Here is a 72,089-nt window from a genome sequence, read left to right on the forward strand (position 1 = left end):
TTACTATCTTGGAGAGTTAATTACTCCCTACTCCAAGATACTAGCCTAAGCTATGTTGGTGATAAAGAGCCCTAGAAATAAAAATATTACTAGATAGATTTTACTTTAAGCGTTATTTTTATTGGTTTTTTCTTAAGTCAAAAGGTGCGGAGATGAAACTTTATGGTGTGAAGACTCGACTCCAAATCACTAAAAATGCACTTAAGATGAAAAACAATCCTTTTTCTTCAATGAATTTCTAGCTAAAGAAAGAGTTGAGAATGCAAATGCTTGTAAAAACAAATCTTTCCTTAACAAACAAATAAAAAGAAGAACTTTTTGTCTTTTCCAATGAACTCAAAAACGAGACAACTAGTTATGCTCATGAAAATTTCCCTTTCTTTTCAAACACTCAAATACTACAAAAACAAACTTTTTCAAAAGAGAATTTTTTTTTTTTAATTTTTATAAAACACTCAAAACTATTGAAAAATCTAATCTTGAGATCTATAAATTCTAAAAAGCTAATTGAAGTAAAAGCTTACAAGATTTCTTTTCAAGGATGTTTTACTTAGTTATGAGCAAACTAAGGACTAATTTGTCCAAAATCACAAATTAATAAAAAAACAACCAGCTTTTTGTTTTCTTTTTAAAAATGAAATCCAAAACTTTCAACACAAGTTCTTTCGAAGCTTCACAAAGAGAAAAACAAGATGGATTCCTCAACAAAGGCAGATTTTACAAATCGATCAGACTCATAAGAAGACCAGCAAAAACCAAGGTGATCTGAGGTTTCTAAGGCTTCTAAGCTCTGAGTTACTACAAAGACCAAACGAAAATCGAGCCCGGTACACAAAGCTTCTAGAAATTTCACCTAAAACCTAAATGCCAATGGAATTAACCTACGAAAAGTTTCTGACAAGACACGTGTAGATCTGGGCAAAGGCTAAAAACACATAAACAAATCCTAAGCTGACTGAATGAAAATATTTCAAGTTTTTCAAAATTTTGACAGGGTTCGCAGGCCCCCAGTATACCTAGTTGCGGTACGCTCTGTGTGTAAAGCAAAAGTGCGGGGATGTCCGCACTGTGTTACAAGCAGAGGGTGCGGTCCTTTTCCAAAAGCGTGAAAAACAAAAAATAATTCAAGATCTACAGATCCTACCCAATCCCACACAGCAAGCAAAAACCAGAAACAGAGCAATAGTTTCTCAAGTCAAAGTAAAAACAAAGGAAAAAACCAAAAATTCAATTCCCCAGTTGAGTCGCCATTTTGTCAACCGGATAAGTCATTCTTGCAGACAAGACCGACCTCCCTAGTATCTAATGATATCTAGCGACAAGCAAACCAAACAAATTCTATCTTTATCTAAATATGTGATTTATAAATAAAGGCTAGTAGATGTTTTAGGCCTACCTCGGGTCTAGTGCTAGTTTGTGGAAGCCACGCTCCGTTGATCCAAATGAGCTCCCTTTTAAAGAATCTGCAAACACAAACAAGCACACATATTAAATAGCACCTGAAAAGCCAATATAATAAAGCATGTTTATCATGATGATCAAGGAATTCATGAAATAAATCATAGAAAACAATTTATTGAGAAAAATGAATCTGATCGTATTAACTTTAATCAAAGAAGAACTTTACAACCTTGGTGCCTTGATGCTGTAAAAGCTCCTCCGAGGGTCCAGCAAGAATCTCCTCTACTTTGACAAGTTTCACTCTCTTCCCAATGAATCCAAAAGGTATGTAATCTCTCCTCTCAAGCTTAACTAGGAAGTCTCAATTCCAACAACATTTACCCTAAAAAATGTTCAGCTTCTAACCTTCCTAGCAACCAGCCCAATGCCTTAATTTATAGTGCAATGGAGGGAAGTTACTAGGTCCACCTTCAAAGGGATAAAGCCCTCCTTCAAAGGGATAAGCTCCTCTCATCAAGGGGTTAGCTCCTTTAGTTATGGGATGCATGAACCACCTAGGAGCGAACCAACCATATCAAGATTCCTTCTAGAAGCAGCCAAAATTAACCCAAAGTGATTTTTTAAGAATAAACTTGCGCCTTTTTTACTTTCATAAGGGTCCGCACCCACTCCTTTAGAGACAGAGCGGGCAGGTCCACAAGTAACATGACCAAGGGGTGCGGGACCGTAGGTAATGGTAAGAGAAAGTGCAGAACCAAAGCTTTATTGATTTTCAAAGACTTTCTCTCATTTTTAAAGCTTGACATGAAGAGATGAGGTTTGAGACTTGCAAAGGAGGATAGTATGAGTGGTGATAGACCCACACTAACTACAGAAAGTCATGGTGACAGTATTTTGTGTAACACCTTCCCTTTGTCAAAAAATTTCTCCGGATGCTTGCCAAGAATGTATCCTTGACATACACTGCTTGTAAATTTAATAGCGGGCAATCCTTCTACCATGTTTTCCTTGCTGAGTTGATGCATGTACTTATAGTTTAGATGGCCAAATATTTCATGCCATAACCTGCTGATATCATTAGATTGTGACAGAAATACAGTGCTAATAGATTTAGGAACAAAGTGGGAGAAGAAATACAAATGAGAACCGTGATCTGCAATTCCATGTGCAAGTTGTGAGCTCGTGGAAATGTTAGTAATCACTGCGGAGTCCTGAGTGAACGCCATCTTCCTTCCAAAGCCAAAATGAGTGATCTAATATATCTAGAGAAGATTTGCAAATAGCGAGGGAACATGAAGCACATTTGTGAAGCAACCCCCTTCAAGGTTTACAATTCCTTCTCAGCACAACTTTGTGGGTGTGGCATCTCCTAAGTAAATTGGGGATCTGGTACTTTCTTCGATGGAGGAAAATTCATCTTTTGATGTAGCCATATGGTTCGATGCACCTGAATCAAGGATCAAAGCTAATGGAGTGGATGTGACTGCCATTAAAGCATGACCATCTCGTGCTCTTCCTCTCCCATCTCTCGTTATGTTATCATCGTTCTTCTTTGCATTCTCGGGCACAGTGAGATTGTGCTTGTTGGAGAGGTAAATCCCCTCTACGGATAGAGGCGATCCCTACTAGCCCAGCAGGGGTCTAGCAACAATCACACAATGCTGCTACGCATGTTCCTGATTACAATTAAACAAGAGGTAAAGAGCACCTACTTGGATTCCTGCGCTGTCGTTTGACGAAGGGATGTTGGCTTCGCTCCTTCACTTCAGCTGGTCACAATCCTTCGCGATCTCCGCGAACAGATACCTGCACACACGAAGAGGAAACAAACGCAAGCGTGAAATCTAGTAAAAGCAACCATACATCAGTCAGAAAAGATGTAATTCACGTTTAACCATTGCATAAGCAAATGAGAATGGAACAATAATAACAGTCATCTATTATAAATCAGAATAGAGAAGAGTACAACCAAATGTTCTGACGTCGGTAACCTTCTCAGGAGGGGCCAGTCAGCATGTATCTCAAGCATTCACCTTTGAGGATGATTCTCCCAAGACAAACAACTCTCTCTCTCACACAAATAGCACAAAACAACCTTCCCTAAGCAATCAATCACTTCCACACCTAGCACACCAAACCTATAGCAGCAATCTGAGCACTACAAGCTCTGCACAATCCAAGCTATTCCAAGCTATGTCTAACTATGTCCAACTAGCTGCTCATGGTAATGGTGAGAGTTTATATAGGAGAAGGAGTCTCCTAAAAAGGTGGAAGGATGAGCTTATCTTCAAGGGAAGTTGTTGGAAAGGGTCGAACAGACATGCCATAGAAGGGAGTCGACATTCACAAAGCTAACAACCAAGCCTGGAGTTATCTGGAAGGCTGGTTGTTTGAACAAATTCGCCCAAACTGGATCAGCGCGGATAATGAGGAAACTGACGCAATGTCGCCGCATCTACATAACTGGGACAGTCATGTCAGCGCGGAAGAACACGGGAAAGGCGCGCTGGCGACCATCGCGGAAAAGTGATGTCCTTCCGAGCTGGCAGCGCACGGAATACACTACAGGGCGCCAGTCATCGCGGGTATTTTGGGAACAGACGCGCTGATGAACAAAACTTTGGATAAATGGGTTTTTAAGCCAGTTCAGGGAGCAAGAACTTGGTGATTGTGAATTCTGGGCACAGCAGGGTGACTGACAGGAAGGCAGTGACAAATTACTGTGTAACAGATGCCCCCTAAAGCATGAAGACCGAGAGAGTGGGAGGGGTGAAATGCTTTACAACACACGCCGAACTGGAATGCCACCAGGAAGGACCGAAAATCTCTGACAATCAAGTACATGCAGTCTAGGCATGGGCGCAGCCATCCAAAAGACATGCGAGAATGGTCTGTGGAATGGACGCAGCCACCCAATCAAGGAGACCAAAAACTGATAAGGTATGGTCGCAGCCATCCATGAAGACTCAGGTATGGGCGCAGCCATCCATCAATGAGTCATGTAATGATCATCCACAATTCGCAGCCTGGACCATAACAGACAAGTATCCAGGGTCTTGCGCTCCATCTCGACCCGAACAAAGTACAAGTCCAAGCATGTGAATACAGGAGTCGAAGTCGAACATGCGTGAACATCGTCTGATTACCAGTCAATGATGAAAACTGTTAACAGACGCGAGAGGTACCACCAATAATGACAATGGCCCTCAAGGTACTATAGGTACAATCCGCGGCATGTGAATCAATGGGCTGGTGTCGAACACCCACGGAATCATTCGATCAGAGGCCAATGATGTAAACCTCGCGTCGAACACGAAGAACCTGCCATTAGGGCATGCAGGCTCTAAGGCACCTGAAGGGAGTCCCTAAGTCACCTTCCTGGATAATGAGCTGAGGTCGACAGGAAGTGACCTTGATCGAAGGTGGGCCATAATGATTCCCACATCATCGACACGAGACAGAGGAAACATGATTTGTGTGAGATAGCAGATGAGGTTGTATTATTGCAGAGGTCAACTTCTCTTGAACATATCGGCGGCACTGTAGCGGGTTTGGCAGTATTTGACATCAAATGAGCAGAGGGTATAGTAATAATGACAATGGGCAGATGAGAGGTCGAATAAGATAACCCAAACCCACGGAGGCCAGTGAAAAACAAGATGAGATGGTCCCACCCAGACACGAAGCAGAAGAGTGCCATGTTCAAGAGCGACATACTGCCGACACGACTATGATTACAGTTCCATTTTCCCCACCATTTCTGGCAGGTACCCCGATTATTTTTGGGTGACAAGCTTGATGGGGATAGCATATGCTTGAAGAGTGTCACTTCGACGATGTCCGATGTCATCAAGTGTTTAACGAGCCTGACAAAGGAAAAACTCGGCATCTTTTCTTGTTTAGAGAGTCTGAAAAGACAGCGGAAAAGGAAACTCCAGGGGGGTTCTTTTTCGTACAGTTGTGTCTCTCGAGCCTGAAAAAGTATAAAACTATGCTCGAAAGAACCGCCCGATCATTACGATCGAGGAGTACTTTTCATGAGTAGTGATATCGATCTTGAAAAAGTAAAAAAACTAATCGGTATCACGTCGTTTCGTAACCATTAACGAACCGGAAACGACAAGGGTCCGACAATCTTTTTGTTTTTACACGGTCGGAAAAGGGTTTAAAGACGACCGCCTCTTTTTACTTTTAACGAGTCAAGAGGGATAACTCGGCAATCTTTCCATCTTTAAACGGTCAGAAAAGAGCTGAAAGCAGACCTCCATTTTTATTCTCTTTAACGAGTCAAAAAGGGAAAAATACTCGGCAATCTTTTCATATTTTACGAGTCAGAAAAGAGCTTAAAGGTGACTCGTCCTAGAGGAACGAGTGGTATCAAAGGTAGCAACTGGTTCCGGCAATGGTGGAACTGCTAAAAACATGTAATGGTCAAGAGGCTGGCTATCAAAACCACTCATAACTGCGGTCCCTCAGGAAAGGTAAAACAACCAAGTGAAAGCATATGATCAGCCAAAGAGATGGTGGCGACGGAATGAAAACAACCAAGGCTCATCTAGCGGAATTCAGCGGATAAAAATGGCAATCACAAGATGTAAATCGGGTATGGGTTCATTTTTACACAAGCTTGAACCGTGGAGAACTTTGCTTGGATTCAGTTTCATGTTTACACAAGCTTGAAACGAAAAACTATGCTTGTTATAAGCTCACATGCCCCCAGCATAATGACGCAAATCGAGGTACATGCCCCCCAAGCTTCATTGCATTCAACAAAGTGGATGGAATGAAGGTTCACTTTCGAGATCTTGGAAAGACTCGACTGGGATTTTACGAGATCTTAATCAAAGACTCGATCTGAAAAGGGAGTTGTTTCATTTTTTTAATGAGGTTGACACAGTAAAAGAACTATCCTCATAACCCTTGTTTCATGTTTTAACGAGCTTGACACAAGATCAGGAACTATGCTCGAACACCTAGTTGCATTTTTTAAGGAGCTTGACACAGGAAAGCGAACTATGCTCCGACCAGACCCAGTTTCATTTGTTAAGGAGCTTGACACCGGAAAAGAATTATGCTCCAACCAGACCCAGTTTCATTTTTTAAGGAGCTTGACACCGGAAAAGAACTGTGCTCCGTCCAGACCCAGTTTCATTTTTTAAGGAGCTTGACACCGGAAAAGAACTATGCTCCATCCAGACTTCATCATAATGAACGGGAAGTGGAGGCCCCCAAGAAAGTGGCTCCGGAGGAAAGGCCGACATCTTGGAAATCAGGACCTAATGCCCCCAGGACACTATGCACGATGGTGTCATCACTGGGTACGGGCACGGGGTAGGTGGCCACGTAGTTGATTTGCGGCGAGGCAGATGCAACTTGTGGATGAAAGCCAGGAGGGAAGGATGAGTGCGCCGGAGGGGCTTGTGGACGAACGAACGATAATTGATCGAACGTCACGATTCTTCCATCGTGTGGAAAACAAACCACACGGAAAAGTGAAGAAACAAGGGCTCCCATGGCATACACATAATCACGACCAAGGAGAAGACTGAAGTCTAAAGAACCTTGGGTAACCGAGACGTCTATATAGACGGTCTTGCCCCCCAAAGTAATAGGAAACTTCGGGAGGATCCCTAATGGCTGACTCGTTCCTCCATCAAACGCGGTGAGATGCGGCGCGACAGGTACGAGCGATGGGGAACCCAAAGCTCGCCAAGTAGTAACGGGCATGAGACTAACCGATGCTCCTTCGTCTAACACAGTGCCAGGCAGCGCCTTATTGCAAGCATAGGCGGTGACCCAGAAAGGCACATGGGACGGAAGGGGAGGGGCAGTCAAACGACTCCAATCAAAGGAGATGACCGAACTACTTGGTGGGGGAACCATATGGTTGCCCCCCTGCTCGGAAAGAACCGAATCTAAATTCTCTGGAGAGGTGTCAGGAGAACCTTTATCAAACTCGGGAGAATCTGAGGAAACGAGAAGAACATGAGAATTTTGCTCTTCCGAAACAGAGTGGTTGAGAGGAGGTGAACTCGAATCAACACCCTTTCCGACCAACGACGGGTCTGGAACAGGCTGGGGACAGCCAGGTTCGGGAAGAGGGGCCTGGACAAAAGGAGGATCTGAAGTGATCTCTTTGTCAACAGGGGCGCGATCTACAGCTGTAGAAAGACGCTGATAACCAGCGGGAAATGGATTCGGAGGAGCAGCAAGATTTTCCAACACAGCAGAGGCTCTATCCATGAGTGGACAAAGGTGAAGGGGATGTTTGCCTTCACAAAGTCGGCAGGGGATTCGAAGCTTCCCTTTCTCTTTACCATTCCCAACTGATGAAGTAGCATCGCCATGATCATCAGTGGACGATGGAGGGCGGGCCAAATCGTGAGACCAAACTTCTAATACCCTGGGAATGCCAGGGCAATCACGAAGGAGATGGTCCTCCTTGCATAATCGACAAGGAAACTTGACCTTCCGCGGAGGAGCAGAAGGTGATCCGGCTTCAGTTATGCTGGAGGGGATAGCTGGACTTGAGGGGGGGATTGTGTGTGTAGGCTCTCCCTCATGGGACTTCTTCTTCTTGGTCTTCCTCTTCTTCTTCTTAGCCACCTGGTTATGTGAATCCAGACTTTCACCAGGCGAAGTAGAAGATGAGGACGTAGAAGTAGGTGTCGAAGGGGAGAGATCCACCTTTGTATCAACATGACGTTGTTCAGGTGGAGGGACTGATGGACTAACAGCCGATACGGTAGAGACCAAAGAGGTTGAAAACAACCACACGGGCAACCCGACAGTTAACCCTGGTAGGGACAATGTCGCCATGTACGGAGCACCAACATTCCCAAGAGGAGGGAATTGTCCTGGATTCCCATCAGAGGGGGAGCTTGGGTTGGTGAATCCCGGAAAAGTTGCCATAGCAAACGAAAACGAAACCTACTCAAGCTAACGCTCACAAGATCTAACTGGGTGATGTTATCGTGGCCAATTAATTTTAAGATACAAGAACCAAACTTGACCTTTTCATGTTTCAGGAGTCGAGAAAAGGACGAAAAGATGACTCCAGTCTCCTTCGAATGTTTAATGAGCACGAAGTGACAAGACGCTCACAGGCACCTTTTCGTTTAGGGAGTCCGAAAAGGATCAAAAGTGACTGCTCTGGAACTCTAGGTAGAGGGTGTGCCAAACTTTTCGCAAAACCACAGAATACTTTTTAGGGTACGGGTGGTCGATCTTCGTGAATGTTGTGTTCACTGCATTGCGAGTCGTAGGGCGGCCGACTCGGCTTCCTATGGATAAAGGATAAAAGCCTAGTGGGGTCTCCCTATATACGCGACGGTACGTGGGAGCGCAGTCCGTGTTAGACCACTATCGAGTCACAGAAGGAGGAATCACCCAACCTAATGTGAAACAACAGTGACTATGTTTAAAGACGCCGGAACACGTCTCTAACCTAGACCTCTAGATATTTGCGTTTAGTTCCAATGCGTTTTTAGATTCATTTGGTTCATTTTACAGTTGATCTTGAGATTAAGTTTCGATTTCAAGCTCTATCGTATGTTCGCTCACAATTACTTAGATGCAATCTATATGCCAAAGAATTTCGTTTTGTTCGATGAATTCTAGCTACGAGAGGGCAAAGAATTTTAAATCAAACCAAACAAATACAAACAAACAAGCAGCTAAATGCAACTAAAGCGAGGAAAGGAAACTTTTCTTTTGAAGATGCAAACCAACGAAATGTTCTTTTCCTTTTCAAATTTTTTAAAGCAAGCCACTAATTTGATTTCTTTTCAACGACATAAAGCACCTAAAGGAATTTGGAGGAACCGGAACACCAAGTAAACTACTTAATGAGAGCACACAAAGTTCCCGAAACATCCAACGAAGGCTTCCAAATCAAAAGGAAAACTAAGTTCCGCACGAGCTATGTGATCTAAGCTCGGCAAGACAAGCAAGGAGGAAGCGAATGTGAACTGATCGATCCAAACAATCGTAATCTATGCTTGGTAGTGAAGAAATCGAATCAATCATAAAAAAGGTGGTTCAATAATCGACACTAAAAATCAACCAGCAACAAGCAGTGAAAAAGCCTCAAGCAAATCAATAAGAGGGTTGTGGATGAATGTTGAATAGACAAGTAACCCAAGCAGACGGTTTCTCGATGAAACTTCTAAAGGGCTAGGTCACATGGTCTAAAAACACAAGAGTCACTCGAATGAAATCAAAGAGAGAGCATCCCTTAACCAAAAAGCAATCAAAACAAGCTAATGAGGGACAAGAAACCAGAGGGGATAAGAAAGATTGATGAATTCAGGAGATAAAGTTATAAAAACAACTTTTCAGGAGTCAGCGCAAGTTTTACACTAAAAACCCATGTCAGCGCAACTTTTACACAGACCACCCGAGCTGTCAGCGCGACTTTTGCCCAAAAAACCGAGCTGATCCCAGAAAAACACAGTCGTCGCGGAATTAAGCTAGAAACCCAAGGTCAGCGCGGGTAGAAAGCTAGAAAGTGGCGCTGACATCGCGACTATACACGTCTTTTCCGCGCTGATCCGATTTTCCAGGATCGTCGCGACTGTTAGGCGTATTTACGCGATGAACAGGATGTTGCAAAAGGGTGAGCGCGATGTCAGCGCGACTGTTAAAATTAAATCCGCGATGGAGCTCAAAAATAGTGACAGGCAAATCAAAACTCCCAAATCAAAACAACCAATCTTTCAATCAAACAGGGGCATCTCCCAGATCAACCCAGGAAACGCAAAAGACTGATAATTAATCCCCAATTTCAAAAAGAGAGCAATCAAATTCAAACACAAGAGTGGACACAAGAGACAAAAGGCTGATCCCCAGTGGAGTCGCCAAATTGTTGGAGAGGTAAATCCCCTCTACGGATAGAGGCGATCCCTACTAGCCCAGCAGGGGTCTAGCAACAATCACACAATGTTGCTACGCATGTTCCTGATTACAATTAAACAAGAGGTAAAGAGCACCTACTTGGATTCCTGCGCTGTCGTTTGACGAAGGGATGTTGGCTTCGCTCCTTCGCTTCAGCTGGTCACAATCCTTCGCGATCTCCGCGAACAGATACCTGCACACACGAAGAGGAAACAAACGCAAGCGTGAAATCTAGTAAAAGCAACCATACATCAGTCAGAAAAGATGTAATTCACGTTTAACCATTGCATAAGCAAATGAGAATGGAACAATAATAACAGTCATCTATTATAAATCAGAATAGAGAAGAGTACAACCAAATGTTCTGACGTCGGTAACCTTCTCAGGAGGGGCCAGTCAGCATGTATCTCAAGCATTCACCTTTGAGGATGATTCTCCCAAGACAAACAACTCTCTCTCTCACACAAATAGCACAAAACAACCTTCCCTAAGCAATCAATCACTTCCACACCTAGCACACCAAACCTATAGCAGCAATCTGAGCACTACAAGCTCTGCACAATCCAAGCTATTCCAAGCTATGTCTAACTATGTCCAACTAGCTGCTCATGGTAATGGTGAGAGTTTATATAGGAGAAGGAGTCTCCTAAAAAGGTGGAAGGATGAGCTTATCTTCAAGGGAAGTTGTTGGAAAGGGTCGAACAGACATGCCATAGAAGGGAGTCGACATTCACAAAGCTAACAACCAAGCCTGGAGTTATCTGGAAGGCTGGTTGTTTGAACAAATTCGCCCAAACTGGATCAGCGCGGATAATGAGGAAACTGACGCGATGTCGCCGCATCTACATAACTGGGACAGTCATGTCAGCGCGGAAGAACACGGGAAAGGCGCGCTGGCGACCAGCGCGGAAAAGTGATGTCCTTCCGAGCTGGCCGCGCACGGAATACACTACAGGGCGCCAGTCATCGCGGGTATTTTGGGAACAGACGCGCTGATGAACAAAACTTTGGATAAATGGGTTTTTAAGCCAGTTCAGGGAGCAAGAACTTGGTGATTGTGAATTCTGGGCACAGCAGGGTGACTGACAGGAAGGCAGTGACAAATTACTGTGTAACAGTGCTGCTGCAATTGCTTAGCCATCTCATCGATTGTTTTCCTCATGCAATTTTCTTCGGGATGAAAAAATTTGGAATAGTAGCTGCAAAGTGTTCTTTCCTTCTTCTTCTTACCCTTAGGCAAAGAAGAGCTCTTTGAAGATTGTACGGGTCTCTCCTTCTTCGATTCATTAAATTTACCCTTCCATTTTTGCTTATCTCTTCCACTGCTCTTTGGAGCATCAGTAGCCGCAAGTGCTTGGTTCTTTGAACGCTTGATGGCACCCATTTGGACTAACTTAGCTTTCTCTTGAGTTAATGCTGCAATGAAGTCATTTAATGGAGGCATTTTCCATTTTTCCTGAGTCAATTTAGATGCTTCAAAAAACGATACAATTACGGAATATTCAAGGCCTAATTTCGAGAGAATCGAAAGGATGAGTTGATCTTCCTCTTTCTTGACTCCGCATGCATCAAGTTCAACGTGGAGGGATTTAAACTTGCTAAAGTATTCTTGTAGGTTTCTGAAATGAGTTGGACTGAGGGATATGAGTTCATTCTCCTGTTGATGCACTCTCATTTCATCCTGCTTGCCGAATAGTCCTTCCAATGTGGTCCAGACCGCAACGGGAGTAGTGGCTCCGCTGACAAGAAAGAGGAGTTATCTGGAAATTGATAGGCATATCAACCCAATTTCTTCATCTAATTTATTGAAATACTTGATCTTCTCCGCTGCAGAATTCAGTTCAGTCTTCGTTCCCATTGTTACCCTGTAAATCCCTTTGCTTCGGAGGAGCAAAGTGATCTTTGTCTTCCATTCGAAGTAATTGAAAGGATTTAGAACGAGTTTTGTGGGCTGAGAGAGATGATCCATTGCTACTTTTTTCACCTCCTGATGATCCATAACTGCAAATAAAACCGTGTGCAATCCACTAGATTCGAACTAGCTCTGATACCATGTAGAATTCCTGCAGAAACTTTGATAGATCTAGAATTCTAGTTAAATTAAACATAAGTAATTTGTTGATATTCAAGAGAGGAGAGAAAGAATTTGCTCCATGAAATCAATGTATTAAATTAATGAACAATAGTAATACATGAGCAACCAAACCTCTAATCCCAAAGGGAGGTGGTTATATAGAAATTGCCAAATCTAGAAAACTAGGAAAAAACTAGAAAAGGCTAAGAAAAGCTAAAGGGAGGCCTAAAATAGCAACAATGACTCAAGACAACCTATGCCAACTATTAGCCACAAGGAAAGCATGAGGAGGGGCACATATCCCGAGGAAGGCAACTAAAAAAATAGGCTAAAATGGTCCGGGAGACCAAATCCCTTGATTTAAGGGGGAATCTTCATGTGGGGCACCAATCCTCAAATAACTCAAGTGGATGAGGTGTGGTTAGGTGTGAACATGCACTTAGATATCTAAATGGTTTAGGAAAGTGGTTGGACCAATATTTCCATAATATTAAGCCTTTAAAGGCAAAAAACAAGGGAAAGTTGGTCCACCGAGCTAGTTTACCAAAAACCAAGTGTGAACATGATTTTTAGTGCATGTGGCTAAGTCAAGGATACTTAGGCTAAAAAATAAATGTAGATGTTAGGATTATATTCCAACAAACAGGAAGAGGGTGGGGAGGTAACATGAATTTAGGCCTTCCCAAGAATATCATAAAGGTTGGAAGTGTGAGAGAACATGGATGTAGGGTCGAGATCAAGTGGAAGAGGGGAGCGTCGAGGAAGGATGGTATGCCAAAATTGTTTAGGGGAGTGGGCAAGGAGAGTGGAAAGTTCACATCTTCTATAAGAGACAAAGAGTCGTTTCTTGTGATGAAGGAGATGATGATAAGAATCTTTGAGGTCGGAATAGAAGGGTTGAGAGTGGGTGAAAGCATATCGGAGTTCTCAATGTAGAGTCTTGCATTCGTCATCGTACCATTTTTTCATGGGGTAAGATCCAACTTTAAGGGAGATGGAAGTGGAACGAGTGGAGTGGGGGAAGGATTTGAGTGTTTCTTCCCAAATGGTGGATGAAAGACATGTGTATTTACAGGGTCTCCTTCATTAAATCAGAAGGTAGTTCGGGGTGGGCCCCTAGGGGAGGGATGGGGTGGAAGGGGAGGGTCAAACCGGAGAGAGAATGAAAGAAGTGTATGCTTGGAAAGGGGGATGAGGGAGATCGAGAAATGGTGAATAAAAGGGAGCAAGTTATGGCTAGCGAGGACATAATCAACTACACTCGCACCCCTGCCATATAGCCAACATGTGAAAAAGCGAGAGTTTGGGAAACAGGGGAGACCATTTAGAATCAACAACTCTTGGGATTCCCCCAACTGCAATAGATGCTTACTATAAATTGTAGTGGGCTCCAAAGCATCATCTGACATCTAGTGAAGCCCTACTGAATCTGGATCTAGCCCCTAGGTACAAAACACATCCTTTGATTGGTCGTAGAGAGGGATCTGGAGATCTCTAGTACAAGCATTGAAGTCACCTAGGAGGATGACTTCCCCACTAGCAGAGTATTGGGTGATGTAGATGTACAAGTCTATAAAAGGATCCCCATTTGAGCCATTATGGATGGAAAATGGTGAAGAGTTTGGGGGTAAAGTAACAATTGCAATGTAGATTTCCCTTAGGGGAGAGACTCTGAAGCTAATCTGAATCCACATAAACCTGGCAAACTCATCTTCGACTACCAAAGATACCATGTTCCAGAGTGAGTCACTAGCCAAAAAAGCAACTCCACCTAATCCTCTAATCCCTCTCGAGCTCCTTGTCTCTTGCCTGCAAACTAAGATCCAATGGTAACATGCAATATCTAGGAGGGGTTGAATAAGGCTCACATGAGTCTCGGTCATAAAGAGAATGTTCGTTGATTCGAGAGCATCATACAAGAGTCCTAATGATGACCAGAAAGGTCCATTGACATTCCAACAATGGATAGAAATTCTTGTACCCTATCGCCTCCCCAAGAAGACCCGTCATTTGGAACCTCCAGTTCGGGGTTCCCACCTAGGTGGGGAGGAGTCTCGAATGACTGCCCAAAGAATCCTGATAACTGTCCATTTCCCTGCATATCGTGCTGCCATAACCTGTTCTATGGATTGTATAAGTTCCACAACATGTGCTCGAGTGAGGTCCTCGTCCAAGAAAATCCTGTTCGGAAGAGAAAATAACTTTTGCTTAGCCCTGAGGGTGCAGAGTCGATTAGATGCGTTCTTCCACAAGTTTTGCTTGCATCAGCTCCTCAACTGCTGCAAGACGGGTAAGAGGTTTTATCCTTCCCTCGAACCACCTGTACCCAAGGATTGATGTGTGTCTCAGTTTCTTGTTTGAAGGTGGCTTGTTGGGACCAAATTTCTTCCTGCTTGCTTTTAAGGTCAATAATTTTTGCATGCAGCGCACCATTTGGAGGATGGAGAATTTCCTACTCTTTGGTTTCATGTAACATCTTCTTAAGGGATAAATTATCCCCCTCCACCTTTGAAACTCTGGTAGAGAGGGTGTGTATTTCTGAACGAAGATGCTTGTTTTCAGTTTCAAGAAATTCTATTTTCCACAACATTTGTTTTACCTGGGTTGTCTAGAATGGAAAATCCGATTCCATGGCTATGTCGATGGAGATGACTACCACTTGCTCTTGTTGATCTTCAACAACTGATTGTTGATTAAATATTTTGGGTAGCATCAAATGTGCTCTAGCTTCGAAATTTTGTGGAGGGGCTAGAACACATGAGATCTCCAAGACCCAGAAATCGTTTGGTGAAATTCCACTTGGATTGTATTTTATTAAAATAATTAATATTTTTAATGGGGTTCCTAAGTCTAAACTTAGGAAAATAAAAATATTAATGGGTATTAATGAAAATATGGGTGAGAAGCTTCTAAGAGACGAGGATCAAGTCTCATTTAATCTTAGTCGTTGATTAGAGACTTAATCTTGGTCGTTGATTCATCAATAGAAAAAGTATAAGAGGAGGCTTGAGAGTCAGTTGGAGACACATCAGGCAAATACTTAGTAACCTGAGGGAAATCGATTCTCAAGGAGTAAGAATCCGATTTCAGAGGGAGAGTTGCAGGGTGAAGGAAGAGGAGGGCATTAACATCAGTCAGAGACTGAGGAGGAGGTGACATAGTGCATCAAAGAGACATCATAGAGGAAGAGCTCTGAGAGACAACACAGCTAGGGACACAGTTCTCACGCAATCCTCACACAAATGATGCGGAGGTGACACAGAGAATGCTGGAGGGTCCCTGGGGTGTCAGAATTTCTCCAAAGTGAGGAGAAATATTATCTCAGGTGTTTTCTCAGAAGTTTCTCTATGTTCTGCAGAATCATTCCTTGTAAAGAGATTGTTGCTGAAGATTAATAAATGGACCCTTATCGGCTGCACTGGTTTTCCCGAATTGAGTTTTTCTAGGGACAATTGTCCAAAAATAACTGTGTTGATGTGATTGATTATTGTGCTTGTATTTCACTGCTATTTTTTCTATGCTATTATGTGACAACTGCAGTAGAATTTATTTTGAAGGGTTTTTTTAATAGCTTATTTTGGAAAATAAGTAGAAGAAATAAATTAGTTACTCTAGTAGAATTTTATATTAGAAATTTTCACATGGTATCAGAGATGAGATCGGGCAACAGGATTAGAGAATCTTCAATGAGTCAGGAGCATGATGTTGGACTAGCAACTCAAAAAGACTCATGCAGTTCTCTCGAAAAAGAGGAAAGCACGAAGAATATGGATCACGACTTTTCTATGTTATCTTCCAGATTGGAAGAAGAAGTCGCTTGCGTAGCAAGTTCTGCTTCCTCTGAGGTTTGGTATATTGATAGTGGAGCTTTTGCGCACATGATGGGAATACGAGAATGTTTCTTGAGCTATCAAGAAGAACATATGAACTTCCAAATTACCATGGGAAATAAGTCAAAATGTACCCCTGTAGGAAGAGGTACTATAGTTTTTCAAACAGAAGTAGGGGATCGGCTTCGAGTGACCAATGTGTTGCATGTGCCTAGATTGGGGATGAAATTACTCTCTATATCTCAGTTACAAAACAAGGGCTATGATGTTTTCTTCATTTGGAAGAAAGTATATGTTAAACATCCGAGTTGGAAGAAGAAGGCCCAAATTGGAGTCAGAAGTAATACGTTGTATAAGTTACAACTAGAATCTCCAATGGCACTGATAGGTAGTAGTGGGGAAGCATATTTGAATGAACTATGGCACAAGAGGATGGGGCACTTACACCATGGGGCTCTAAGAATTCTCGGAAGAACTGTCACAGGAGTTCTAGAATTAAGTACCAAACGAGATGATGTATGTAGAGGGTGTGCACTAGGCAAGTACGCCAAAGCAGCTTATTCCAAAAGCAACAGTAGGGATAAGAGTGTTTTGGGATTGATATACTCATATATCTGCGAACCCATGTCCACAAAAGCTCTTAGTGGTGCCGAATACTTCGTCACCTTCATTGATGACCATTCCAAGAAGACTTGGATCTACTTTCTAAAAACCAAGGATGAGGTTTTTGATCGATTCAAAGAGTTTAAGGCTCTGGTTGAGAATCTGACAGGGAAGAGGATAAAGGTGTTGCGCTCAGACAATGGTGGAGAGTACATTGATAAGGACTTCACTAATTTCTGCGCAAGGGAAGGCATCAAAAGAGAATGGACAACTCCATATAATCCGGAGCATAATGGAGTAGTAGAAAGGAAGAACAAGACTATTGTTGAAGCAACAAGGGCAATGTTGTATGATCAGGATATGCCCAAATTTCTATGGGCATAAGCATGCAGCACAATAGTATATGTCCAAAACAGGACTCCTCATAGGGCATTAGGTAAGATTACTCCGAAGAGTGTCTTCATTGACAAGAAGCATGAAGTGAGCCACTTCAGAATATTTGGGAGTTTGGAATATTACAATATACCCGAAGAAAAGAGGAAGAAGTTGGATCAAACTATAGAAAAAGGATATCTTGTGGGATATAGCGAGAATGATAAGGCATATAGAATCTACCTTCTGGGAAATAGGAAGATCGTAGTATGATAGGATGTAAATTTCATGGAGGGCAGAGCTTTTAGGAAATCCCAAGAAATTCCTTTCGAAGAGCAATCTAAGGATGATCCATTGGTCCAGCCACTTCGACCAGCAAAAACCAGCACCGGTATTTCTCCAAAAGACAAGAATCCAGAGATATCACAGTAGGTGGAGTCATAGGAGGAGGAGAAAACAGATCTACCCACTACCAATGGAAGGATGAGCCGGAAACATCAATAGTTACTATGGGATGTAGAGGATATCTTGGAGCCCCTAGGAATGAGAAAAGGGAGCGTAGACAACCAGATAGGTGATTTGGTGGCACAGGTTGGAGAACCCTCTAGTTTTCAAAAGGCCATTCAACATCAAGTAAGGGTAAATGCTATGGTGGAGGAATACAATTCCATAATGGTCAACGATGTCTGGGAAGTGGTACCTAAACCTCATGACATGTCAGTTGTAGGTTCAAGATGGATCTACAAGGTTAAATATGTTGCAGATGGCAGTGTGGAAAAATACAAAGCTAGGTTCGTGGCTAAGGGGTATGCTCAAAAGGAAGGAATAGACAACGAAGAAACCTTCGCCCTAGTAGCAAAGTATACTTCTATCAGATCCGTGATATCCCTTGCAACACAAATGGGGTGGGAGATTCACCAGATGGACGTCAAGACTGTGTTCTTGAACAGAGTGATAGAAGAAGAAGTATACATTGAACAACCAAAGCGTTTTAAGACACATGAGAAGAAATCTCATGTGTGTAGGTTGAAGAAATCCTTGTATGGGCTTAAACAAGTGCCTAGAGCATGGTACGATTGAATTGATGGTTACTTGCAGAAGATGGGATTCGTTAAGTGTGACGCAGATCCCAACCTCTACTATCTGATTGTAGAGAATGAGCCTCTAATTTTGGTGTTATATGTGGATGACCTTTTTCTAACTAGTTCATCCAGGCTTATAAAAGATTGCAAGGAAAATCTAGCTACAAAACTTGACATGAAGGATTTGGGACGGATGCATTATTTTTTGGGGATGGAAGTTTGGCAGCAGAAGGGTGGAATTTTCCTTGGACAGGGAAGATATGCTACAAAGATTTTGAAATGATTCAGAATGTAGAACTATAGACCTATGGTTACTCCAATGATTACCAACTAGAAGAAGATTGATGCGTCTGAAGATAAAGAAGTTGATCCCACCTTGTACAGGCAACTCATAGAGTCCCTAATGTATCTGGTCAATACTAGGCCAGACATTTGTTACGTTGTCAACACCCTCAGTCAATTCATGGTGGAACCAAAGAGGGCACACTGGGCAGCGGCCAAACATGTTCTCAGATATATACGAGGAACATTCAAGTATGGATAATGTACACCCAAGACAATGACATCATGCTGAGTGGGTTCACTGACGCAGATTGGGCTGGAATTTCAGCAGATTGGAAAAGTACCACTGGGTACTGTTTCAACATTGGATCAGGAATGACCTCCTAGTGTAGTTGGAAACATAAATTCGTAGGTCTTAGCGCAATTGGAGCTGAATATATGGCAGCTAGCACAACATCGTGTGAAGCCATATGGCTTAGGAAGTTGCTTGTGAATCTACTTAGGAGAAAGATGGAAGCGACCAATATTTTGTGTGATAATTAGAGTTGCATCAAGCTCTCTGAGTATCTAGTTTTTCATGATCGGTTGAAGCACATTGACATAAGGTATCACTTTATTAGATTGTGTTCAACGAGGAGTAGTACAGTTACAGTACACTTCGACAAGAGAAGAGGTGGCAGACATTCTCACCAAGGCTCTAGGAAGAAAAAAGTTTGTTTACTTCAGGGAGAATATGGGGATGATTGATTATCTATTTCAGTAGCAGAAGCAGATAGTGCAAGGAGTTGTAATGCAACAATTAGCAGTGGCAGTGCTATGGGCAACATGATGCAACATATTGAGAGGGAGTTGTAGTACAGATGCAACAGTAATAGTGGCAATGTCATGGGAAACATTATAGGTTACAACAGTGTAGTGGATAAAGGGCAACAGACCGAGCATTAGCAACACAGAGGACCAATGCAGTGGATGAGTGTGATACTTCTACTAGGAAGCATTGCTAGAGCACATTCCTCGCTAAGAGGGAGTGTTGATTTTGGGTAGCATTGGATGTGCTCTAGCTCCAAAATTTTGTGGAGGGGATAAAACACAAGAGACCTCCAAGACCCAGAAATTGTTTGGGGAAATTTGACCTGAATTATATTTTATTAAAATAATTAATATTTTAATAGGGTTCCTAAGTCTAAACTTAAGAAAACAAAAGTATTAATGGGTATTAATGAAAATATGGGTGAGAAGCTTCTAAGAGACAAAGATCAAGTTTCATTTAATCTTAGCTGTTCATTAGAGACTTAATATCGGCCGTTGATTCGTCAACAGGAAAAGTATAAGAGGAGGCTTGTGGGTTAGTTGGAGACACACCTGGCAAATACTCAGTAACCCGAGGGAAATCGATTCTCAAGGAGTAAGAATCTGATTTCAGAGGGAGAGTTGCAAGATGAAGGAAGAGGAGGGCATCAATATGAGTCAAAGACTGAGGAGGAGGTGATGCAGTGCATTAGAGAGACAACATAGCTAGGGACGCAGTTCTCACGCGGAGGTGACACAAAGAATGTTGGAGGGTCTCTAGGGTGTCAGAATTTCTCCAAAGTGAGGAGAAAAATCATCTCATGTGTTTTCTCAGAAGTTTCTTTATGTTCTGCAGAATCATTCCTTGTAAAGAGATTATTGCTGAAGATTAATAAATAAACCCTCATCTACTTCACCGGTTTTCCTGCATTGGGATTTTTCGGGGACAATTGTCCAAAAATAAATGTGTTGATGTGATTGATGCTTGTGCTTGTATTTCATTGTTATTTTTTCTATGCTATTATGTGACAACTGCAGTAGAATTTATTTTGATGTTTATTGAAGGGTTTTGTAAATAATTTATTGTGGAAAATAAGTAGAAGAAATAAATCAGTTATTGTAGTAGAATTTCATATTAGAAATTTTCAAACTGATAATTCAGCAAGGCTAAACTTGTCATCTTGGCACAACTCGTCTTGTTGCACAGATCCAATCCTTGGATTTGAAACCCATTCTTTTGTCTTTGTCTTTTTCTCAGCAGTAAAATTCATCAAAGGATTTAGAGAAGACCCGTCTATCGCCATCTTGGTATCATAGTGACTGTCAAATTTGGTGGGCAGATTTCATCAAACACTTGACGTGCATCCTCCACATACCACAAACACTCGATCAATTATGTATTTAGATTTGTATTCTGTATCACAGAGTCCAGGTATAGTAAGCATAGAGGGAGCCTTTATGGCCTTTGGTGCCCTATCTGCTCTGCTCGGCCCTGTACCCATGCTGTCTCGTTCCTCTATTTTTCTCCCTCAAAGCGACTGCCTGTTCTCCTCAAAGTGCCTTCGTTCTCTGTGTTTCCTGACATGATGATGAATCTTACATGCCAAAATATCTATAAAATAGAGGTCCAAATGTAATCTTTAATCAAATGAGAAACGCTCAAGGGAAAACGTGCACACGATTTTCTGTAATATGATCTTTCAAGGGAAAACGCATAAGATAGTGGCTTTGTCGGGAATGTTCCTATTATGGTTCAAGGCTTGCAACAACTACCATCCCTCTATCTCAACATCAACATGATATCTACTTGAGTCATGAGCGTTTGACAAGTGGAGAGTTGATTATGAAACGTGAGGGTTTGAGAGGTGGAGGGTTTGATAGGATAGTGGCTCTGCTGGGAATGTTGCTATTATGGTTCAATGCTTGCAACAATTACCATCCCTTTATCCCAACAATCACATGACACCTACTTGAATCATGAGCATTTGACAAGTGGAGAATTGATTCTGAAACATGAATGTGATTATAGACATGTGTATCCTTTGTAATTACAAAACACAAACAATTTACCAAACTACCAGGTATTTCAGTGATGAACCGATTCCCCTAACACCTTACCCAACCAATTAAATATTTATTAAAATATTCATTACAACCCTCACTGAAATATTCAGCTAACACTTAATCTCATTCAAAAATAAAATAAAATTCTGCAAACCCACATCCAAAGTTCAAGCAATGAAAGCATGTAAGAGAAAACACCAAGGCCAAAGGAAAGCTACAAATAAGGGGGTCCCTTGAACCCAAATATCCCCTAAACAATGACAAAAGTGTAACGAGTAGGGAAACAATGTTAGAGCAAACTAAGATCAGACAGAAGCTGTTCAGGTCAGGGAATTATCTTTGATAAAGATAATAAAGATAAAGATAATTATATCCGGGAAGCCAGAATATCCTGATTGCTGAAACACACCTACTCTCGGCTTTGATAGCCAGGCCATATGAACCCAGAAACCCCGAAATAATGCCCCGGGGAAATAAATACATAACCAAAGAAGTTGTAACCTCAAGATAAAAGACAATTCATTCATTCTCATCTCGGCGGTCCGGTCCTCCAATTCGAAGCAGGCAATTTTTTTCCAATTACACAGGTGTATGAATGTATGTATCTGAAGACATCTCTTATCATCCATGGTGGGGGTAGTGGATATTCGAAGCAATGGGAATGGGAACAGGGATGACGGTAGCATTGGCAGAGTCATTGTGGAATCAGAATAACAAGAGAATGCTTCCAATTCTGCAGCCCATACTTGATCATAAACCACCACAACTGCTACTTGTCAGTAGCAATGCGTATGCAAATGCCAAGAATTTTAGGAGTAGTGGCGCCGTTGAGGCGATGGACAATGGGGAATGATTTGGAATTAGAAACATTTTGTAAGCAGGGGCAATTGAAGGAGGCTCTCCACAGGTTGCAGGTTATGGATTTCCAAGGGATTCTTCCAGACAGTTCTACATATTTTGCTCTTGTTCAGGCCTGTGTTGAGAAGAAAAACAAAGCAACATTGATTGAAAGTCAAATAGTGCATGCCCACATGATTGAAACCGGCTTCAAGCCACATACATTTTTGGACACCAAGCTTGTTGTAATGTATACCAAATATGGGAGCCTCGCCTCTGCGCGCCAGCTTTTGAATGAAATGACCAAAACGAATGTGGTTTCTTGGACTGCCATGATTGCAGCTTATGCGAGCCGAAACCATAGTGAGGAGGCTTTGCAAGTATTTTCTCAAATGCTTCGAGCGGGCATCCAACCCAATCACTTCACGTTTTCTAGCTTTCTCCCTGTATGCGGAGATTTGGGAGCTCTGGAAAATGGCAAGGAAGTCCATGAAGATACAATTCGAAGTGGGTTCGAGTCTGATAACTTTGTAGGCAATGCACTCATCGATATGTATGTTAACTGTAGTTGTGTGGACGATGCACGCAAAGTGTTTGACAGAATGCCAGACCGAGATTTGATATCATGGAATGCCATGATTGCAGGTTATGCAGAGGAAGGCCCTGTTGATGAGGCCTTCAAGCTTTTTGAGCAGATGCCTCGGAGAAATGTGGTTTCCTGGACTGTGATGATTGCAGCTTACTCGAGGCATGGGCATGATGAAGAGGCGTTGACGCTGTTTAATCAAATGCAGCAGGTGGGCATTCAACCTGATCAGTTCACGTTTGCCAGTGTTCTCCCTGTTTATGCTAACTTGAAAGCTCTTGGGCATGGGAAGGAGGTCCATGCAGACATAATTAGACATGGATTTCAGTCTGATGTCTTTGTGGGGAGTGCACTTATAGACATGTATGTTAAATGCGGGAGTTTGGATTATGCTCGCAGATTGTTTGACAGAATCTCTGTACGGGATGTGGTGTTGTGGAATGCCATGATTGCGGGATATGCGCAGAATGGGCGGGTTGATGATGCCCTGGAGCTCTTTCAGAAGATGCCTATAAAAAGCCTTGTCTCGTGGAATACAATGATTGCAGGATTAGCACAGAATGGGTATATTGATGAGGCTGCAAATCTATTTCAGAAACTACCAGAGCAGGATATGGTATCATCGAATTCCATGATCACAGGATATGCACAGAATGGATACATTGATGAGGCAATGAAACTCTTTGAGAATATGACTGACCGCAATGTGGTCTCTTGGAATGCTATGGTTGCAGGATTTGCACAAGGAGGTTATTTTAATGAGTCTCTAAAACTATTTCAACAAATGCAACTAACAGCGGTGAAACCAAACTCAGTCACCTTCGCTAGTGTTCTTCCAGCCTGTGCCCACTTGGCAGCTCTGGAACATGGTAAGGGGGTTCATGCGGAAATAATTAGAAGTGGATTTCAGTCTGAAATCTTTGTGGGGAATGCCCTTGTAGACATGTATACCAAATGTGGGAACATAAAGGATGCACGCAAAGGGTTTGACAAAATGCCTAGAAAAAGCACAGTGTCGTGGACAACGATGGTTGTAGGATATGCCACACATGGATTTGGGGACGAGGCCCTGCAAGTCTTTGAACAAATGCAACAGTCCAACATGAAGCCAAACCATATCACCTTTATTGGTGCTCTCTCTGCATGTTGCCACGCTGGCTTAGTGGATCGTGGCTGGCAAATTTTTGATAGCATGAGTCGAGATTATCACGTCATACCTAGAGTGGAACATTATTGTTGCATGGTTGACCTTCTTGGTCGGGCCGGGCGATTGGATGAGGCTGAGCAATTTATTAACGATATGCCAATAAAACCTGAAGCTTCTGTGTGGGGATGTTTGCTTGCTGCCTGTAGAACCCATACCAATGTGGATCTAGGGGAACGTGTAGCAAAATCCCTATTTGAATTGGACTCTAAAAATGCCTCATATTATGTGCTACTTTCAAATATATATGCTGCATGTAGTAGGTGGGATGATGTAAAAAGGGTGCGAAAAATTATGAAAGACCAAGGAATTCAAAAGATGCCAGGAAGCAGTTGGATTGAGGTTAATGGTAAGGTGTATGCTTTCCTTGTGGGTGACAAATCACATCCACAATCAGAAAAAATATATGACATGTTGGAGAAATTGTTTGGGAAGATGATGGATGCGGGCTATGTGCCTGAGATAGATTTTGCACTGCATGATGTGGAGGAGGAACAGAAGGAAAATATTCTTGGCCACCATAGTGAGAAGCTGGCTATTGCATTTGGACTTATGAATACTTCCTGTGGAACAACAATACGTATAACCAAGAACCTTCGAGTATGTGGTGACTGTCACTCTGCTACCAAGTTCATCTCCAAGATTGTAGATCGGGAAATTATTGTGAGGGATGCAAACCGTTTCCACCATTTCAAGGACGGGCTGTGCTCTTGTGGGGATTATTGGTGAAGGTGACAAGCTTCAGATTTAGCTGTAAAGTCAACCTTTCAGGGAAGAAGTAAATTTGGTTCTTGCTGACTCGGACAGCTTCATTCTAAAAGCTGAATTAAAAGGTCATTTAGAAAGGCAAAGGCAAATTATTCCCAAGGATATACCATGGTTAATGATTAGAAAAAACCAATGCTGAATTCATTAACAGAGAAATCTCTATAAATCTTTCTTAACCAAATCTGGAATAAGTTTTTAACAATTTTATTCTTTTCCAGAAATTCAGAAATGCTACCTGCTGGAGTGTATGAGTTTCCTACGCATTGTTACATTGTAGGCGTTAGATGAAGTTGTAGATATTTGACAGAAGGTAGCAGTACACACATGTGCCTAATCATGGCACTGAAATTTGGGTCACGACACTATTGCAACTAGACTAGGTATAGCAGCCCATCTATGATCTATATTACATAACTATTCTTGTTATCACAACTCTGTTTCAAAAAGTAACCTGAGATCAACTTGCCCTCTTATATTTTATAATCCAAAGTGTGACGTCATGGAACATAGAAGCTTCCAACCTGCAACCTGCACTCAAGTTGTAGAAGATTGAACTTGACGTAGTAAATTGAATGAAGCAATTTGGTCTAAATATAATCAGTTGTTGCACAATTACTTGATAGAAAAAGGCATGTATGGTAATGACCTCCGAGGATATAAGAAGAGCCAAGAGCAGCAGCCGTTACTGGAGCTAGAGCTGGAGCCAAGAGCCAAAGCTAGGAGATAGAGCTGGTGCTGAGTGTTAGAAAATCAGAAAGGCAATTTTTTTTTCTTTCTGTTGATAATTACTTGTGAGATTCTTATGATCTTATTATCTTTCTTGTGTTTTTCTTTTATCTTAGTTCATCAAGCAATTACCAAAACAATAGCATGAAGGTCAAAGACACCAGATGTAGGTGGACAGCCAGGGAAAAACGCTACTCTAGGGGAAAACCCAGTGAACAATTCTTCCTTCAATAGTCTCGTGTGATAATCCAAGACTCTTGACCTCGACACAAACTTCCTCCACACCAAGTCAACCTTTTCTTCCTTCTGTAGATGATAACCCTTTCAGCAACAACTTCAACCTAGCAGCATCAACTTTGACCTAGCAGCAGCAACTTCGACCTGGCAGCAATTGACAGCAACTGGCAGCAGTAGCTTCGATGCAGCAGTAGAGACTTAGATCTTCCTAGAAAGTTCACATGTGCAAGAGATAGATGGCCCAAGACTTTGATCTTGACCTTCCCTGCGATTCTCCTCCTTTTTTTCCAACTTTGCACTTTTTAGATTCTTCTTTTTATAAATCGAACTTGTGAGAGTGAGTATGCTCCAAATGATTTGAACTGCTCCAATATATAGGCTTCTAGTGAGGTCAAATTACCATGTTTGAGGCTGACTTGGTGTGGAGGTAACAAATAACTTATTTGACTCAATAATAAATCTTTTTATATGATTCAAAAGCCCAAGAAGGGTCTCTTTTAATGGACACTGATTCTAATGATTTAGTGTAAATCTTAGAAGTCCTCAATGGGGACTTTGACCTAAAATATGATGACCCAAGCACGAAACACATGCTTTGATAAGTCATATTAATAATAATAAAAATTTCTTTTGATAAATACATTTCATTAAGACTCAAATACAAATATGAAGACCAAACCTAGTTACATTCTTGAACACTCTCTCTTAACTAGGGAGGTATTCATACTTACATATACAAGTACATGGAAGATCTCAAAACAAATGAACCATGGAGAGTTTAGGCACCACAGACTAGATTCTTGATCGGGGCAATCTATGCGCGTGGGACTAAGATGGATTAAAGCTTTCAGCCTCTCTAGGTACCATTAGGTGTCCTTGCTAACCATCAACCTAGGGAACTAGGTGCGTAATGCAAAGTCAGAGCTCTATGACCAACACTACCCTCCCTACTACTTCGGGAACTAGACATCAATACATATGTTGGCCAGATGTCCTTCCAGACATTTTACACAAACAATGCCTCAACACATTAAATCTCTCTAACCTCAAGCATGCTTTTCAAAAACTTTGAGAGATTTACCTGAGCAGTCACAACCCCAATCAGTATCAACTTTTCAAATACTCATGAGTAAACACAAACCTTCGGGGTTTTTGGACATCTTGATGCCGCTTCACAATTTATCACAGTAGGACTTAAAGGCTTCAAACAAATCTTGATAGAAGATTCCTCAGTCATACAACTTCCTTTCCTGCAACAACATATTCTACAACCAGATCCTACTTTCCTTCTTTCAACGACACCTTATCATTTATTATCCAATTTATTCTTCAAGGTATCCATCATGACTATAATATGCCCTTCCTCTCAACTTTGGGAGTTATACTCTTTCCTTTATCTAGGATCCCTCTTAATTTAGGGAGATTATTTCCTTTTATGACATCGAAGAATCTTTCATGGCTTCCATTCTTCTTGATCATCATCATTCACATAACTTCCTTCATCATGCTTATCAATCAAATCACCTTTACTTACGAATATCTTCAACACCTTGAAGATTATATACCTGCACAACTTAGATAGTGTTGATTTTAGGTATGTTCTATGCTTAGAGCAATTTATTTCAATTTTCACAGTAAGCTCAATATCTTTTCCAGATTAGCAATCACATCAGCATTAAAGTAAACTGCAGATAGAACATAAACATAAATTGCAGAAGACAAACAAAGACAAGAGGACACAAGATGTGGCGCTAGCCAGGGACAAACCCCACTGTGGGGAAACCCTTGATCAATTCTTCTTATATGTTTTTCAATAAATTCAGCAGAGAGAGAGAGAGAGAGAGATAGTACGTTTACAACAAAAGTCAACACTTTGACTTATCTAGATAAGAGCATAGATCATCTCTAAGAAGATGATACATAAGATCAGTTGAAGACATGTTGCTTCAACTGATTCTCCAAGGTGACTCCTTCACCTATCGTTTATCATTGTGCTGCATTTCATCATCATCCTGCACCTCACCGTGCTGCACCATGCTGCACCCATCATCACTATGCTGCATCTCATCACGCTTCATTAATCATGACTGTACCCATCACTATACTGCATTATGTGCCGTTGCTACACCATGTTGCCGTACTGCCCTATGCTCTGGCTGCACCTTGCTTGCTTGTTGTCCCTAGCATGCTTATTGTCCTTAGCATGCTTGCTGTTGCATGCTAGTTGTCCCTTGCATGCTTGCTGTATTTGCTACTAAATACCATATAATTGTCCCAATGTTAGTTGGCTGTCCCTTGCATGCGGCTCTCCTTCGGAGACAGCTGCTCCGACAATTTCGGCAGTTTTGGCTGTTCTCGGCAGTCCTGGCAGTTCCCGATAATTTCGACAGTTCTGGCAGTTCCAGTAGTTGTCGGCAGTTCCGGTAGTTCCCACAGTTCTGGCAATTTCGGTTGTTCCTGGCGGTTCTGGCAATTCCAACTATTCCCGACAGTTCCGACAGTTCTCGGCAGTTCCGGCTTTTCCCAGCAGTTTCGGCAGTTCCCAACATTTCCGACTATTCTGACAATTCCGGCAGTTCTCGACAGTTCTCGGCAATTCCGACAGTTCCGGCAGTTCTCGGTAGTTCCGACAGTTCCTAGCAATTCTGGCAATTCCGATTGCTCTCGGCAGTTTCGGCAGTTCCGGCAATTCCAACAGTTTCGTTAATTCCGACAATTCCGGCAATTCCTGGTAGTTCCAGCAGTTTCGGCAGTTTCGGCTTTTCTCGGCAGTTCCAGCTTTTCCCGGCAGCGTCGACATCTGGCCTTTGGATTAGGACAACGTAATCCCTTAGGATCTCTCCTCCTACTAAAACCCAAAGACAAGTAGAGAGGAAGAGATCCCAAGTGTGTTGAAATGACTTGAAGGCCACTTCTATTTATACTAAAACATTGAGCACAAGTGGGGTTTATTTGGTTGCTGGCCAACCTTGACGAATTGTCCCATAACACAAATAAATTCATATCTCCATGAATACTTATCGGAATTGGATGATATTTAGATCAATCCTACACCTTTCGATGAGAGGGATCCAAGAAAAATATCAGCTTCCATTAATAAAATGACCCACATGGAGTTTGGCCCTAGTTGCCAATTTTAACACTCCCTCTCAACTAGGGAGAACTCCATCCGCTGATCCATATGTCTGATTGTACTATCTCTGCCATCAGTGCCCTGCACTGCTTTGCTTTGCTGAACCATGAAGAAGAAGAATTGATCGAGAGTGTCTCATACCATTCTCTACTGACTCGAAGTCAGTTTCATCTGAAGAGAGTGTGTCACATCACTCTTACTGACCTGAAGTCAGTTTTATTGATCCCAGATCAATATCACAAGAGAGTGTCTCAAACCACTCATACTGATCCCAGATCAGTTTCATTGATCTCAAATCAGTGGAGGTCATCCTAGCATAGGGAGTACGGTAGATACATCGATGCATCCATTGATAGTACTACTATGGTCCCTAACCCCATTTCCCCGCTCATTGATTAGATGAGAGGTACTTCCCATGAGTCCTAGACTGCATGGGTAGGATGCCTCGACAAGAGAACTAATCATCTGTCCACAGGAGAACGAATCATCCTACCCCACAGTCGCCACGGGAGAACTCATCATCCCAACCCATAGGAGAACTAATCATCCTGTTTCATAGTTGCCACAGGAGAACTAATCATCCCGACCAGGAGAACTAATCATCCTGTTCCATAGTTGCCACGGGAGAACTAATCACCCCAGCCCATAGGAGAACTAATCATCCTGTTTCACAGTTGCCACGGGAGAACTAATCATCCCGACCCACATGAGAACTAATCATTCTGTTCCATAGTTGCCACAGGAGAACAAATCATCTTGTTCCACAATTGCCACTGGAGAACTAATCATCCTATTCCACAATTGCCACGGGAGAACTAATCATCCTGGCCCACAAGAGAACTAATCATCGAACTAATCATCCCGACCCACAGGAGAACTAATCATCTTGTTCCATAGTTTCCACGGGAGAGCTAATCATCCCGGCCCACAGGAGAACTAAGCATCCTATTCCATAGTTGCCACAGGAGAACTAATCATCCCAGCCCACAGGAGAACTAATCATCCTGTTCCACGGTCGCCATGGGGTATCACAGGGGAAGGTTGAACTTGTCATCTTGTACATAGCGCACCACCAGGGGAGGGTGAGTCGCCTTGTGGTCGTATGTTGCTCCAGTAAGTAGCCCAAGCCCCCCAGAGCTCCCACAGCTCAATGCATGCAACATGTAGGACCCTTATAAGAAGGTCTCTCAACGACTCCAAGTCATTCAGGAAAGTCACAGATTTGACCTTTCCAAGGGGCTTTGAAAAAATGCCTGCGACTTGTATATTAGTCTCAATGCGATGGAGCCTCCTCGCTCATCGACTTACCATATCCTAGACAAGGCAGTTTCTGATGTCTATCTGCTGGAGCAATCATCGAATACGAGATTCCTCAATAATCGAATTCCCCCTCTGGTTGTCACAGAGAATCACAGTGGTATTCATCATGTGTGCAAACAGCTCACTTAAGAGCTTCTGCAACCATGCAGCTTCACACGAGATCATACTCGTAGCTATGTATTCGGTCTCGGCAGTGCTTATAGCAACCGACTTCTGCTTCCTGCTCATCCATGATATCGAAGCAGATCTAAAGAGAACCAGCACTGAGAAGTGCTCTAGTGATCCTCCACACCGCTTGCCCAGTCAACATTCGAATAATCATGCAGTTTCATATTTCCGGCAGTGTGTCTCAATCCATGAGAGATTGTGCCCCGAAGATATCTCAGAAGATTCTTGGCGCCAATCCAGTGGTGCTCAACCAAATATGAGCTCACCATGCTAACTGCAAAACATATGTCTGGACGAAAGTTCACCAAGAACATCAATGCGAATGAGTTTATGAAACTCAGAGGCATTTTCCAAATCTGGTCTGACATCACTACCATATAACTTCTGAAAGGTAAGATCCTCGAGGTAGTCACGAGCTTGCAATTTACCGTTCCACATCCAGAATCCAACTCCCTCTTACTTCTGCAAGTGAGAGGGTCTGCACCTGTTTGAAATAGGTCGTCCTCAGAAGGTGCTGGTATGAGAGGTCTATCATCCACAACCTTCAAACAATGGTTTGGATCGGCTCCACTCTTAGTGAATCTTAGCTTCATCTAACAGCTATCAATCCTCTCATACTACGCCTGAGGAATTTTGCTTCAAGCCATAGAGGGCTTTCTTCCACCTGCATACGTGAGATTCCTGATCATGAATCTCAAACCCCTCAGGTTGTTCCAAACCTGTGGACCTGCTAAATGAGGGGAATGGTCCCCTTGTAAGATTTTCCTTCGGTACATCTCAGACATGTACTTTCATTCTCTTTTTGAATTCAGGCATCCCTGTCACCATCTGACTCATAGACCTCCGGTGCTTGTGTCAATGGACATGGTCCCCAGTGGACTTCCTGCAACTTGATACAACCCTGAACTCAAAAACATCTTTGAAAATTCTATTTTCAAACACGTACCTTTCCATCGATGAGTGCCACCCTATAACCTTTGACTTCCATTGCTGAAATGGACACCAGGTTCTTCTTGCGATCAGGTACATAAAATAGATTCTGTAAATGAATCGAGTTACCCTCATTCAATTGAGGGGTAACATTACCTACACCCTTTCCAGGATAGGTGGCATCGGGTCCAAGTATAATCCCACGATTGTTTCCATCTCTACCAAATTAGGGAGTACACCCTTCTATCCGATGAAGTGCCTTGAAGCACTACAATCAATAAGCCAGATTCCCAAAAATCTGGGGTTCCTTGCTTTCTTTGAAGAATCGGCCATTTCCTTGATGACCTACATTACCTGTCATTCCTTTGATCATTGAAGATGTCCCTGGAATAATGTTATCTTCATCAAGAGATGTGTCTTTGCCATGCTGACACTCCTTCACATAATGGCTGAACTTATTGCAACCAAGGCATTTGCCTTTCCTTCCACCCTTAGATCCGAACTTCCCAATGAAGTGATCTTTAGGTGGGCCATCAGAAACTTCCACTATGCCATTTGGATAATATTCTCTGCTTCGACTTCACCCTTGGTGAATTTGAAGACAGATGAGGAATCCACTGATCCTTTTGTCCTTTCCCAACTGTCTTTGATGATTGCTCTCACTTTTGCTTGGGCATTGTCTTCACCTTAGCTCTGATACCATGTTGATTTTAGGTATGTTCTATGCTTAGAGCAATTTATTTCAATTTTCACAGTAAGCTCAATATTTTTTCCAGATTAGCAATCACATCAGCATTAAAGTAAATCGCAGATAGAACATAAACATAAATCGCAGAAGACAAACCAAGACAAGAGGACACAAGATGTGGCGCTAGCTAGGGACAAACCCCAATGTGGGGAAACCCTTGATCAATTCTTCTTATATGTTCTTCAATAGTTCAGCAGAGAGAGAGATAATATGTTTACAACAGAAGTCAACACTTTGACTTATCTAGATAAGAGCATAGATCATCTCTAAGAAGATGATACATGAGATCAATTGAAGACATGCCGCTTCAACTGATTCTCTAAGGTGACTCCTTCACCTATCGTTGTGCTGCATTTCGTCATCATGCTGCACCTCACCGCGCTGCACCATGCTACACCCATCATCACTATGCTGCATATCATCACGCTTCATTAATCATGACTGTATCCATCACTGTACTGCATTATGTGCCATTGCTACACCATGTTGCCGCACTGCCCTATGCTCTGGCTGCATCTTGCTTGCTTGTTGTCCCTAGCATGCTTGTTTTCCCTAGCATGCTTGCTGTTGCATGCTAGCTGTCCCTTGCATGCTAGCTGTAACATTGCATGCTTGGTGTATTTGCTGCTAAGTACCATACAACTATCCCAATGTTAGTTAGCTGTCCCTTGCATGTTGCTCTCCTTCGGAGCCAGATGCTCCGACAGTTCCGACAGTTCTCGACAGTTTTGGCAGTTCCCGATAGTTTTGGCAGTTCCCAGTAGTTTTGGTAGTTCCGGCTGTTCTCGGCAGTTCCCGCAGTTTCGGTTGTTCCTGGCAGTTCCGGCCATTCCAACAGTTCCCGACAATTTTGGCAGTTCTGACAGTTTCGACAATTTCGGCTGTTCTCGACGGTTCCGGCAATTCCGACTATTCTCGGCAATTCCGGCAGTTCTGGCAATTCTAGGCAGTTTAGACGATTTTCGGCAGTTCCGGCTTTTCCCAGCAGTTCCCGGCAATTTCGGCTGTTCCGACAATTCCCGCTGTTCGCGGCAGTTTCGGCTGTTCACGGCAATTCCGACAGTTCCCGACAGTTCCGACAGTTCCGGTTGTTTTGGCAATTCCGATTGTTCTCGGCAATTCCGACAGTTCCCGACAGTTCCGACAGTTCCGGTTGTTTTGGCAATTCCGGTTGTTCTCGGCAATTCCGACAGTTCCCAGCAGTTCTGGCAATTTCGACAGTTCCAATAGTTCTGTCAATTCCGGCAATTCCGGCTGTTCCGGGCAGTTCCCGCAATTCCAACAATTCCCGACAGTTCCGGCAATTCCCAGTAGTTCTGACAGTTTCGGCTTTTCTCGGCAGTTCTGGCATCTGCCCTCTGGATTAGGGCAGCGTTATCCCTTAGGATCTCTCCTCCTATTAAAACCCAAAGACAAGTAGAGAGGAAGAGATCCCAAGTGTGTTGAAATGACTTAAAGGCCTCCTCTATTTATACTAAAACGTTGAGCACAAGTGGGGTTTATTTGGTTGTTGTCCGACTTTGACGAATTCTCCCATGACACAAATAAATTCATATCTCCCTGAATACTTATTGGAATCAGATGATCTTTAGATCAATCCTACACCTCTTGATGAGAGGGATCCAATAAAAATACCAGCTTCCATTAATAAAATGACCCACATGGAATTTGGCCCTAGTTGCCAATTTTAACAGATATCAAGTACAACCAAATACATATATAGAAGGATGAACTTAACTATATCATAATCATACAACAATGGAAGCATTAGGCTTGATCAAATACCTAAACTTAGTTAGGTTCACAAACAACAAGAGACACATACTTTTATACTTCAACTTCTTGCTAGGGTTTTGTCATAAACCCTAGACTTTATCATCAAGACATTTGAGCAAATCAGGATAACAATCTTCATTATATCTAGGGTCTCAATATTTCTTCCAGAGATATGACATACTCTACTATAATATATTGCAAACCCTAGAAACAAGTACACTTACAATGCATCTATCAACTTTAGATTTCATATGTTAGACTACTAGGATTTAATGCAAACCCTAGATTCCATCTTTGAGATACTAAGCCTTAGATGTCAACAAACAAAACCAATCACAACACAATCTAAGGTTTCAACTAAATGACCAACTTCTACTAGGGTTTGTAGTGAACCCTAGATTTTATCATTATAATGGAAACAATATCATCACATCATATCCTAGAATATCAAACTTTTACTAGGGCTTAGTTACAAACCCTAGAACTTATCAACAACTAGGTTAGCACAAACACATATCTAGGATAATTATGCACAAGCATATCATAACACATATAGGACAAACTCAAGACACAAATATCAATACATTTAAAGTTAGACATATAACAACCTTGATTAGGTTAGGGTTTTGATCAGACGAAAAAATCATACACCTAGGGTTTCATTCCTAGGAGCTTGCTCTTGATACATAAGGGTTTTGCTCATAAACCCTAATTTACCAAAACCTCAAGGTCTAGGAAAACATTACCATCCAACCCTAAAGGACTAGGGTTTTCATAATAATATTAAAACTCCAAACATGACATTACCATCAAAACCCCAAACATCAAAAGAATAATATTTTCTAGATTTCATTAGTAACCCTAAGTAGACTAGGGTTTTTCACATTAGCATTGACATACCCTTAGGTTAGGGTTTTTATAGAGAACCTATTAGGGTTCCACAAACATGATGTTTTTAATGAGGGTAGATTCAATCTAATGATTAATCACCCAAACAAGAATCTCCATGATTCAAAGGTCCTAGGCATAACATTTTTTAGTAATGTAAAACAAATTTCTTAGAATAAATGAATATACCTTTATAACGAAGAGAAACAAAACTTATAGTTTAAGACATACCTTTGAGTTCAGACAAACCTTATAGGACATCAATTCCAATAGAACTTCTATGCTTTGTCTTGTGAGGTCTTCCTCATAGCCCTTGAGCATATCATCAAGCTTTTCCTAAACAAGGAAAATATAAAAAGAAATGTTATTAGCATCTAGTATAAACACATCTAGATAAAAAAATGAAAACCAAATATAAAAGATAATACAAGGAGTAAGATACTTATCTTTGGAAAATGGTGAGGGCTCCCTCTTAATTCAATCTCGAGGGATACCTATAACTTTAACAAAACAATTCAACAATGTTTTTCAAAGCATGTTAAACCTATAAGTACTAAACATCAAAATACAAAACAATTCAAAAACTTAGAGTAGAAGGATAGAGTCCCTAGCAAATAAGTCTTTGACTTCAGATTCTTCCTTCTTGTTCTTCTTTGGTGGTCCTTCATCAACAACATTTGCATATTCACTTTCTCTCTTCTTATTTCTAGGCTTTTTAGGACAATCGCTTCTATAGTGACCCATGTTGTGACAATTGTAGCATTCGATTTTGGATAGGTCTATCTTCCTTCTAGGCTCTTTAGACTTCTTGAAGTTTCCTTTGTTCTTGTGATGAGTAGAATAGGCATTTGAAACTTTCTTCTCTTCATTCTCCTTGTTGCATGCATTCTTCTTGACTGCATGCATTCCATAATTGTTCGAATGTAGGAGTTTCCTTTCAGCTGTTGGGACATGATGAAAAGGCACTCCAAGATGTTGGTAATCCTAGAAGTGCAGTGATTACAAGCTCCTTTTCAGGTACTATCTCATCAATTGCGTGGAGTTCATCTCCGATTCTAGCAATTCTCACAAAGAAGGATGCAACAATGTCTTCTTTTGTTATCTTTATGATCTTAGTTCATTCTTAAGACTTGCAATTTGACCCAAGTTCTTGATAGTGAATAATTTGGATAATGCCTCATACATCTCTTGAGCAGAATCTATGTTGGATATATATGGAATGAGGTTATCCTTTATTCCATACACCATTAGTGTCATGGCCAATATTTCTGTTTCCCTGAATTTTTCCTTTTCTACATCACTTGATTCATTTGTAGGCTTCTTTACTTTTCCTTTGACCAAATCCAATACTTTATTCGTCTCGATGATGAATCTATCCTCTTCTTCCACACCCTGTAGTTGGATGCTCCTTCTAATTTGTTTGCTCCCTTCATTGAGTTAGACATTGTCCTTGAAGATGGTAGGCCTGACTTCTTATATGACCCTTATTCAAACTTCTTAAAACTCCTTATTTTTCTTTCAATAGATCTTCAAGCTATTTTTTTCCTTCTCCTTCACCTTAGCTTTGAAACTATGTTAGAAAATCAGAAAGGCAGAAAGATTTTCTTTGTGTTGATAATTACTTGTGAGATTCTTATAATCTTATTATCTTTCTTGTGTTCTTCTTTTATCTTAGTTCATCAAGCAATTACTAAAACAATAGCACGACGATCAAAAACATTAGATGTAGGCAGATAACCAGGGCAAAACCCCACTCTAGGGGAAAACCCAGTCAACAACTCTTCCTTCAATAATTTTACGAGATAATCCAAGACTTTTGACCTATACACAAACTTTCTCCACACCAAGTCAACCCTTTCTTCCTTCTATAGATGATAACCCTTTCAACAACAACTTCGACCTAGTAGCAACAACCAACAACATCAACTTCGACCTAGCAACAACAATTTCGACCTAGAAGCAACTGGCAACAATGGCTTTGCTGCAACAATAGAGTTTTCGATCTTCCTAGAAAGTTCACTTGTGTGAGAGATAGATTGGCCAAAACTTCAATCTTGACCTTCCTTGCAATTCTCCTCCTTTTTTTCCAACTTCGCACATTTTAGCTGTTTCTTCTTGTAAACCGAACTTGTGCGAGTGAGTATGCTCCAAATGACTTGAATGTTGGGTTGTGTTATATTCTTTCCATGACTAGCCCACGTAGTTAACTAGGGGCTTAGAAGGGGGGCGGAGCCCCCCTTTGTTGCGCTGATTGCATAGCGGGGGGAGTCACAGGGGGTTTGAGGGGTGTAGGTAACCCCACTCTATGGGGTCCGGGGCAGCGCCCTGGAAAATTTTGGTTTTGGACCCTATGTTAGGTTGGGCGGACCTACCTATGGTTTTGTGCATGATTTTCGCACATGGTTTTTTGATGCGATGGTTTTCGGTCCATGGTATTGGATGCTTTGGCATGTATAAATATGTATTGTAACATTGAAAGGAACATAATGAAAAATCAAGTTGGTAGTCCCCGTTTTGGGATCCAGTGGAAAATATCTGTGTATATGTGTTTTATGTGTTATGCTCTCACATTGTTTATTTTCTGTGTTTTAAGAATTCGTATGTAGGTAATTTTTGTATGGGGTTAAAACCTACATCTAATTGCTCCAATACATAGGCTTCTAGTGAGGTCGAATTACCTTGTTTGAGGCCAACTTGATCTCCTTGAGGTCGACTCGCTGTGGAGGTGACAAATAATTTATTTGACTCAATAATAATTTTTTTTACATGATTCAAAAGTCCAAGAAGGGTCCCTTTTAATGGACAATGACTCTAATGACTCAGTATAAATCCTAAAAGTCCTCAATGGGGACTTTGATCTAAAACATGATGACCCAAGCATGAAACCCATTCTTTAATAAGTCATATTAATAATAATAAAAATTTCTTTTTCTTTCTTTTGATAAATACATTTCATTAAGACTCAAATACAAATATGAAGACCGAACCTAGTTACATTCTTCAACACTGAGAGGCAAAACCAGAGCCTAAGCTGAAAGCCAACAGGTAGATCTGAGAACCAAAAGGCAAGAGACAGAGCTTAACAAGATCAAGTCCTTCAAATTCTTGAGTTTTCTATGGGACCAAAAACCTCAAAATTGGTGACGTCTAATCCGAAAAGGATTGGGGGAAATAACTGCAAATAAGACATTGGCACCAGGCAGCCCTGACTGCCGAACTGCTAAAGAATGACAGTTGGAAAACATCTTCAAAGTTTTAAAAGCAGGCAGAGCTTGGAAGAAGGTGGAGGTAAATTAGCTGTTGCATTAATGATTAGAAAGATCAACAATATATGGGAAGATCAAAGTAATTTGTATCTTCATGTTTTGGTGTTAATATATGCTGGAGTTTTGTTTCTCTCAAGAGCGTTTTCTCTAGTTCAATAAAAATACGGTGTGTCTGGTGTGAACACAGATCTTCTTTTCTCGTCTCTGATTATTGTTATCATCGTCTCTTGATATTGTCAATCATAAAACAGTAACAGTATATTTTCTTTTAATGCTGAGAAGATAGTGCATTTGTTCTTATTAATTTGTGCATGTATTGGCTTATGACAACGTTGTGATTATCTTAGTCTAACATTGATTTTTCTTGTACACCTAAAAAATGCTAAGTAACAACAAATGTTGCAGGTGCGCAAGTATTATATATCAGAAATGCCTAAGAAGCCTGGGCATATTGCAAGAAGACTGATGATTTGTTGGGCATACCCATAGTTGTATCAGTTTGTGACTCTTCTTGTGACTGCATTCCCAAAATTTTTATAGCATCGCCATGAAATCTGGTAAGAACCTGTTAATGTATTTTTAATTCTTTCAGTGATTTGCTGATTCATGAATTGTTATGCGGAACTCTAATAAAACTGCGCAAGCAAACACCTAGATTGAGGTTGAGAACTCTCAGTGATTTGGCACTCAACAGTTTTTTCATCGAATCCTGAAAAATTATGGATCAGCTTCCTCTCAGATTGCAAGTTGAACAAAGGTGTGCATTTTGCTACAGGGCCATGAGAAACTAGTATTATATTTATAGCTCAATCGAATCTCTAAGAATGATTAAGCCACTCCTATTTTCTATTAACAATTAAAAAAGGGAGAAACAAATGGCATTATATCTGTAGTAATGGTCGTTATAAATACATGCCAAAAACGAAAGGACTTGGAAAACAAAAAGAAAAAAAACACAATTTTATATTGGTCCACGTCCATAGTTCATGTAGGATCCAATCTGATATGTTTGTAAATCAAAAGCAAGTGCCAGAGATAGCAACCGTTGGTGTAATTAATTGCTTTTTATCTCAATCGCCCTCCAATCCAAACCAGACCAAATCAATTACAATTGTACATGTGTGTGAATATACCCCTTAATATCCATGGTGGTGGGTGGTGACAGGTGCATATTCTAAGCAATGGGAATGGGAGCAGGAATGGGAACGACAGCAAGATTGGCAGGGTCACTCTGGAATCACAAGAAGAAGAAATTGATTTCTTTTCTGCAGCCCATACTTGAACTTCAACTTCCACCAGCTCTTCCTTTAACTAACAACAACAATGATACCAACGTTAAGCCCAACCTCAACTCTGAGAAGAGTAAGAAGAAGAAGAGAATTAGAGAATCGTTTGGAGGAGGAGCACCACGAAAACAACTACTGCCTGCAAATACGAATGTGAATACTAATGATAGTGCCATGGATAAAGTGGACAATGGGGGTGTTTTGGAATTGGAAAAATTTGTAAGCAGTATCAAATGAAAAAGATGCTGCACAGTTTGCAGGTTACAGACCTCCAAGGTATTCTGTTCCCTTGTTCAAGTCTGCATTGAGAAGAAAACAAAGCAGCATTGATTGAAATCCAAACAGTGCATACCCACATTATTGAAAGCCTTCAAGCCACACATTTTTGGAAAAAGGTCTCTTGAATTGCCATGATAGCAGCTTATGCATACCGCACACATAGTGAGGAGGCTTTGCAAGCAATTATTAATGCTTTGAGCAGGCATCCAACTGAATCACTTCACCTTCTATAGTGTTTTTCCAACATGTAGAGTTTCAGCAGCTCTAGAAAATGGCAAGGAGGTCCATGACTACATAATTCAAAGTGGGGTCAAGTCCCATAATTTTATAGGCAATGCACTTATCAATGTATATGTCAAATGTGTGATTGTTTGGACTATGCACACACAGTGTTTGATAGAATGCATGACTGAGATTTGATATCATGGAAAACCAGGATTGTGGGATATACATAGGAAGGCCCTATTGACAAAGCCCTTAACCTTCATAACCCAAGGCAGTGCACTCCTTTGCCCCTACATTCCATCAGGCTGTGGTACTACACTTCTTGGGCTTCAATTACAGACCAGTCAGGAAGTTTCAAAGTACTGCTGCTCCTGGAGTTCCAGCTGCCCTCAGGTGTCTTCCAGGCACCCCTCTAGCCTGACATTGGGAAATACTACCCAACCAATTTCCCCTCTGAGCTCTAGCCTTACCATAGATGAGTAAGGGGAATTGGCCATATGATTCCATCAAGGAATTACAACAGTTTACTAAGTCATGGAGTCCAGTGGTTATTCAGGTTCACTTACCCTCAAGTCTGTAGAATAAACCAACAATATGCTAGCAATGGACTAGCAACCAACCAAGGATGAACCCACAGGACACTATCAAACAATGGTGGTTGAGTGATACAAAAAATAATCGCAAGAATGATGGGAAATACAACTTTTGTATGCATGAAATTTTTCTACAAAGTGTCACATCGGGAACTCACCCCACCACATGGGGACTCACATAGACCACTTCCCCTTCAATTTTTAGTCGTAGACTTATGTCATGTCCTCACAACTTTGGGTTATGTTTATAACTCATTTTTCGAATATTAATATTATTTCCATGTCTTAGAAACTATGTCATGGCTCCACCCCCTTACCTTTCCCTTTGTGGAGTCCTAGCCCCCCATCTCTCATGTTTGACTATCTCTCATGTTTGACTTGATCTACAATAGTGATGTATTTTATTAACATGGTTATGCTTTACATACTACATTAATAGACTCACTAGCCTTAATCACACATGCACTCTATCCTCAAAACATATAAACATAGGCATGCACGCCCCAAAACTAGCGCATTCACATGGACACATAAATCCAACACAACATGGCTCACCGACCTAGTAGAAATATGTACAAATACAATATAAGGGGCATTCAGGGAGTGTTACATTCCCCTCACCCTTATTTATGCATTGTCCTTAGTGCATTATATACATGTATAGTCAAAATAAGTGCAGGTATGCCTGCTGCATGGCTTCCTCTGGCTCCCATGTAACATCTTGAAGGTTGTATTAGCTCTATTGGACCTTTACCAATCCTTTGGTCTTGTTCCAGAGTTCCTTGACTTTTTGGTCCAAGATGCATATTTGTTCTACCTGAAAGTCCCCTTCACAGTCCGCCTGAATCATATTCCAATCAATCACATGGTTAGCATCAGGAAAATTTTTTTAATTAAAAAAACACGAAACACATCATGAATATGCATGGATGCAGGCAATGCAAGCTAATATGCAACTAGGTCAATCATTTCTAGAATCTCAGATGGCCCGCAAAATCTAGTTGTCAACTTTGAGCAACTTCCCAGGTTTAATGAACTTTTTATAGCCTTTACTTTTAGGAAGACATGCTCTCCCACTTTGAATTCCTTGTTTGTCTAACCTTTATGTGCATAACTTTTCTCTCTATCTTGATTAACCTTCAAGTTTTGTTTATTTTTTTCCACTTGCTCTTCTGTTTCCTTAATCAATTCTAGTCCAACAATGGCACTATCCACTATGCTATCCCAACACACTGATGTGTTCCCTTTGCGACTATACACAACATCAAATGGACTCATCGTTAAGTGTGCTTAATATCCATTGCTATATGCAAATTTCACCAAGTGCAATTATTCTTCCCATTTGGATGGTTTGTTCATCATATATATCCTAGGCATATCCTTAATCACCAAATTGACCCTTTCGGTTTGTTCATTTGATTTTTTCGGTGATACATTGTGTTGAAATTTAGATTAGTTCCAAATCCTTGCAAATCCTTTCAAAAGTTGGAAGTGAAATTGGGATGCCTATTTGTAATCACTGCCTTAGGTAACCCATGTAGTTTGGAAATTTGCCTCATAAATATCTCTAGAATGTTGGTTACTTTGTGTGTTGACTTCACTAGTATAAAGTGGGAAACCTAAGTAAATTTATCAACTACCACCATGATGGAATCATGTTGTTTTACAATCATAGCAATTTAGTAATGAAGTCAATAGAAACAATCTCCCATTTTTAGTAAGGAATGGGTATAGATTGATGTAATCGTGGTGGATGTCTATATTCAGCCTTAAATTTTTGACACTCCAAACACTTAGCTATATAATCAACCACTTCCCTTTTCATATTCAACCAATAGTACTGATTTTTGATACCTGGTATAGTTTTTTGGTACCCTGGATGTCCAACACAGGGCACATTATTCATCTTATCTAATACTATTATTTTTAGCTCCTGTGAATTTGGCATGTAAATTCTAGTTTTCTAGATGAGAAACCCATCCTCATTCAACTCATAATCTTTGTTCTTAGGCTGCAAATTATTTTTTTATAGGTTTTATGTAATTTGTACATATTGCCCTTCTCTGTTTTCAACATGTAGAATTTCGTTTTTTAGATCAAATTTGCATACACTAATGGTTGTAGCATGCACTTAATGAATCCTTCTACTAAGTGCATCCACCATCTTGTTCTCCTTCATTTTTATGTGTTTGATTTCAAAGTCATCTTCATCTTCAAATTCTAATCATCTAATTTGCCTTACATCTAAAGTTGGTTTGTAGGTGTTGAGAAACCATTAGACGAGCAAATTAGGGTTGATTTCTCTTACTTGATAATTTCTTGTGAATCTTTGTTGGCTTACTTTTTTTATTATGTTCTCTTCATCAAACAATCATCAAAACATAAAAACATGAAGATCACAAGAGACAAAGAACACAAAGATGTAGGCTCCAAGACAAGGAAAAACGCCACAAGGGGGAAAACCCAACCAATTTTTCTTCTTATAGAATCAAATCAAAGTGAGAAATTGTTAAATTGGCAACTAGGGCCAAACTCCATGTGGGTCGGCTTATTTATGGCAGCTGATATTTTTATTGGATCCCTCTCGTCGAGAGGTGTAGGATTGATCCAAAGATCAACCGATTCCGATAAGTATTTATGGAGATATGAATTTATTTTGTTTATGTAATTATTATCAAGCCGACTAGCTCTTATGTAGGCTCTAGAAGCCCAACCGACGTGTCTATTCAATCACTTACGTTTTAGTATAAATTGGCAAGGACTTGAAGTCATTTCACACACAAAAAAAAATTCTTGAGTGATCTCCTCCTCTCCACGTCTTGGGTTTTTGGAGAAGGAGGGAGACACCAAGAATAATACCTTAGCCTTATGATGATGCCCTACCAAGCAATGATGAAGATCTATCACGCTGATCATGGAGATGCATAAGCGCAACTAATGAAAGAAGTTTCAACACTGTAGAGTCTCACCCTCATCGCAGTAAATGGAACAACAATGAAGACACTTGCATATAAGAAGCAAGGCGCATACGCTGTCATTCATAGAAGACATATTCGCACAGCAAATACATCTATACATTGTCCAAAAGTCTAATACACAGGTCCTAACCTACGCAGTCAAGGAGGCTCTCATTATGCAGATTAGGGAGACTCATACAATGTTCATCATGGAGGAGAGGCTTTAACGCAGTCAAGGAGGCTTCTATAACGCAGCAAGGAGAGGCTTTAATGCAGGTCTAGAAGAGACCCCAAGCTGCTGTCCTAAAATGCCCTAAACGCAGGTCTAGAAGAGACCCTATGCCATTGTTCTGAAGTGCCCTAAACGCAGGTAAGGAGAAGCCCTAATTACAGTCATGAAGGAAAGGTTCTAGACACAGATTAAATGAGAACTAGTCACAGCAAATGATGCCCTAATCCGCTGTTCTAGAAGGCTCCCATATGCAGTCCTAAAGGGAGGGATCTAACCTTACCCTAGCCGCAGTAAGGAAGAGTCTTAGCCACAGAGATCTGCCCGCTGTCCTAGCCCTAGACGCAGTCTCAAGAGGCTTCTATGTTACCCTAGCCGCAGTCCTCAAGGGTGATCTAACCCACAGTTAAGGGTGACCCTTGCATGCTGTCTAAAGGCTCTATTCTCTGTTCATTAAGACACCAAATTCCGCAGCAATTAGACTAGCATACGCTGCTCTAATTCGCTGACAGGTGTAGCACTTATCCACTGCCAAAGCAGGTCTCCTAGCCGCAGAATTTGTACGCTGTCCAGAAGAGGCCTTTCCTCAGCAAGTATGGTTCTAATTCATAGCTAGAAAGAGGCCCTAATATTGCAGTCAACAGAGAGGCCTCAAGTCACAGTTAAAGGAAACTTTAAGCCTGCCAAAGGAGCCCTAAATGCAGCTTGAATTGCTGTAGGTGACAGCGTTGTATCAAGGTTATGACTGGGCATGATTTAAGGGTTCATGAGACCTGTTGGAAGAATCTATAGCTACAGCCAGCTGCTTTGCTAGGCTGCAAACCATAGCAAGCACCTAAGGCTGTTCCAAGGCAGTATTGCAGCATGCATTAAGTTCAGGTGGCAGCGTGGATTAGGAGAGACTCTCCTAGGTGGACTGCAGCCCTTGAAGGGCTTAATTGTCTAACAGCTTGGAAGGTTAAAGGGCTTCTCCTTGTGCCCTAACTATAATTGCAGGATCAGGCAATTAGAGGAACATTGCAGCAGCATTGATGATCTACTCTTCATGAGTGTTTGAAGTCTGTAGGTGCTGCAAGCCATCAGTGGAATGTTGCAGCTCTAAGGAAGACTACTGGATTGATGATCTACTAAAAGGAGATATGCAACATCACTCTTATTGAATGTTGTCAGGGCTGCATCTTAGATTAGTCATTATTAGCAGAATGATGGACTTACTGCTGCTGTCATAAAATCTCAGATTTGTATATTTGTACTATCTCTCTCTCTTTCTCTGCTGAACTTTGAAGAACATAAAAGAAGAATTGATCAAGGGTTTCCCCACACATTGTGGGGTTTGTCCCTGGCTTGCGCCACATCTTGTGTCCTCTTGTCTTGGCTTGTCTTCTGCGTTTTATATTTATGTTCTATCTGCAGTTTATCATAATGCTGATGTGATTGCTAATTGTGAAAATTTAAATAAATTGCTCTAGCATAGAACATACCAAAAATTGACAGAGATCCAAGACCCAAAAACCAAGACCAAGATTCCCACAAGATCCAAGTAAGATCTCCTTCAAACCCTTCTCAACCAAGTCAAATTCAACAAAGTCAATGCTGGTCAACGCTCCTCAAATCTGACCTAATTCTGAAAATTTTGGCCCTGCACTAGTTTTGAAATTTCTGGCCCTGTTGCAGATCTGAAATTTCACATGTGTGGCAGAATTAGGGCACAAAAACACAATAATTCCTAACTTTGACCTTCACTCTTCTTCTTTTGTCTTTTGCTAGTCTTATTTCTCCTTTTTCTTGGCACATAATTCAATGAGATGAGTTGGTGCTCTAATGAGGTCGAATTGCTCTTTATAGATACACATCCAAGAGGTAGAATAATTTCTTTTCTGGGCCGAATTGTCTAGGTAGGACGGACTTGGTCTTGTGGGTGACAAATTGACTCTTTTAACTCAAAATAAAATATTTTCTTTTCTTACAAATAGTCCAAATGGGATTTTGACTTGTGACATTTTCTTATGACTCAATAAACCCTAGAAGCATGAAGAACATGCTTTGACTAATGATAATAATAATAATAATAATAATTTCTTTTTTCTTTTTTTGTTTTTACATGAAATATATAATGACATAAGTACAATGATAATTATGAAGACCGAACTTAGTTACATTTTCAACACTCTCTCTTAACTAGGGAGGTATTCATAATGAGTCAACAGGATACAAGGATACTCTCAAATTGAAATATTCTCATACGAATAGTTTGGATTAATAAACATCATCATAATTAAAGTGTCAATTACAAAATAGCAAGGCCTTGATTGATAAGCTCTATCTTTCCATTAGCTTAGAGCACAATGCTGGGAGGCATACATTTGGACACCACTCGGTATCACTTAGAAGAACCCCCCACTGTAGAGGGAAAAAACTAAGGTAACCTCAAACCACTTTGACGTTGAATGCTGAGCCCTCAACCAGGAGAGGGATCTCTCCCTAAACTCAACTACCCAAGGTCACAGTGGTAGAAGGTCTGTAATATGCTCTATGGCCAGATTAATTGAGAAAAACTAAGGTTGGTTGGATTGTAGGAAATTTCACCATTGGGCATGGAGTCTGACCCAATCAGTTTTATATAAACCACAAGTTCAATGAGAAAATATCAACAAAAACAAGATAGTAACAACTCCTTTGACAAGTTTGGAAATCAAAGAATAGAAAAAAGTAACTAGTGTAATCTTTAGGTGAAAAACAGGGAATAAATACTTGAATAAACGAATTTGGAGCACACAAGTATAAATTCCAACTCAACAAAGTAGTATTCAAATATTGAAGAGCATGTAAAACTTAGAAAACAGACAAGGAGTCATAAACACATGAATTTTTGCAAATTGCTCAGAAAACTATTGTATAATAGCTAATCACACACACGCACAGTACACAAGAAGGTTTTCTTTCAAAATATTTCAACCCTTCGTCACTTGTCATTATTAGTTTTATAGAATATTACAGAACCATAACCAAGTTTTCAACAAAAACTTTAATTACAAGATTAAAAAATAGACAAGTATATCTCTAATTAAAACTACATACATTACATTGTTTAATCATAAAACCAAAATACAAATATTTTGTATCTGAAGATCATGTTGTTGCTGGAGAGTTGGCCAAAATTAAGGATCAAACTGATGACTAATATCCTACCAAGAATTTCTGAAAAGGCTTGCTTTATCATTATGCTCGATGTGTCAATTTCTCCCTTAACATATGGTCTTGATCCACAAAAAGGACATCTGGCAATTAGATCCTTCCATCTGGGCTGTATTCATTCCACAATGCTTCTTGTTACCTTCAAAATAGCTTTTTCCTCTAGCGTTGATGGATTTACTGGCACCTTTTCAAATTGAGAGAAAAACTGAGATAACTGATGGACTAATTGTTGTTGGTTTGTTTTGCACTGACCCAAGTGCAAACTGTACTGCGCACCAACAAAACCCTCAATCACTAGCCCTTTCGGCAAGGACCTGTGAGTAGATCACAGTCTCACCTGAAGTGACTATGGGAGGATGCAGAACCAAGTTTCTACAACCTTGAAGGATATGGAGATGTGGTATTTTTGTGTTTTCTTATACTTAACATTCATACATTACTTCGTCGCATTACGTTCACCATTTAAACATATCATATAATCTCATAAACATTACTGCGCTGTAAATACATGCAAATGTAATAAACTACCATGCTACAACAGATAATAAGCAAATACATATGAAGACACAGATTTTACCGTGGTTCATCCCAATGTGGGACTACGTGTTAAGTTATGGTATGTTCTATGCTTATAACAATTTACTTCTTTTTCTTATTATATTCCACAGATTAGCAATCACATGTACATAAAGTAAAGTGTAGATAGAACATTAAACGATCGACAAAAAACAAGCAAAGACAAGAGACACAAGATGTGGCGGCTAGCCAGGGACAAACCCCACAATGTGTGGGGAAACCCTTTGATCAAATCTTCTTTTATCTTCAATAATTCAGCAGAGAGAAATAGTACAATAAATCTGATACATATCAGCAGTAGCAAACCCTAGATCAGCAGCATCAACATTAGCGGCTTCATTATCAAACTAGGGCAGACGATATCTCACAATCTGACCGTCGGATTGACTTCATTCCACCACCAAAAGTTGCAGCTGCTAGAGGAGGTTCAGATGAATCTACAACGTAGTTCAGATGAGGAGATCTTCTAGGCCATGCAGGTCAATCTTTACTTCTGTAGTTGCAGCTTCAGTTTCAGTAGTTTCCGGCTTCAAACTAGGGTAGTCGATATCTTGCAAACCGTTCGTTGGATTGAATTCATTCCACCACCAAAAGTTGCAGCTTTCAGAGGAGATCCAGATGGATCTACAATGCAGTTCCAAAGAGGAGATCTTCTAGGGCACGCAGGTCAATCTTTGGATCTGCAGTTGCAGCTTTAGGTTCAACAACGTCCGGCTTCATGTGTGAGAGAGAGACCCATTTCTGCGCAATAGAGAAGAGACTAATTTTTGTGCAGTAGAGAGAGAGATGTGATGAGAAGAGTGAGTGCAAATGAGGAAAAGTCCTCTTATATTTATACACAACGTTGGTGTTTGAATAGATGCGACTGTTGGGCTTCTGAGCCTACATGAGTTTTAGGTCGGTTTGATAATAATTCCATAATCAAAATAAATTCATATCTCCATGAATACTTATCGGAATCGGATGATCTTTATATCAATCCTACACCTCTCAACGAGAGGAATCTAATAAAAATATTATCAGCGATGAATAAGATGACCCACATGAAGTTTTCCCTGGTTGCCAATTTTAACACTCCCTCTCAACCAGGGAGAACTTCATCTGCAATCTGTCTATCGGTCGTTACTATTCATCCATCAAATGCATTGCCCTGTACAGCCTGACCCTTGCCCTGCTCTGCTCTATTCTGCCTGTTCTTCTTTGTCTTGTTCTGCCCTGTACTGATCGGTATTGTTTTGCTCTATTCTGCTATGCTCTTGCATTGTTCTGTTTTGCTCTGCTTTTGTCCGAATTATGAAGAAGAAGAAATGATCGAGGATGTATCATACTGACTCAAAGTCAGTCTCAGAGTATGTACCACTGGTCCCAGACCAGTCTCAACCAACCCGAAGTTAGCATCATAGTGAGTACAACTCCACTGGTCCTAGACCAGTATCATCCTCCACTGACTCAAAGTCAGTCTCAGAGTGCATACCACTAGTCCCAGACCAGTCTCATCCGACCCGAATTCAACTTCATAGTAAGTACCACTCCTACCACTGGTCCCAGACCAGTATCACAGTCTCAAAGAGTGTACCACTGGTCCCAGATCAGTCTCAACCGACCTAAAGTCAGCGTCATAGTATGTACCACTCTCACTGGTCCCAGACCAATATTGCACTGACACGAAGTCAGTCTCGGAGTATGTACCACTGGTCCTAGACCAGTCTCAACCGACCCAAAGTCAGCGTCCTAGTATGGTACAACTCCTACCACTGGTCCCATACCAGTATCATTGATCCCAGATCAATGGAGGTCATCCTAGCGTAGGGAGTACGGTAGATACAACAATGCGTCCATCGGTACTACTATGTTCCCTAACTTCATTTCCCTGCTCATTGATCAGATGAGAGGTACTTCCCATGAGTCCCAGACTGCATGGGTAGGATGGCTCGACAGGAAAAATAATCAATCCTGTCCTCATAGGAGAACACATCAATCCTGTTACAATTGCCATGGAGAACACATCAATCCAGGCCGCCATGGAGAACACATCAATCCAGGCCTCATAGGAGAACACATCAATCCTGCTACAGTTGCCATGGAGAACACATCAATCTAGGCCTCACAAGGGAACTAATCATCCTGCTACACAGGAGAGCGAATCATCATGTACCACAAGATAGCGAATCATCTTGTCCCACAAGAGAGCGAATCATCTTGTTCCAGTGCGCACCACCAGGGGAGGGTGAGTCACCCTGTGGTCGTATGTTGCTCCAGTAAGAACCGCAAGCCCTCAGAGCTCCCAGAGCTCAATGTATGCAACATGTAGGACCCTTGTACAAGGGTTTCTTGACGACTCCAAGTCGTTTGGGAAAATCACAGATTAGATCTTTTCTTAGGGCTTTGACAAGGTGTATCGACCTGTACATCATCTTAATGTGATGGAGCCTCCTTGCTCATCGACTTACCATATCCTAGATGATGTCTATCTGTTGGAGCAATTGACGAATACGGGATTCCTCAATAATTGAATCCCACCTTTGGTTGTTACAGAGAATCTCAATAGTATGTGTTCAAACAACTCACTGAAGAGCTTCCCCAACCAGCTAGCTTCATACGAGATCATACTCGTAGATATGTATCCGGTCTCAGTGGTGCTTATGGCAACTAACTTCTGCTTCATGCTCATCCATTATATCAAAGCAGAATCCAAAGAGAAACAACACTAAAAAGTGCTCTAGTGATCCTCCACACTACCCGCCTAATCAACATTTGAATAATCATGCAGTTTCATATTTCCGGTAGTGCATCTCAATCCATTAGTAATTGTGCCATGAAGATATCTTAGAAGATTCTTGGCATCAATGCAGTGAGGCTCAACCAAATATAAGCTCACAGTGCTAACTGTAAAACATATGTTCGGACGGAGGTTCACCAAGAACATTAACGTGAATGAGTTTTTGAAACTCAGAGGCATTTCCCAAATCTGGTTTGACATCACTACCATATAACTTCTAAAAGTTAAGATCCTCGAGGTAGTCACAGGCTTGCAGTCCATCATACCAAATCTTTCCAATATCTTAACCACATATTTTCCTTGAGATAGGAAAATTTCCCTTGGCTTCTGCTATACTTCAAGTCCTTGGTCCTTCATTTCAAATTCAGAAGCCAACTCCCTCTTACATTTGTGAATGAGAGGGTCTGCACCTGTTAGAAAGAGGTCATCCACATACAACACCAGTATGAGAGGCTTGTCATCTTTAACCTTAAAATAAAGGTTAGGATCAACTTCACTCCTAGTGAATCCCAACTTCATCAAGTAGTTGTCGATCCTCTCATACCATGCTCGGGGTGCTTGCTTTAGCCCATAAAGAGCCTTCTTCAACCTGCATACATGAGATTTTCGATCATAAATCTCAAATCCTTAGGGTTGCTCCACATAGACCTCTTCTTTGATCGAACCATGCAAGAACGCGGTCTTGACATCCATCTGATGCAGGTTTCATCCTTATGAAGCCACAAGGGCTATGATCAAGCGGATGGTCGTATATCTGGCAACAGGTGCAAATATCATAGTCTATACCTTCCTTCTGGGATAAACCACGAGCAACAAAACGAGCCTTATACTTTTCCGTACTTCCATCTACTGCATGCTTTATCTTGTAAAGCCATTTCGAAGTAACAATTGTCTTGTCCGAGGTCTGGGAACTACTTCCCAGACATCATTCTCCATAATAGAGTCATATTCTATGGTCATAGCATCCTTCCATACTTAATGCTTGACGACAACTGAGAATGATGAAGGCTCATTTTGTATGATTGTGCTCATGATGGTCAGGTATCCCTGATACCTATTAGGTTTCTTACTTTGACGGAAGGTTCCTCGGGGTGCAGCATGTCCTTCAGCATCATCAAGTATCCCCCTAAGCCATGAATGCCTCTTCCTAGAAGAGGAAGGCTCATGTGGATGAGAATCAATCAGATCCATGGGTTCTTCTATATCAGGCATTGATTCATCATCCTTTTCTTTCAGTTCCCTGGTGTCGGCTTCTTGAGAGCTCCTCAAAGTCGGAATATTTTCCACCTTGCTGAGAGCCATATTTTCGTCAAAGGTGACATCATGACTAATTACGACTTCCCTTTGACCGGCTACATAGATTCTATAGCTTTTAGTATTTTCACCATAGCCCACGAAAATTCCCTTCTTTCCAAATGCACCCAATTTATTTCTTTTCTCTTTCGACACATGAAAATATACAGGGCTTCCAAAAATTCTAAAATGAGAAACATCAGGTTTCTTACCGGTGAACTTTTCTTCAGGAGTCTTGGAACCCAATGCTTGATGAGGGCACCCATTTTGTACATATACGACAGTGTTTGTAGTTTCATCCCATAGAAACTTCGGAAGTCTTTGATCATGTAGCATGGCCCGGATAGCGTCCACAATCGTGTGGTTCTTCCTTCTGGCCACACCATTCTGCTCAGGAGTACGTGGTGTACTAGTCTCCCTCTTAATGCCAGCCTCAGATATGCTTGAGTGAACCAATTATAATATATCGGAGGTCTTGCTTTGGCTTGAGGGGAATGGTTCCCTTTTGAGCTTTCCTTCGGCACATCCCAGACATACACCTTCTTTCTCTACTTGGAATTCGGGCATCCCTATTACCATCTGTCTTACATCGGGTATAGTTTTGTAATGAAGGTGGGCAAACCTCCGATGCCAAAGTTCGAACTGAAGAGTTGTGTCACAAGACATGACACCTAGCGGACTTCCATCGACCTGATATAATGAATCAACTCTAAACCCAAGAGTAAAGGCATCTTTAACATTATTTTTCCATATACATACCTTGCCATTGCTGAAGGTTACCTTGTAGCCTTTGTCTTTCATTGCCGAGATGGACACTAGGTTCTTTTTGAGGTCAGGTGCATTTAATACATCCTAGACTTTCTAGTCTTCTTGAATGGTTGTTCTCTTCCTCGATCCCCAGCTCTCCTCTTACCTTTGCTGTTGAATTTGTTATTCCTTTGATTTGCCATCAAAGGGATTTTGATCATCGTCCCGGTGTGATTCCTTTCTATCAGGGCACTCCCTTGCATAGTGACCTGTTTTATCGTAGATGTAACATCGTCCTTTTCTTCCACCCTTAGGTCCAGCCTTTCCTTTTGATTTAGTCCCGGAATTATTTATTTTCTTAGCATGAGAAGAAAAGGCAGCAAGAGGACCTTTAGGCATGGGCATTTCTTGCTCTTCTTCCCTTGTTTCTTCTTGAATGCATCTAGCCATTAATTCCTCGAAACCAGGAATTACATTATAGTTCAGAAGAGTAGTCCTAAACATGTACAATTTAGATGGTTATCCTCTAAGAGTCGTGAGTGCCATTTCCCTGTCAGTAATAGCCTCCCCAATAGATAGGAGATCGTTCTTGATCTCGGTTATTCTTAAGAAGTATGCTTTTATACTCTCATCTTTACCCTTCTTGATTTCCCTCAGTTTATTTCTAAGAAACAAAACTTGATTTGCCTCAATAACTTTAAATAAACTCACCAGTCTATCATAGATTTCCTTGGAGGTGTCCAGTTCAGAGATGTAGGCCACCAAGTGCTTGTCGATAGAGTCCCGGATGATCTTCTATTTTGACTTCTTCAGTTTTCCATTTGTTCCATGCAGTAGCAGATGCATTTGATGGAGACTCAACAATATTGCCTCTTACATGGTCCAGCACTCCTGGATCTTCTAGGGTTAGATCAATAGACATCTTCCATGCGTGATAGTCATCTTTCTCATAGAGTTTGTCTTCAACAGGAAAGAGTGTTGAGGACCCCATAGTTTTTTTAGGATAGCCTTGCCAATCTTCTCTTCGGTGATTGCTCTTGCTCTTGCTCAGGCTTTTTCTTCACCTCAGCTCTGATTCCATGTTAAGTTATGGTATGTTCTATGCTTATAACATTTTACTTCTTTTTCTTATTATATTCCACAGATTAACAATTACATGTACATAAACTAAAGTGCAGATAGAACATTAAACGATCGACAGAAAACAAGCCAAGACAAGAGACACAAGATGTGGCGGCTAGCCAGGGACAAATCCCACAATGTGTGGGGAAACCATTTGATCAAATCTTCTTTTATCTTCAATAATTCAGCAGAGAGAAATAGTACAATAAATCTGATTCATATCAGCAGTAGCAAACCCTAGATCAACAGCATCAGCATTAGCGGCTTCATTATCAAACTAGGGCAGACGATATCTCACAAACCGACTGTCGGATTGACTTCATTCTACCACCAAAAGTTGCGGCTTCTAGAGGAGGTTTAGATGAACCTACAACGTAGTTCAGATGAGGAGATCTTCTAGGCCACACAAGTCAATATTTACTTCTGCAGTTGCAGCTTCAGTTTCAGCAGTTTCCAGCGTCAAACTAGGGAAGTCGATATCTTGCAAACTGTTCGTCGGATTGACTTCATTCCACCACCAAAAGTTGCGGCTTTCAGAGGAGATCCAGATGGACCTACAGTGTAGTTCCAAAGAGGAGATCTTCTAGGCCACGCAAGTCAATCTTTGGATCTGCAGTTGTGGCTTCAGGTTCAGCAGCTTCCAGCTTTACATGTGTGAGAGAGAGACCCATTTCTGCGAAGTAGAGAAGAGACTCATTTCTGCGCAGTAGAGAAAGAGAGATGTGATGAGAAGAGTGAGTGCAAATGAGGAAAAGTCCCTTATATTTATACACAACGTTGGTGTTTGAATAGATGAGACTGTTGGGCTTCTGAGCCTACATGAGTTTTAGGTCGGCTTGATAATAATTCCATAATCAAAATAAATTCATATCTCTATGATTATTTATTGGAATCGGATGATCTTTATATCAATCCTACACCTCTCAACGAGAGGAATCTAATAAAAATATTATCAGCGATGAATAAGATGACCCACATGAAGTTTTGCCCTGGTTGACAATTTTAACACTACGTCCACAAGAACTGTTTCTTATAATAATGAATTTGTACAACAAATAGTTCTTGACCTGCGCATTCAGCTACAGGTCGTCTGCGTACTCAGCTGCAGACCTAGGCCTCTGCGCACTCAACTGCAGAGTCTTTCCTTCACCACAAACCCAAATCACAAAGATACAATTCATCAGGCTACAATTAGATTGACTCCCTTCTCCTTTATTATTGATCCCTATATATACTATTACATCGAGGGATATCTCATCAAAATACCATGGTCCATATACCATGGGCTCCCTAATACAAACTATTATGGTTCGAAAACCATTCATATTTTACAAAATTACAAAAGAAAGGGGCTTTGCCCTATCCTGAAGCCCTTATACCGTGCTGTATATAAAAAACAGCGTCGCTGCGCAGTCCACTTCGCACTCCGCTCCACAAAATGTGGAGTCTTCACCAAAAATAAGGCCAAGTTGGGTTACTCCCAACAGTGTTCCAACACTCACATCTGACTCGTCCCGAGTCTCTCAGCTGCTTTGCCTCTGATTTTTGTTGTGTTGTTGTTGTAGGCTTGATTGAATTGCTGCAGAGGCTTTGTACTTGCTTTTCCTCGTTGCGCACTTCCTCCAGTAGTGCGTCTGTCACATGTTCTGCAGCCTTTTGTACCAACACTGTCTCCCTTTGTCGAAGCTCTTGAAGCTTCTCATCCACTGTTTGTGATAGCTGAAGGGCCTATCCTGCCAAGGATGAGTCCTCTTTGTCAATATTTGTTCTTCTTCAGCTCTTCAATCTTCTTCAAGAGGGCCTTCGACTCATTAATCTTCGCGAGCTTTTGCAAGATTGGTAAGGTCTTCACAAATGCCCGAATTTGTTCTAATTGCTGTTGATTCTGCTGAATGTCCTCCTGCAGTTTCTGTACATTTGGATCTTCCTGCAGCGAAGTCCAAATTTGCAAACTGCGGGCGTAACAAAAACTTCCATGATTCCAGATAAGCCATTCTCACGAAAACTACGCACAATTTCTTCCCAAGAGCGCTAAGACGACATACGACAGCTAAAACTTTTGCAATTTCTTCACACTCCCAAGACCCGAATTCTCAATTCAGCAAAGTGTTCAATTTGGGCATGACACGACCTTTTATAGCGATTTAGAGTTTCTAACCCCATCATTAGATTATATTTTGTCAAGATTGCATTTAGATTTTTCTCATTAATTGCATATCTATCCTTAGATCTTTCCAACCTATCCTCATAAATGCGATTTTCCGTGTCTTTTTTCCCTTTTAACAATCATATTTTTGTTTTCCGGTGAACTTCGACACATTCCATAGTGTAGCGAACCTCCTTCTTATGTCGCAACTCTTATGAGCTTTGACATACTCCAGACTGTAGTGAAGTAACTTCCTTCGTCGAAGCTCTCTGCAACGTAGTTTATAGTCCAGTGTCCACTTTCAACTGCAGGTGCAATTAAGACTCTCCTTCTTTCTTCCTTAGTGTGAGGCTGTAGGGACAAGGTTGGCCCTATACAGTTTCAACCTACTGCCATTTACTCTTCCTTGAATTAATTCTCCATTCAACTTAGCTAATTGAACTGCGCTTCCATCAATAATATGCTTAATAATATATTGGCCCAACCAATGCATCTTGAATTTTCCTGGAAATGTCACAAACTTACTATCATAGAGGAGAAAAAGGTCTCCTATCTAAAACTTCTTTTGCTTGGTATGTCTATCATGCCAGGTTTTTTCTCTTACTTTTTGTATTTGTTGATGAAATTTTGCTATGAATCTGCCTTCCTCCAAAGAAACCAGTTGCGCCATTCTTTCCTTTATTATATCAGCATCTGCCATATCTGTAAACGCTGCAATCCTCAAGCTAGGCACAATGTATTCCATGGGCATCACAACTTTTTGCCCATAAACCAACCTAAAGGGTGTCTGACCTGTCAAATTATTGCATGTAGTCCTGAAAAACCCATAATAGTGCTGGAATCCTAAGGTCCTAGTCATCTCTGTTCACATTACACACTTTGGTCATTGCATTCTCCAAAATCTTGTTAAATGCTTTCACTGTTCCATTTGCCTGAGGATGATAAGGGGTACTCTTCTGATGATAAACTTAGAATTCCTCAGTTAATGTTTCAATAGACTTGTTCAGAAAGTGTGAATTTTGGTCACTCATCAAGATATTTGGACATCCAAATATAGACAATATGAATTCAAAGATAAACTTCGCAGCAGTTTCTGCGCTACAGTCCCTCACTGGTTGTGCTTCGGCCCATCTTGTCAAATAATTAGTTGCAGTAATTATGTACCTCGCACCAGTTCTCTTTCCAGGTGGATTGATAGGTCCAACAAAATCAATAGCCCATTTATCAAAAGGTTGTAATGTAACTTGTGGAACCAATGGCATTTCATCTCTTCTTGAAGACTTCCCTGCCCATTGACATACTTGACAATACTCCTTTGCATCTTTGTGTAGTGTAACCACAATCCTACTCTCAAAATCTTCTGTGCAGTGGCTTTTCTTGCATAATATCCACTAGCTGTGCCCTCATGAGCCTTTGCTATAATCATATGTCTTTCATATTCAGAGACATACCTGCACAGTATCTCATCTGGTCCCATCTTATATAGCTGTCATGCTATCAATGAAAAATCAACTGGCTTGTCCACTAATTCTTTCTTTTGTTGCATAATATATTTTGAAGGAGCCATTCCTATGTTTAAAAACTAGATGATGTCTGCAAAATGGTTATCTGCAACCTTGATTACAAATAGTTGTGCATCGGGGAGATTATCTTCTATGCTGGTTGGTTCTTCCCCTGTTTCCAACCTTGAAAAATGGTCAATTCTTGCATTCAATATACCTGGTTTAACAATGATTTCGAAATCATACTCTTGAAATAATAGTAACCATATGCAAATCTTTCCTCGTAAAACAAACTTATTAGCTAAATACTTTAGTGCAGAATGATCTATGAACATTTTAAAATGTGACCCCAACAAATAATGTCTAAACTTCTGCCGAGCATATCCATGGCCAATCCTTCTCTTTCTGTAGTTGTGTAATTCTTCTCTACTTTGGATAACTTCCTACTTGAAAAAGCTATAGGATGATCAATTTCTCTTGCACTAGGTTGTGATAGTACAGTTCCCAAAGCTATACAAGAGGCATCCACATGGACATGAAATTCCTTGTTCCAATCAGGGAACACTAGTATAGGAGCAATGACCATATTTTCCTTCAATATGTCAAGGCTCTTTTAACATTCTTCATCCCACTGAAAATTATATCCTTCTTTAATAATTTCTCCATAAGTGCAGTAATCTGAGCATAGCCCTTGATAAACTTCCTGTAATACCCTGTATGTCCCAATGTAGTGCGAAGCTGTGTTACTGTCTTAGGTGGGGGTAAGTTCACAATGATAGCAACCTTAGCAGGGTCCACCATTAATCCTTGCTTGCAAACAATATGTCAAAATGTACACAAAATATGCATTTCTTTAAGTTAAAATAGATCTGATACTATTTGCATGTGTCAAGCATAAGTCTTAGGCTTCCAACATGTTTACTTAAAAACCCAAATACTATCAAATTATCAAAATATACTTCCAAAAACTTGTGAATGTATTACTTAAAAGCTGCGACCACCACCCTAGAAAATATAGCAGAGGCATTTTTCAGTCCGAAAGGCATCACTGTGTATTGATATGAGCCCCATTCTGTAGCAAATGTGGTCTTATGCTGATCTTCAGGTGCAATTCTGATATGATGATACCCTGAAAATCCATCTGTAAATGGATAAGCTTCCTGGCCTCCTACATTGTCTAACACTTTATCTGTGAAAGGTGTAGGGAAGGGATTATGTAAGCATGCATCATTCAACTTCCTCAAATCAACACAAATGCTGATTTCTCTTTGAGTTTTCTTTTCTTTCACTACCATAGGACTTACCCATTCAGATTCTTCCACAGACTCAATAATTCTTGATGCTATCATTTTATCAAGTTCCACCTTCACTTTTTTTTTTTTTTTTTTTTATGCTTTGGGTTCAATCTGTAAGGTCTTTGCTTGACAAGATTTGCATCAGGCTTAAGATGGATTTTCATAACTCCTAGATCTCCTATTATACCCTTCATTTCTGAAAATTTTGTGAGAAACAACTCTTGATATTCATGAAACAATTATGTAACCTTGCTGACTGTATCTTCATCCCAATAGTCTCATATTTTTACAAACTTGGGCTCATTCTTTGATCCTATATTCACCTTCTTTGTCTTCAATGGCTTTGTTATATTTGACATCTCTAACTCAGGTCCATTTACTTTGCATTATCCTTCTGATTCTGCCATGTCGATGTTGCGCGAATCTTCTTCTTATTCTGTAGTAAGGTTATAGCATTCTAGTGCATTTTCTATCTACGCAACTCAATTAGGTTGCTGCCATGCAAGGAAAATTTTAAGAACCACCCTAAATTTATATGTATAATAAATGGACGAATCCCCATGATACATAGGAAAAATGGGGGGTGATTTTATCTATAATATAATATGTATATATAATTTTTTCGGTGAATCTCTCACCAAATTGTATTATCTTGTAAAGTCATGGCGAATCTTTCATTGAATTATAAAATTTTGTAAGATCTTGACAAATCTTTCACTGAATAATAAAACATTGTAAAGTCTTGGCGAATGTTTTGTTAAAGTATGAAACCATATATGATAATAGGAAAACATATTCATTTAACTATAATATACTAACATACATGTTTGGGAAAAAGAAACATAATTTTCTCTTCCTACAAACAATGTTGCAAGTTTTAGTGGCCGTGTTTGCTAAGGTTCTTATTGTACACTTTCATATCCTTCTATTAGTTTTGATAATATTCCACAACAAAGTTCTTGTAGGTGTTGATCTTGACCACCAGTTAAGAGAGATTATTCTTTTCTCTACCAATTTTGCCAAGCTACCACTTTTGTTAAGCTATCAAATTTCTTTCCTATTCCATAGATTCCAACCGCGATATCAAAAAAACACATCAAGTTTGTTTATCCCAACACGCCAACAAGTAGCAAGCCCCAACTATATAATATAAGAAAGTAGTAGGTATCCCAAAGGCCTGAAGGCACGGGGGCCTCACTGATTGAACCTTTGACCTATCGCGTGCGTTCGTGACATATTAAACAATACCTTTAATTTGACTACATATTGGAAAATGCTCCTAAAAATTATATTATTTAACCCCCTACCAATACGAACCCAATACACCTTCCCAATTAAAAAAACCCTTACTACCAATAGATATTGTAAGTATCCTTTTTTTTCATTAACATTTTTTATACCCCTTTTTATTTTTCATTAACTTTGAGCTCCATTTTTTATATCTACCAATATAAAAACCCTTTACCCCCTATATATTCCCCAATATATTATGCCTTTTTTTCCTTAATATATATCCCCAAATATAAGCCCATGTTTGCTTCTCTAGTGAAGCCCCTATGCTTGAAGGGGATCTACTGGAAAGAAGTGATCGTTGTCAAAGTCTTCCAATCAATATATAAATGTAGATTTATTATTATTTTAATTGGAAATATTCAATTAAATAATAAAATTTAATTACGTCCCTCTCAATCTAAATTGCTTATTAGCATAATTTACTACTTTCATATGTCTTGCATTTTTTAATAGTGTTGTAACATGTGGATTAATTTCCTTTTTGTTGCACAATCTCTACCTTTTAGGACAATATGGTGCAGTGGCCCAACCCCTATAGATCATTACGAAAAACTAAGAATAACATAGAAGATGAAAGGTTGTACAAACCAACATATTTTTCAAACAACTAATCCAACATCAATACCTTAACTTTTTCATGAAGATATCATATTGAGAACGTTTGAAAAATGGTGGGAAATCTGGGCGGCGACTATCTCTCTTCTAAGAGGGTGAGGGTGATGCGGAAAGAGTGATAAGATTTCACTGTTTTGATTTTTTTTTTTGTTAAATAAAAAAAAACAATATTAATGGAGATATTGGTATTTTTTTACTAAATTTTGTGAAGTGACTAAATATAGCTTTAACCATTCACCTTAAGAGGTTTTTTACAATATAATTTCTTAAGTCTATTTATTATCTACATTATCATAAAAACCATCCTATATCCATCTCAACTCCACATTTACCACTCTTAGAGGGATGAAATCGATTTATCACTCTAAACACTTGTTAGACCTGGAATTAAGATGGATCTAAGATGATAGAATTTCCCCTTTAAATAGTTTATGCTCACATGAATACCATGGTATTACCATGGGTAAATACTAAATACCGTGGGTTATCATAAACTTGGAGGGAATTAAGATGGATCTAAGATGATAAAATTTCCCCTTTAAATAATTTATGCTCACATGAATACCATGGTATTACCATGGGTCAATACCGTGGGTTGTCATAAACTTGGAGCTTAAAAACTACTATTAGTGATTTATAAAAATTAATAAAATTAATAATTGATTTTTATTTTATTTTAACCAAGTTAAAATGTCTAAGTGACATTAAATTACAAGATTCATTTTTACTCTTGATCTACCTCGCCACGAGGGGGATCAAATATTTTTTCACTCTATATTAGTTTGCATATCACGATATTTGATCCCTCTCGGCGCTTAGTAGATCCAGAGTAAAGATGGATCTATGTTGGTTTAATTCCTCCTTTTAAATAGGCTACATTCTACGAGAATACCATGGGTCAATACCATGTGCCATCTTTATTTTTATTAATACTAATATTAGGGTTAATAATTTTTTTTGCATGGTATTAATAATAATTTGGCCCATAGGCTTCACCTAAATATAACGCATTGTTTGAGTGTTCGTAAATATATGGTGAATATAAGGTGACTTATGGAGTAAATATAAAAGAAATTTTATTTATTTACCATATCTCTGCTTTATTTATATTTTTTATTAATTTACCATATCTCTTTTATAAATATGGTATTTGGCCTATATGATTCACTTAAATAAAACCTCTTTTTTGAGCTTCTTAAATAGAAAGAGGATTATGGACTAAATATTAAAAGATGTTTTATTTATTTACCATACCTTTAGTTTATTTATATTTTTATTTATTTACCATACTTTTGGAGTAAGTATAAAAAGAGGTTTTATTTATTTATCATACCTTCACTTTATTTATTTACAAACTTGAGGGTTCGTAAATATAAGGTGACTTATGGAGTAAATATAAACAAATGTTTTATTTATTTACCATATCTCTAGTTTATTTATATTTTTATTAATTTACCATACCTCTTTTATAAATATGATATTTGGCCCATAGGATTTACTTAAATAAAATTTTTTTTAGCGTTTTTAATTTACCATACCTCTTTTATAAATATGATATTTGGCCCATAGGATTTACTTAAATAAAACTTTTTTTTTTAGCCTTTTTAAATAGAAAGAGGGTTATGGACTAAATATGAAAAGAGGTTTTATTTATTTACCATACTTCTAGTTTATTTATATTTTTATTTATTTACCATACCTTTGGAGTAAGTATAAAAATATGTTTTATTTATTTACCATACTTCCACTTTATTTATATTTTTATTCATTGTGACCAAATATAACCTCCCAAACTAGAAAATGGGCGATTGCAAATGAATTTAACATTGCAAAGCAGAAAATCGAGCGATTGTAATGAAATATAACCTCCTAAACCAGGCAAATCGGGTCAAATGAGTCTTTTCATAGTTTATCCGCTGATTTTTTTTGGGTTAAAATGATTTTTTTTTAAATAAAAGTTGGGCTAAATATATAAAATGGGTGTTTTATAAAAATTTCGCCCGTCTAAAATGAAAAACCCCTTAAATTTTGCCCTTGGGCTAAAATTTGCCCCTAAAATTTACCACGTTGCCATGTTGGCGGATTTTCCTTCTCAAAGATCCTCTTTTTGACTGTCCGAAAGGCCAAGTCTATGTATGGTAATCATCTTCAAAGCTGAATGTTAGTATAAAACCATTAACAATGTCTGCCCAACTCACAGTACCATGTCGAAGTTCTGTTTTTAGTTACCAGTTCTTAGGAATTGTCTCCAATGTATGAATAAATCCATGTACCCATTCTTGTTGTGGAATCTCCTTCCATGCTGTAGTACATAACTGGATATGTTCCCTAGGATTAGTTTGACCATCATAATTTATCTCCATCTCTGTGTTTATCTGACCAAATCTTATCCACATTAATCTTCGACATTTATGCCAATCTCCTATATTCTTTTTGTGTGCACCCAACCATCTAGGGGGAGTAGCTTTTAGGGCTATATCTAAGGCTAACAATCTATGATTTTCTGGAACCTGTTCCTCATAATTATTAAGAAAAACATTCACATCGCCTAAGCCATCATAAGAAGGCAGGGTACATAGCTCAGATGTCATACAACAAATTGGTTTTGTAATTCTGGCACAATGCCTTGTGGAAACTTCATGCATTTCGTTCTACCAATTTTCCAATTCTTCCTCTGAATATGAGGTACAAGAACTATCATGCTCCCAACTCAACTTGCCTTTGCAGTAGGGTTAACAAAATACTATTATTTTGTTGTCAACTGATAGAGATTGTTTATATCAACTGTGCAATACTCTTATTTAACTAGCTCTGTATATCTCACTCCTTTTGATGGATCCAAGGGAACAATTACCTTCATCTTGCTTCCCTCGAATGTCATTTGTCTCTTCTTCAGATTGATTATAGCCATATTATCAAATGCCCAGTCAAGTCCAAGTAATGCAGGATAAGGGTTGCTATCATCAACGATATTTGTTACTTCAAAATCAACAGTAGTGCGAACTCCTTCAATATTCACTGTTACCCATGGTAATCTTCCTAAGGGGAAGATATTTTGCTGATTTTCCATTCTTAACTGAATAAGTGACCACTGTAGCTGCGACTTACCCATTAATTCCCATGTCTGTTTTGTCAAAACATTAGCATTAGATCCCAGATCCAGAATAACTTGATCCATCTCATATTCTCCTATTTGCACACTAAGCCTCATTTCTTTTCTGTCGATGCAAATTATTTACTATGCGCATCTCACTTCGCGGTGTTTCTTTAGATGCACAAGAATCTATTAACCGCTGAAACCCTTCTACAACCTTTTGATCTCTTAATAATTTCATACAAGTTTGCAAAAATGACTTTAAAGTCCTTGGTTTTCTAACTCCTGGTCCTGTTTCGAAGCTTGATAATGTGTCGGAGCTAATAATACATCACAGATACTTTTTTGATTTTGCTGTGCGCTATAGGTTGAAGCTCCAACATCCATAAAACTTCGCTTCACTTCCATAAATACTTATTTTTCCTTCTGAATATAAAAAATAGGAGCTTTCTCAGCAGTCTTTCTGACCCATGTAGTTTCAGATTATTTCTTTTCATCTGCTTTATCACTACCAGTCGCAACTCCACTTCTAGTAACAATACTAATATGAGGTTCGTGATTCCTTCTTTAGCAGTCATCATTTGGATATTTTGTGTCGGTTGCTGATTTATCTTTTCTTGCATCTTTGCTATAAGTACATGACATTCCTCTATTACATGGTCAAAAGATTTACAGTACTTACATGTCGTAGTAGGGTTCTGACAATCTTTTGCAAAATGACCTATCTGAATGCAATTTTAGCAAACAATTTGTCCATGTCCTCGTTCAGCTTCACCAACTCGAATTCTTCCTTGATAGCCACCTTGACCACCATGTTGTCCATTATTCTCATGTGCATGTTCTTCTGCTTGCATTCTATAAGCATCGATATTGTGCTCCATCATCAATTCATAAGCTCGACAATTATTCTCATCATGTCCCACTGATTCACAAAATTTGCAGTATAAATTCCTTGGAGTCTGTACATATTTCTATAGCAAATAAAAATCTTTTGAGCAATGTTCGTCTCTGGTTTTACATATTTCACACCATAGACTGGATTCGACATTCAAGGGATTCGGTGCTCCAGTAGCCATGTAATTTTTGAAAATAACACATTATTCTTTAGAATGACCCTTCGATTTACACTTTGTACCCCATAATTCTTCTCTTACTTTCTTGCTTTTCTTCATATCTTGCAATTGCGGGGTTAGACTTTCTAGCTGACTTTGAATCTGTTGTATGCATGTAGTAGTATCTCCTATAGGCGAAGCTTCCAATTTCATTGTAGTCTCCAGAGCTTCGGCTTGAGTTCCTATCTTCTGTTGCATCAAACGTAAATTGATATGTGGTAGCAACGCAACTACAAACCACTCTTGATGTTGTTGTGGAGCTATGTCAAAGCTCACTTGATCTAATAACACCTTAAATCTTTGATCAAGTTCCCAAACAGACTCAGCAAGTTTTTGTTTAATTTCTTTTAACTCAGTGATGCACTGCAATTCTGACTTCCAATTCTTAAATTCCCTTATCAGTGTCGCTTTAATATCTGCAAATGTTCTAATTTGATTACTCGAATACTTCATATACCATGTTAATGCTCTATCTCTCAATTTTGTAAGGAGCCGTGCTTTCTTTATATTTTCATCATTGACTTGATTCGCTGTCCATACTGCTTCACATAAAAACTAGAATTATTCCGGGTCCTCTGATCTAGTTCCTTTGAAAAAATGTAGCTTAATATCATCAACCATATTTCTTCTTAGAGGAGGATGGGGAGTGGGGTTTGAGAGGGCAGGGGGATGGGGGGTAGGAGGGGTAGAGGGAGGAGGAGGGGGAGAAATACCCTGGCTTTTACTGGGTTCTGGCTTCGACGCACTCTCAGGTTGGAAGGGTGAATACTACAGAGTTACCTTAGGGTTATCAAGGAGGCTTTCTTTACTTTCAGATTCACTCAAAAGAGGACTATAGTAAGTTTCTATGAAAGTTTTCGGATCTTGTCCACAATATCTCTTTCCACTTTGCATTGTTCTAGTCTCTTCTTTGGATCCTCTCCCAAACATAAGTGAATTAATAATCTGATTGCATCCGTAAAACTCCCTTTTCACATAGAAGCATATTAATCCAAAGTTTTAAAGACTTTAAATACTTACGTTGCGGTCCTTTCAAGAATCGTCATTCTGCTTCAATGTAGGATACAATCTGATCTACTGTGAACTTTGTAATGATTCCTACCAAAATTCTATCAATCTAGAATTCAATAGCCCTTGAGATCCTATTGTTAGTGGTTTTTAGTCGTTGTATCAGTTTAGGATTCCACATTGTAGGTTCTCCGCCTTTAAAACAATTCTTTCTTTCAGTCAACCTTGATATCCACTTGTATAGTTCGTTAGTGAATGAAGCGAAGAAATTTTCTTACTCATTTGTATAAATATACTTCTGCAGCCAAGATTCAGACTTAAGACGAGGGTTTTTGTTCTCTTGTTTCGCGAATTCTTGCTCCTTTAGTTCTATCCAATATTGAATTTCTTTCTTCGACAGATGCCACATAAACATATCCCTCAAACAAATCATGGGCTCGACAACAGAACCATTTGTTGGTTTGTTTTGGGCTGACCCAGGTTCAAACTATACTGCGCACCAACAAAACCCCCAATCACTGGCCCTTTCGGCAATGACCTGCAAGCAGATCACAGTCTCACCCGAAGTGACTATGGGAGGATGAAAAACCAAGTTTCTGCAGCCTTGAAGGATATGGAGATGTGGTAGTTTTAACATTCATACATTACTTTGCCACATTACATTGACCATTTAAACATATTATATAATCTCATAAACATCACTGTGCTGTAAATACATGCAACTGTAATAAACTACTATGATACAACAGGTAATAAGAAAATACACATGAAGACACAAATTTTATTGTGGTTCATCCCAATGTGGGACAATGTCCACAATAACTGTTGTTTATAATAATGAATTTGTACAACAAAGAGTTCTTGACCTTCGCACTCAGCTGTAGACCTAGGCCTCTGCGCACTCAAGTGTAGAGCCTTTCCTTCGCCACAAACCCAGATCACAAAGATATAACCATTCAATTCATCATGCTACAATTAGATTGACTCCCTCGTCCTTTATTATTGATCCCTATATATATTATTACATCGAGGGAGATATCATCAAAATACCATGGACTCCCTAATACAAGATATTATGGTCTGAAAACCATTCATCTTTTAGAAAATTACAAAACGAAGGGGCTTCGCCCTATCCCGAAGCCCTTATACCGCGTGGTATATAAAAAACATCTCCGTTGCCCAGTCCACTTCGCACTCCTCTACATTCTTCACTGCACACTCTGCCCCACAAAATGCAAAGTCTTCACAAAAAACTAGGCCAAGTTGCGTTGCACCCAACAACTAATAGTGCTTCATAAAAACCTAGGAAAAATCACGCTCACAATTCCATTGTTAGTGCTCATCAAAATTGAAGCAAAAAAATGATGACAGACTAATTGATAGAGCCCACTGAATATGCCCTTGAAAACTGTTGGCAAAACAAAACTTTGCTATGAAAATGCTTAACCAAATCTACTGGATACCTCTAACAAGATATCAACTTTGCTTTGTGTTGGCTTAGTGGGTCTTGACCTAGGTTCAGAGTTAGTTTTGCCAAAAAAATCCCTACACTACTGACCCTTTCTGCATCAATTCGTGGAGCGCGGACTGAATTCTCACCCGAAGCAGTATGGGGGGATGCTGGAACCAAGTTTCTGCACCTAGAGATGAGTGCGATGTTGTTTTATGTCGTAGATCTGCTTTTGCGTAGATCGATAAGCCTTTAGGGCTTATCGATATAACTACCCTTAATCATCTTCTATACCTCTGCGAATGTTCACCACTGTCTTTTGCGGACCCTAAACAGGTGAATCAACCACTTACGCGCCTCTGTAATTACTCTTAATCCCTTTTTAACCCAGATCGACTTAAGGGTTGATAACTTTAACATGCAATAAGATATGCTTTGCGTAAATAGTTAATATTAAGTGCGTTCATATAAAAACATCAATTATGTAAAGTCGAACATCAATACAATATTACTTCATAAGCCCATCATTCATTACAAGATAAAAGTGTATTCATTCATAACATAAATAAAGAGACAAAACACAAGAATTTCTGGAATAATCTCTTTATTAATAGTTTAGTTTTTCTTACAGACTCAAGACTTCCCTATGCACTCAGCTACAGACTTTACTCTAGGCCTCTGCGCACACAGCTACAGAGCCTCTCTTCTACTCTAAGACTTCTTTGCTCTTCTGCCTATTGACCCATTACATTCCTCGATTCTACTCTTATTCTCCTTCTTCTTCTACCTTAGGCATCATAAGACACATTTTTTTATACAATCCCATGGTCTTCAGACCATGGGTAGCTCTTCAAAATCCGACTCAAATTACATAAAAGAAGGGTAAAACCCTTTATGACGCTTTACTATCTACGCGCTCCACGATCACAACTTGCGGAGACTTTAAATTCTATACAACAAAACTTGGGCTTTTGCCTCAAAATTGACCCTAGGGGACCCTGTCCCAACAGGTCCCCAACATAAAGATTGTGACTCGCCTTTGAGTCACTCTGCTGGTGCAGATATCTTACTACGGAGACCTCCCAACTCTATTTGTGTCATTGCTACCTCAGCGGCGCTTTGCGTGGCTGCTTGTTTGATCTACTCCACCAACAAAACTATTGCTCGTCCCGCATTGTTTTCCTTGATTCTCTGTTGCGTGTTCTTTAGGATTGCCAATTTCTCCTAAATGTTGGCAGAGATAGTGTAGGCCTCATCCAACCAAGGCCCCAATCTGGCCTTGAGGACCGCCTCTTTCCTTTGCGCCGCTTCTACCTGTTCAAGTAGCTGCTTTGCCTCCTGTAGCTTGGCCAATCGTTGTGCTACAACGATGGTGCATGCCGTCGCTCTCGCTTCATCAGACTGTTGCTGTAATTGACAGGCTTTTGTATTTAGCCTTTGTAGGTTAGGATCTTCTTGCAGAGCCGTGACTACCTCCATGGATTGCTCGAAGATCGCGGTGCAATCCACCACAACAGCATCCACTGCGGCGACTCCATCCTTCACAGTGGTTGCGCGCTGTTCTCTAACCTCTGGCGGAGTTGAAGGTTGTGACTTTAACTCTAACTATGTGATTTTCAGATTCAGTTCAAACTGAACCTTGGCCACTTCTGTCTTGGCGTCAAGCACAACTGTAGCCAATTTTCTGATCTTCGCCTCCAATGGCGCTTCCTCCGGAATATGCAGTTTAGGTATTGTTCTGCATGCCTCAACTACCACGGCTGCAAGATGCTCGTTCTGCGTTTGAACTTTCTTCTGTGTCTCTAGCGTTGCTGATTTCTCCACGAACCTCTATTCGTTGTTGATTTTGTACTTGCTGATTAGGCTTAATGCGTGTTGCTCCCGGGCCTTAACTTCTGCTATCACACCTGCTTGCAGTGTGTGAAGGAACTCGTTGGGAGAGCGTTTAGGTTGAGGCCAATATTATTCAAAGAGTTGACAATAGCCTTGTTAGCAGCTTCCTCCATGCTCAGAGCTCCATCAGGCAGCTTGACTGGCCAGAGAACTAATGGTCGAACCATCTCTGCTACTTGAGTGGTCCCCGGTGCCAAATTGGTTGATGTAGCACTGCTCTGTCCTGCATCTGCCTGGATTCTAGTTTTTCGGATCTGCAACTTGCACAGATCCTTCTGGATGGTGCTCAGTGCCTGCTTTTGTCGCTGCTCAAATTGTTGCAGCAGTTCTGCGGTAGTATCCCGCACCTTGTCTCCAATTTCATGTAGGTCGCCGTCCGTCAAGGTAATCGGATCTAGCGATGACTTGGTGGCTTTCATCTTCTTTCGCGGTCTTTCCTTTTCCTGCTCCTTGTACCACTTCACCCGGAAGGGAGTGCTCTCTTGTTGATCACCACTGCCCTGATGTGACTGCTCTTACTCCTCTGTTTGGGGCAAATGAGACTTCTGACTTCTTTCGGAGTCGTGCTCTTCCTGCTCTGCCTGTTCCTTCGTGGTGCGCTCCACTTCTACTCGAGCCTTTTCCTCGACCTCTTTCTGTCTCTTCTCAACCAACTGTTGAACCTTTTGCTTGGATGCTTCCTTTTTCTTCTTCTCCACGAGCTTGCTAGTCCTGGCGACCAAATCAGATGCAGAATTCCATTCAGTTAGCCAATGCTTGATGATGTCTTCAATAGTGTCATCCGTAGAAAGGTAGGGTAGGTCGAACCATTTCTGCTCGAGGTCCTTTCATGCCCAGATGTAGACATGGTGGAAGTCCACTTTGAACTTCGCGTACTCCGAAAGATTCTCAAACACAATTGGTGACAGCCGCAACTTTTGGTTGATGGCCGTGCGAATGCTCACCTCCATCAGTACCTAAAAGACTTTGCTCTCTGTGACTCGCGCAACGTCTTTGGTGGCCCAGAGAGATGCAAACTTGGCGGCTTCTAGTAAATCCTTCTCCACTGGAGGAAAATGGCTATCCGCTGGAAAATCCCAGGCGACCATCACAATCGAGAGCAACAACCATGAATAGTGTAAGGTTTTACTCTCGTCCTATGCTTCTTTGCAGTTCATGAGGAACTCGCTACATAGGTAGTGCACCCAGTTGAACTGTACGCCCTCTGTGCACTGTGCTACCAAAGAAACTACTGACGTTGGCACTTTGTTTGTGCGACACTTTCTCATAACCTTGCCAACCAGAATCTGCGTGGAAAACCTTACCGCGGGGTCAATAATTGAAGTAATCGAGTACCCGCGTGGCTTCTTCACAAGTTTAAACTTGTCCTTCATCTTCTCAGCGAGGTCACGCTCGCTCATCTTTCTGCCAAATGCCTTGGCCGGATTCAGTCCTGAATGTGGCAATAGCGTGATCTGATGGATCAACATATCAGTGATGGGGATTGACACGTTCAGCCACAAGCACTTGTCATGCACCAGGCACAACAACTGCTTAATGATGGTCAGGTTTATATTTGAGCGATGATAGTGGGGCACCCACAACAGGTTCAACAACCCTGACTTGTTTGCTTCGCGAATCCATTCCATAGGCTTTAATGTGGTGACACCAGACTCTTTGTAGAAGACCCTCTACATGAAGGTGTTAGTAGCAAGGTGAGGGAACCGCTCGTGGTCTACCAAATCCCAATCTTCGAGCTTCAAGTGCAGGATCCGCACCAAGCGCGGACCTTCAAAGGTGATGGCCTCCGGTATCAAGGGTGTGTTAAAGAGGAATTGTCCTGTGTAATGCCCCAGTTAAATCTTATCCTACAAATTGTGTTAATATTTACATTATCTGAAAATATTGAGAAATATTGGTCTAAAATAAATTTATGATTTCCATTATTCAAATTCCCCATTTACCTTCTCAATTTGAATATTGTGTAGGATATGGTCTCCTTCCATTAATTCAAAATATTTATTCATTCACACACCCCAATGTACCCTCACATTTACTAAGGAGAAGACATGGTCCTCTCCATGTAAGCACATTTCACATTCCCCAATGTACCCTCACATTTACTTGGGAGAAGACATAGTCCTCTCCATCTTATCATCAATATATATTTATTCATTTCACATTCTCCAATGTACCCTCACATTTACTTGGGAGAAGACATAGTCCTCTCCATCTTATCATCAATATATATTTATTCATTTCACATTCTCCAATGTACCCTCACATTTACTAAGGAGAAGACATGGTCCTCTCCATGTAATTACACTTCACATTCCCAAATGTACTTTTCGGATTTACTTGGGAGAAGACATGATCCTTTCCCATTAAATTCTCAATTTTATATTCATATCACAATTCCAAATGTACTCCTAGCTTAGAAGAGAAGTCAACCAAGGATGGGTGAGAGTTAATGACATTAATGAGAGGTGGTTGAGGAAAGAGGGTATAAAAAGGGAAGGGGGAAGGAAGAAAAGGGGGGGAGTTGGAGTTTTGCTTAGGATTGTGGGGGTTGGTTGTGATTGTTTGGCCTTGTTATGATTTTTGGGAGACCTTGGAAACCTGTGGAGGTTTCTTGGGTTTGAGAGGAGGAAAGTATCATTATCTAGTTTTGCACATTCTTCTTGAGGACACACTATATCTGGTTGGACTTGGGCACGGAGGGCTGGGGAACCTATGGAGGTTTCCTGGGCTAGGAATTTATTTCCTAGTTGGCTGGGAGGTAAATCCGCTTGGGTCGGTCAGAAGGAGCATTCGGCTGGAGCTATAAGACAAAGGTATCATCGTTAACCGCTGGAACAGGTACTTTTCCATGGACTACTCTTGTTAAGTTGATATCAATGGAATGCTCACCATAGTTTATGTTGATTATAATGTAAATGACAAATTTTATTTGTTTAAAAGCCGTGTAAGTAAGTAAGTTATCATCTCTTATCGTATTTAATTCAGAAAAATTAGATCCATTAGCAGACCCTAGGATAGGGCTCTTACACATGGTATCAGAGCTTTGGTTCAAAATCTGGACCCAAAGCCCACTAAACCCAAATTCCGTTATAAAAGCTTATAATCCTCCTAAGTACTTGTATATATATATATATATATATATATATATATATATATATATGTTTTAGATTGAAAACGATACATTAACCTCTAAAAAAAAAAAAAAACCAAAGACTTTAAAAAGGTTTGGCTTAACAACGATTTAATCATTCTTATGCCAACAATCAATATTCTACATTTCCATTTTGGAAAGAAAAGATCTTGTGTACATTTCCATTTTGGAAAGAACATCACTCACTATTTCCACCAAAAGAACACCTCCCAACCCAAACCCAGAAATAATCAAAACCCCTATCACCTCGATATCTAATAGAGGTTTAAT

At 40.3% G+C, this 72,089-nt stretch overlaps 1 pseudogene across 3 annotated transcripts; it reads left to right on the forward strand.

Moving 5' to 3' along the window:
- The first annotated feature begins 21,677 nt into the window (after positions 1 to 21,677).
- On the forward strand, positions 21,678 to 40,657 carry LOC149198490 (pentatricopeptide repeat-containing protein At3g26782, mitochondrial pseudogene; annotated as a pseudogene). 3 transcript variants are annotated; one of them, XR_016253725.1, is made up of 3 exons: positions 21,678 to 24,852; positions 38,385 to 38,536; positions 39,145 to 40,657. The product of XR_016253725.1 is annotated as a pentatricopeptide repeat-containing protein At3g26782, mitochondrial pseudogene, transcript variant X2 (transcript). The 3 variants fall into 3 exon arrangements; XR_016253726.1 differs by having other exon boundaries at positions 21,678 to 24,750; XR_016253724.1 differs by having other exon boundaries at positions 21,679 to 25,167.
- The last annotated feature ends 31,432 nt before the right edge of the window (positions 40,658 to 72,089 follow it).

The sequence above is a fragment of the Pinus tabuliformis genome, chromosome 2_1 (genome assembly GCF_031772625.1).
Source record: "Pinus tabuliformis cultivar Carrire ecotype Pingquan chromosome 2_1, CPIR1, whole genome shotgun sequence".
Lineage (NCBI taxonomy): Eukaryota > Viridiplantae > Streptophyta > Pinopsida > Pinales > Pinaceae > Pinus > Pinus tabuliformis.